This window comes from Protopterus annectens, chromosome 7.part0 (assembly GCF_019279795.1).
Source record: "Protopterus annectens isolate FY-2018-M chromosome 7.part0, PAN1.0, whole genome shotgun sequence".
Lineage (NCBI taxonomy): Eukaryota > Metazoa > Chordata > Ceratodontiformes > Protopteridae > Protopterus > Protopterus annectens.
This window is the reverse complement of record NC_056739.1, coordinates 1,823,511,038-1,823,583,126: the sequence shown is the minus strand read 5'-3', so window position 1 is coordinate 1,823,583,126 and position 72,089 is coordinate 1,823,511,038.

Below are 72,089 nucleotides of genomic sequence, written 5' to 3'. Positions count from 1 at the left end.
ATATCCTAGACCTAGTCATTACCAATATGAGTGACCGGTGTTCCACACCTGAAGTCAACTCCTCTTTGGTCCAATCTGACCATAAGCTAATCACCCTTGATATCCACATCCCACTCCCACCCCCCCATTAAGGAAACCATGGTAAACAATTTCTCCAAAGCCAACTTCATGCTTCTTAAGACAGAAGTGGTGAACTTCATGACACCCATGCAAATGCACAATACAGTTACAACTGCTGAATCCTACACAAATGCACTCTATAATGCACTTACATGAGTGTATGGATCGTGCTATCCCAAACAGAACCAAGACGCTATCCTCCAAAAAAAGGAAGGCAATCTGGTGGTCCCCCTGCCATAAACAAACTGTACAGCAGAAGGAAGAAATTGTTGCAAAAGAGAGTAAAATCCCATGAGTGGAGGAGCTCCCTGGTCAGCCTCAGTAAGAAGCTGAGATCCTTTATAAGATCCTCCAAAGCTAGCTACAGAAACAAAATCAACACTGATTCTAAGGACAACCACAAAACATTCTATAGCTATGTCAAGTATCTCAATGGCAGTGAAGTCAGAAACTCAAATATCTGTCTTTATTTTCTGACTTCAACACTGAAGGATTTGACAGATCAGTACAGTTGAAAGGTATGGTGAAAAAGCAAATTCCTAGAGTCCCACTGCACCACAATCTCATCCACCTAAATAGTGTTAAGGTTTGAAAAATTCATTCTCTAGCATTGCAGCTGATAATTCAAGCACTCAGACTCTCAGGAACCTACCTGCTGGTGTGAACCTTGGCTCTAGATGACGGCCACTGCTGAAGTGACTCCCTAACCCCATGTTCAAAAATGGGAAAAGAGGTTGTGGATGGATGGATATATATATATATATATATATATATATGTGTGTGTGTGTGTGTGTGTGTGTGTGTGTGTGTGTGTGTGTATATGTATATGGTTTTCTACAAACATACACACAGACCCTAATATTAACTCAACAGATGGTATTGTTATGATTTGATATTTATTGCAGTTTAGTGTCCCAATGTTTGAAGTTTTTCAGCAATAAACTGAAGATGTCTATAATGCGCCTGAAAATTTGAGCATTTGTTAGTAATTGTATTTTTCAGAATACAAAGTCTTGTGCAGTAGTGAAACTGTTGCTGTTTAGTGTGAACAATATTTTCTTTTGTATCTCTGGAAGCCCGATTGAGAAGGGTATGCTTTTTATATCTGTTATTCCATTTTAGCCTTAAAAAGGTTAAAGCAATCAAACAAATGAAAGAAAAATGCAATTTATGATAGACCACACAGTTCTTTCATTCCTAGTGCTTTCAGCAGTGGTTAAGGAAATGGAAAGTTTAAAAAAATAGATAACATAAAGAAAGTATGAAAAAGGGAGGGAGCATGAAATGGGATCGCTCTTTCTTCAAACATACAAATGTTCTTATGCAAACAGTTGGGACTAAACATCTGTCTCATAGTCACATGATCATAACAGATGCTATGTATTAACACTCCAGCCAGCTTTGTTTGTTATTGTTGTTTGTGTAGCAAATTCTGCAGGGCTTCAGTGAAGGTACAGTTGTTCTAAACCTAAGTTAGCTGAAATAATCCTGGGAATAATAATATCCCACTCATCTAAGGAGTGACATTCACATTCAGCCAAAACATTAGAATTCATACCAGTAAAGTAGAAATCTGTTATCCATTTCATGTTTGGTTTCTGTGCCTCAAAGATAATCAGCTGAAATAAAATGTCTTTAAACTGTTCATTTATTTATTACAGAGTTAATTAATGGCTTTGTCTTCAGTACTGAAGCTGTATAGATTATCATGATTATAGAATTATTCAGAGAGATAAGGGAAGAAACGAATGTAAAATAAAAAAGAAAGAAAAAGCTTACAATTAAAGATTGCTATCCACATCATGTTTTATGACATTTTTGATTTTCATTTGCATTTCACTGGTATTTATCAAAAAGGTGTATTCTAATGTAAAAATAATCTGATATGCTAATGAAGCATGCCAGTGCTCAACCAATCATTGATATTACTTTTTCCTTATTCCAGGTCATCTATGTTTTTTCCTTTTGATTTTAATTGCATATCTAATGTTGTACTGGATGGCTACTTGATGGCCCTGTTTAAGACGATAAGCCAAGCTGTAGTATTCCCTTTGCATTACTGTGGGTTTTTTTGTTTTTTTTGTTTGTTATTTAGGAGCGGATTTAGAGAATGTGGAGTCTGCATTTCATTCTCTTCCTTATGAAGCAATAATGTTATTATTGTCTCAAACAATATTATATGTCACTAACTGTATTTTTTGTTTATCCTCCTCTCTTTCAACACTGTTCAGCATCTACTATTAAAGGCTGTTAATGTTAATGCTGCAAAAAGTAAAAGAAAAATAATAGAAACAATTGCTACATTCAATGGCTATGCATTTCTGTGCAACTAAGTAATTAAATAATTATGGACATAATAATGTATTTCAAGTTTTTTTTTTTCTCAGTAGCCTAAGAATTCAAGCTTATTTCACACAGATTTACACTGGTCTAGAAACATAAGTACTTAACAGAGCAAAGAAACAGCAGTTACAGCCACTTTGCTGCATGTGCCTCATCTAAGTATCATAAATACATCTCTACCTTTCAGCAAAAGAGTCGGGAACAAATCCAAAACATGATGGAAATAACTAAACATAGGGACAGATGTTAAACATCTTTAAACATTAAACATTAAACATCGTTAAACGTTAAACATTAAACATTAAACATTGTTAAACATTGTACTTATGTACATAGAAATTTGCTAGAATAACATTTCTTTGCATTTTCTGAATGATGCAGAGTCCAAAATCAAATTCCGCTCCAGTCATTATTTTGTAATTGCATTTCTCATCATTTGCCAGGATGCCACACCATTTATGATGATTATACCAAAATACAAAGCAAAATCAGGAGAATTCTCTGAAATGAGGAAGTATGGGCAGCTATCAAGCCATCATAGGAAATTCAAGGTAACTGAACCTTGCAATTATTTATACCTTGCAATTACCCACCCTTATACCATAAGCCTTCTCTTGAGGAGAACTAGACCTAGGATGAATTTGAAAACCCCTTTAATCATCCAGGTCACACTTGAAAGAAGATAGTGAATCACACTGCTTATTTTACAAAGGAAAGTCTGTTTCAGAAGTTTGGTAGTCACTCTATGATTTACCTATCTCTCCATTGTGTTTTATTTATCTGGTGGTGAAAATTTAGATGCTTGGTTCGTGTACTAAAGGGACTATTTGATTTGTGGAGATTCAGAAGATGAAGCACGACTGAATCTCAAATAGAATGGAAGGCAAGGAATTAATTTCCTCTCAGGAGTCTATAAGAAAAGGAGATAGAATTTCCATTTTTTTTTCTGATAGCTTTTTCAGCTTTCATACAAACAGCAGCCACAAGCACTCCAACTTGCTTTACACAATTACATAACAGCCCTACAAAGCCAGATGTTTAATTGAGCAAACAGCAAGATGATAAGCTACTTCCATTTCAAGACAGTCCCTACTTTCTCCTAGCAGTTGGGTCTATATCATATGAGTGAATCGCACAAATTGCGAACACTCATAATATCAAACGTACTGGACCTCAAACTTCCTATTGTGAGGTAATGTGCCCACTCCCCCACTAAATATATATTCTAACTCCAAGATCACACTACAGTGAGGAAAGGGTAAATATCCCATTCTTCACTGTACCGCAATCTCATAATAAGCACTTCGAGGTCCGGTACATTCGATATTATGAGCGTTCACAATTTGTGCGATTCGCTCATATGATATAGACCCTAGCAGTTATAGCCACATTGCTGGTGTGCACTTCATTTAACTATAATAAAAAATACTTCTGAACCTCTAAGTGCAAGTTTTAAGAACAAAGCCAAAAATAATGGTGGAAAAGGCCAAAAATCAAGAATATATTTTAAATATTGCTCTTACATACTTAAAAAGTTGCTGGAATAACAGTATTTGCATTAGAATGCATTTGCTGAAAGAAACAGATTCTGAAACTGAAATGTCTGTCATTATTTAATGAGTGCAATTCTTAGTGATCTGCTACAAAACCACAAAATGTAAGGAAAAACAGACAAATATATGAGACAAAGTCAAGAGCATTCTAAGAAACTAGTGCAGTTGAGATCTATGTAATTTCATCTTTCATAGAAATGGTGTCACATGCATTCCAGCATATTTCACATACATACACACTAGTCCCGCAAAGCCAGACCAGAATGATTAAACCATGCAAACCATGCGAGGATAGCTATTTTTGTTCACAAACATCCCCCACTCTCCACCTAGAAATTATAGTCACTTGCTGTATACATCTCATCTAACTATAACAGAAAATAATCAGTGACAGCTGGTGACTTCATATCAAAGGAGACAGCTGAATGGGTGAGGCCAATGGGAAGGGTTGCGGTCAACTAGAAAGGGGAGGAGCTACACTCAAAACCACAAACACTGGAACTTTAATTAAAATACGCTGCCCTGGGTGCCAAACTGTCATTATCGGAGTCCAATCAAGACAAAATAATGTACAGAAGAAAAAAAAATATTTCAATGCATTGGCTGCATGACAGCTTACTTAATATCTAAATAGAAACAAAAAGGTTGCAAGGCATAAAAAAAAAAAAATTAAATACATTACTGGAATGCCAGTCAAAGTCAAGTATACGAAAAACAAGCAGCACTCAACTCAAACCACTTCTCCTTGCACTGCAGTTCTAATTATAATTTATATTCAGCTTTATTAAAGTACCAAGTAACATGCTGAAAGTAGCAATCTCTGTGATACCCCCACTTGTAAAAATGTTTCTTATCCAAAACAGATCTGCTGCCTGACAACAACTATTTACTTGTTTCATGGGGAAAACATGATCAAAGTAAAAACTGAACAGCAGACAAGAAAGAAGCTCAAGATAAATTGCTTAAAGGATTACTGCACAGGTTATGGACCACACATGATAGATTGGCATTCTGTTTAGTTTACGGGTAAAGCCTGAAAACACGATTGCAAGTCTTCTGCAAAGGTAATGAGCTTCTTAAAATACTGTAATCCTGTCCTTTATTACAAATACTGTCATATGCATTTCAATACTCAAGGCTTATACTTTATCTAGTGATGTAAGTATTCTCTGCATGGCAACAGCAAAAAGGCTTTCAATGTTGGTAATTCTTTAACAGTATGCTTATTAAAGCTTACTTGCATCTTACAATCTCAGACAAGCTTAACGGACACTCATTAAAGCATTGCTACTTAAACACAGAGCAACGGGCACTTTCTCAATAATAAGAAGCATAAATCAACAGTATAACACTATAACAGAGAGCCAGAACATTCTGCAAAATCAAGCAAGGACAGATGAAAAGCCACTGTAGTACCTGTCTACCTTGGATGGCGGGATACTCTGCACACTTACACTGCATAACTGCTCCTTGCCTTGCTTGGACGCATCCAGAGTTACTACATGGGGGGGAGTAGGGTGCAACAAGTATGTCACAATTTGAAATGTCTCTGGCTGACTGTGATGGGCCTCTGACACAATTGTCATACCTCTCAACATCAGAGCAAGAAATCTGGACAAAGCCATACATAGAAGTGGGACAAAGGCCCAAAAATAAGGACAATATTTAAATATTGCTCTTATAAACTTTCTAATAAAATAGTAAGTCTTGCATTAGTATGAATTTTCTGAAGGGTATGAAATTTATAACTCAAATGTCTGTCATTATTTTCTAACTGCAAAACCACAATTTTATGAAAAATGAACCAAAAATGTGATGCAAAAATATAAAGTAGCCACACAATACAGCTGGGAACCTGTCAAAGAAAGGACACTTTTTAAAATATTAATACTGTTAACTTGAGTAGCTGACAAAATAAACAAATCTACATGCATTTCTGAAATAAAAGTAATCTCTAACTCTGATTATTACAGTTATTTATTAATTGTAAACTCTCCATGTTTTCTTCCAAAATTGCCATTTTGTGGAGGGATTATTAGAGGGAGAGCAACATTTTGAGCCAAAATTGGGGACAGTTGAGAGGATTGAATATGCTTAATTCTATAAAGCAATTTATTTTCACATACCTCTCAACCTGTTAAAGCAGGAAATCTGGACAAGGCCAAATACATTGGGGTAACATACAAACAGTACTAAATATTGCTCTTGTCTAAACTTAGTTGACAGAATAACAGGTCTTGCCTTAACATGCATTTTTCTGAAGGTTATGAAATCTGAAACTCAGTGTCTGTCAATATTTATTGACTTAATTCCTAAATGATTTGCCAGAAAACCACAAACGTTATGAGGAACAAACCAAAAATAAGAAGCAAAACTCTATTCATTCTGTGAAAATCTGGACAGTTGAGAGGTATAGTTCAGCCAGGGCTGTCTTTGAGTTTGCCGCCCTTCCCCCTCACAAAATCATGCTCGAATGGAGCCTCCCCCCTGCAGCCATTCCAGTGTCCCAATACTTGGCTATTTTGCCCCATTTACCATAAACACTAATGGCAATCTGCTTTACGTCTATGAAGATTTTGATTTCATTTGAAAGTTTTATTTTGCATTTTACAGAACAAACTCTAAGACATCTGCTAAACAATGCAATGCAGTCTCACAATGAAAAATTTAGCAGTAAAATTTCTCTGCCCTTGAAACTCACATTCATTAAAACAGCATTGAAATCCACATTCAAAGAAAATACATTTGGCTAGTATAAAGATTAACTTTGGTCTGTTTTCAAATGATAGGTCCCTTGTACACAAGACATACATTTTTTGTGTGATGCACCTGCCTGATTGTATTAAATTATATTCCTTGTATAATACAGTACAGTTGTTAGAGGGTGTTTTAAATGTATTGTTTTGAAAATTTTTTCTAGTAAACAATGAGACAAAATGCATGCACCAATGACAAAACTGCCCAACTGAGCACATTTCCATCATAAAAGTCTACTCAAACTTGTACAATCCACAAGTATCAGTAAATATGCAATATCTCTGCAGAAGTAAAATTCATCTATAAAATTCCACATTAAAGAGATCTGTAGCTAATGAAGAGTTGCTGCTAGCAAACAACTTTAAATTTCATTGCTTCATCTACAAATATAGTGCCTGTATCTTCACCAAAGAGGACATTTTCAGTACGGCAGCACCCACCCCCTGTGGGAGTAGAACCCATAGCCTTCTGCATCAAAAGCAAGTACACTTCCTGTTGTGCTATTAACAATGCAAGCAGACTTAGCATAAGCAGCACTAAACTTCTGTTCCCCTGCAGCTCTCCGCTCCTTGTAAAATCTAGTCGACACTCAACTGTATCTCTCAACTTCGCAGCACAAGAAATCTGGAAAAAGCCAAAATTTATTGGGGAGGGACAAAAGCCCAAAAATCACAGACACATTTTAAGCATTGCTTGTATTATCTTGGAAAGTTGCTAATATAAAATGCTATGTTACCACCATACATTTCACTGCAAAGCCTTGAAGCCAGGACCCTGTGCAAAACAGTCAGAGCAACATACCACTATGCCAGATCAGCTGTTTTATGAAAGAGAGGAAGACTGAAACTTAAATGGCTACCCTTTAGTGAATTCAGTTCTCAACATAGCTGTCAACCTCTTAGCACAAAACACCTGGACAAAGCCAATAATTGGGGGAATACAGTCCCAAAAATAGGGACAATTTTCAAATATTCATCTTATAAACTTAGAAAATTGCTAGAATAAAAGGTTTTATTTTACTATGTACTTTCTGAAGAATATGAAGTCTAAAATTCAAATGCCTGTCAGTTTTATTTAACATTTGTTGACAAGGAAAGTCTGACTTGGAACAAAAGACAATTTTCAGCATAGGCCCAGGTAGAAATACTGCAGACACATGTCTTTGTAACATGGGAGGACACCAGAGCAAACCTACACACAAACACAGGGAGGACATGCAGACTCCACGCAGAAGGCACCCCAGGCAAGGATCAAACCAGAGAATCTCTAGCTGTGAGGCAGCAATGCTACCACTGCACCATCAATTATGTAAGGAATTACAAATTCAGAAACCACAGATTTTATAATGAACAGAACAGAAGAAAATATGAGGAAAAAATCTGCAAAAGTTTCACAGATGGTGGAGGTTAGGGAATTCAGGCTCTTGTTGCCTGAACCCAGGGTACAGGGTTCAAGCCTGAGGTTCACTAACCAGCAGGTATTCTATCCTGAGTTCTATAGCCACCATTATGAATCAACTGGGGCATTTCACACACACACACACACACACACACACACACACACACACACACACACACACACACACACACACACACACCACTCTTGTCAGCAGCAAAACCCTAATGGCTTTCTTGGCACACCTACCTGCAATACAATCATAATAACATCCAAACACACACACACACCACTCTTGTCAGCAGCAAAACCCTAATAGCTTTCTTAGCAAACCTACCTGCAATACAATCATAATAACATCCAAACTGCAAAGTTAACTCCAAATGGCTTTCTTGGCAAGCTAAAGCTTTGCTATGCAAAAGAAATCCAATGGCTTTGTCAGTAGCAATAAACTCCAAATGGCTTTGCTGGCAGCAACAGAAATCCAAAGCTGGCTCTGCCTGTCTGTGCGTGCTGGAATGCACACTTCTGGTTTCCTGTTTGTGAATGTTCCATTCCAAGACTGCTGACCTTGTAGTCCAATCCCCTTCCAGTCTATGTGGTTAGCACCGCATAGACTTTTGGAGCATCAGCAATCTGCTGCCTTCTTCCTGAATCCGGACTGGTAAGGCAGCAGTCTGGATTCACTTTCTATGTGAAGTTGTTGGATTGTACCATTGTGGTACACAGCTGGGGGGGGGGTGCAGTTCTGCAGCCCGATATCATGAGCCGCCAATGAAAATAATACCTCCATTTCAGCCTTCTATGGGTACAGTGATATACTATATCTGATTTTTAGGCTGGGATGGCCACAGAGCACAAGCTACTTTTCTCAAGAATTCTGGACAAAGTCAAAAAAATAGCGGTGGGACAAAGGACCAAAATCAGGGACTGTTCAAAATTATTGCTTTATAATTAAACAAAACGTTTGGCATCACCATACAATTTCAAACCAATAAGATGTATGAAACTCTAATGCCTGACATTAATAACTAAATGTAAGTGTTGATGTTTTACTGGAACATCAGATACTTTCTAGAGAATGCCCACAGGAAACAGAAAACAAAAAAAATGTGCTCTCAGTTTAGAAGAAAATGAGCTAAGAGAAGAATTACTTGATTTAATAGCGATAGATAGACATATTAAGTTCAAAGAAAGAAATATACCGCAGAAGGTCAATAAAACCCCAAAAGTCAGAAGTTTGATAAAATAAATGAACACAATAATTAGGACTGTACATAGAGATTCATGCAATATAACAGAAGTAAACAGGATATATTACTGTGCAGCTAAATTAATAAATGATAAAGTTCTAGCACAATAACACAGGGTAGTGAGGGAGAGAAAAGAGGTGTCACTGTTAGAAAACTATAGAAGAGGGAACAGAGCAACAAAAATACTAAGACAGATAGATGTGATAAAAGCATTGCGCAGTATTAGAACAGAGTAGGATCTATCATGAACTGTCACAAATGAACTAAAAATTTCAGCACAAGAGGAAAGACTTAGAAGATATGAAGATACATATAAAGGAAAAGTACAAAACAAGCAATTTGTTGATTACCCAAAAAGTTTTTATAGAGAATTAGGAAACAAGGTAAAATAAATTGAAAGACTGCCAAAAAAAGAAGAAACAAGTACATTTTGGAGAAATATCTATGAAGATCCTGTGGAACATAACAAAGATGATACATGGATAGAAGAAGTTAAAGAAAGAATAAGAAGTTTAAAGGTCCAGGATATGAAATGGGATGAAGTAACAGCCAAAGAGATTGAAATAAAGTTAAGAAAAGCCTCTAATTGGAAAAACTCCAAGCCGAGATGCAGTACCCAACTTTTGTCTAAAAGTATTAACATCTTTGCATGAAGTTTTAGTCATGAGTAAGAACTATTTCTATTTGCTCCCCATACAGACACCAACATGGCTAACAACAGGAAAAACAATGCTCATACTTAATAGTGAACCAGTAAGCTACCCCAGAAATTATAGACCAATAACTTGCCTTCCAACAATGTATAAAGTATTCATGGGAACTGATGTCGACAGAGTTTATAGTCATTGAGAAGAAAACTCAATTATGGCAGTAGAATAAAAGGGCAATAAAAGAAAGTCATATGGAACAAAGGATCATTTGTTGTTAAATAAAGTCATAGTGGAGAACTGTAAAAAGGGGAATAATCTAAGTATGGCATGGACTGACTACAAAAAAGCATTTGATAGTATCCCACATTTGTGTATAAAAGAGTACTCAAAAATGTATAAGATATCATACACTAATCAACTACAGTACAGTGACCATGAAATAACATCAGACCACTTTGCAATTAAGCCGTGATAAAGTACAAATTGTTATTCTAGGGATAAAAATTCAAAGGGGGATATTCCAGAGTGACTTTGTCACCACTGTTATTCTGCCTTGCCCTTAACCCATTAAGCTGTCTACTTGACAGCTTAAGCCATGGCTATAATTTGGCTCCTAGAAAACAACAAAGTGTAAAAACTTTTCATCTTCTCTTTGTCGATGATTTAAAACTGTATAGCTCATCAAATGAGGAATTGAAAGCACAACTGCAAGTTGTCAAAACTTTTTCAGATGATACAAGAATGTCATTTGGTTTTGATAAATGTGCAAAAGCAACCTTTAAAGCAGGAAAACTGCAACACCAGAAAAACATCAGTTTGTGACAAGAATGTGATATAAATGAACTTGAACAAGAAAGGTGTAAAAATATTTGGGAATTGGTGAAGAATCAACAATAAAACATGAACAAATGCAAATAAAACTTAGTAAAGAATATTTCAGAAGACTTAAGTTAATCCTGAAAACAGCACTGACATCTAGGTACAAAATCCAAGCTATAAACCAATTTGCTCTTCCTGTCCTAACTTACAGTTTTGCAGTGATTGATTGTCCAAAACATGTTGGCTAGATTAGATAAAAAAACAGGAAGGCTGCTTTATGCTCATCAAATGATTTATAAAAGTCAGTGCATACCAAGAATATATATTCCCCATTCTGAAGGAGGGATGGGCCTCACTGAAATTGATTACATGTATAGATCTGCAATTGTGGGACTCTATACATATCTGCTGACCTCACAAGACCCAAACGTAGTGAAAGTTTTGAAACATGAGGAGAATAAATCTAAGATGACATCTCTGCTTAATCTAGCAGAAGCATATCGGCATCAAGCAGGAATGCAAATCAGACCAGAAGCAGATAAAAACCAGGCAGCAAGTGAATGTGCCAAAAAACAAAAGAAAGAATATAAGATGAAGGACCAAATGAGAAGGCAAGAAATGTGGAAATGCATGAATATAGTTGCAAGTATAGAAAACTTCTGGAAGAACCTCATGTTGATCAGGAATGAATGCAGGAATGGTTAAGGAGAGGTGAATTCAAACCAAGATAATATTGGCAGCACAAGATAGTGGACTACAAACATGTTGTTTTACAAAGTCCATTGAACGTGTTGGAAAAACAGACAAATGTAGGTTTTGCAAAACAGAATTGGAAACAGTTTCACACTTCATTGCTGATTGTGACATACTAATGGCAGAAGGATTGTGTACTCAAAGGCATATTAATGTGGCGAGACTGCTGCCCTGGGGATTGTGCAAACATTATGGTTTTGAAGTGGCTGAAAAACACTGGAAACATGAGCCACAAAGCATCATAGAAAATTATGGTCTACTTCACATGAGATAATCCATTACCAACGGTTCAAAAAATAGATGTTAGAAAACCAGATGTACTGGTCCAAGAAAAGAAGACAAAAGTAGCATTGATCATTGAAATCACCACACTCAGTGACTACAGTGTCCTGTGCAAAGAGAGAAGCAAAGTCATAAAATATCAGGATTTGCAAGCAGAAATGAGAGCACTGTAGAATAAAAATAACCAGATAGTTCCAATAGTAGTAGGAGCAATGGGTCTTATAAAAGAGTCTGCAATCATATTTTGATATGCCACCAATACATGTAAGGCATATGAATTACGGAAGGAATCATTACTGGGCACATTGCAGGTGCTATAAAGAGCACTTCTGGCTGACATCCAAGATTGAAACAATACTAATTGCATGAACTTTAATCATACTTTGACTTAGGAATGCGGCCCATTCCCATCATGGTATTAGAAACACAAAAGATTGGGAAAAATTAAAAAAGGGAGGAATGTTGTAATATTCCCAGACATCACTCTGCTCCCAGTGTCTCTGAATCATAGGGCTTCCAGCTCTGGAGCACACACTAGATGTGAGTGTAAAACAGATTTAGTAACCTAAGTATGAGCAAATACTCAGGGTAGCGTTAACATATTTTACAATAAAAACACACAAAAAAGGAGAAAAGAAAAGAAAAGAAAGAATGAAAGAAAGAATGAGAAATAGCATACAAAGGTAGTGACTGTAGTTAGTAGTGCTGAATATAACAAAATTTTAAATTAAGCAAAAACTTCTCTTTCTCACTGCAGCAGCCACCCCCCCCCCCCCCCTTAAGTCATGGGTCCTGGGCAACCACCCAAATTGTCCCTGTTATAATCCAACACAGAGAATGTTAAAATGTCTAAACAGTGAACTGCAAAACTACAACCTGAAATACACATGATTCATTGCAGAGCTAAACTAAGTGCAATTATGCAGAATTAATATATTATTTTATGTCTTATCAAATTTAAGGTAGCCTGTACTGATACATTCAGTTGTTGTTTCTGTTTATTTTCATGAAAGTCATATATGGAGCAGATATATAGTCAGTATATGTACATGGCAATCATGGTCTAAAATGGAATTATTTAAAAAGTTACTTAAAGGAAAAAGATGGCAAGGAAAATATGGTAACTAAAACACAAAAGAAGATATGTTTCTGCAGTATATTGATGTACTAATGCAATAGCAAGAGTCAGTGAGGATATATAAATCAGTAAGCGATCAACTTTAGTAATTTAATCAAATCGTGCTCCAGAGAAGTTTTAGAGCTATTTTGTCTATCTATTTATTTATTTATTTATTTATTTGTTCTTTTCAAAAATCAAGGAGGACTGGTCCAACAAGGGACCACATATAGTGTCAGCTCTTATGGCCTGCCTTCTCGTAAGGTATAGAAGTCAATAACATAAGTAAATGACACTGTGTTTTGAGGTGAGTATGAAGAGTTTAGAGCATATAAGTCAGAATTTAGTAAGGATATGAACAAACAATTTTATACAATTCTCTTTGGGTAAAAGTAGGCTTTGTAAACTCATGCCATGACTGAAGAGAGAGACGACTACCTCTTTAATAACTATGCACAGTGACACAGAGGGTGTGATTTTGCAATCAATCTTACTAATGTGTCTTGTAGTGGAGTACAGTTGTCTAGGACTCCTTGCAGTGAGTTCAAGACAGCATACAGAAGAAATAGCAGGACTGCAGCTGAATCATTCCATATGGTTAAACCATTTGACTTCAATGTACAACAGTTTTGTTTTGCAAATGGTCATCAATGTTTGTGATATGCAACTTCACATACTTGGTATTGGTGTAGAAGCCTGTGGGTTCTGCTCCCACACCAAGTTGATGGATTGCTGATACTGTGGTGTCCTTTAAGGGGAGATGCAGGTGCTGCACTCATGAGTGTCTCCTCCTTTGGATGAGATCTTAGTAAGCATGAAACTGTTCTCGATTTCCAAGTCATTCCCTTTCACATTATTACCAGCTTACCATTTTTTTAATGTAATGCAATTTATGCCTCAAGAACAGCAGGCACTGAATTTGTATATGTGACGCTGAAATGTAAAGTTGGTTGCTAGCAGCAACCTCATGATTAATTACATATGTCTTTAATGTAGAAATATTCAGTTTAAGTTTTACTTCTGCAGATTCTGCATATTTACTGATATTTGGGGATTGCAATGAAAAAGATCTGAATGGCCTTTTACGGTTGAAGTGTTCTGAAAAGGGTAGTTTTGTTGTTCTTGGGTCATACATTTTGTTTCATTGCTTACTGGAAAAATGTTTAAAACTAGAAATTTAAAACACACTCACAAGTGGTTCTGTACTGAAAAAGTGCATTTTGCTTCTCATTGTTTGTTTTACTGATTCACTTCCTTGGAATTCATTATCAAGCTAGCTGTTGGATAAGGTAGTGTATTTTTGCACTCTAGCAAGCACTTGTTTTTACATGAAGAGGTGAGTGGATTGACCATCCAGTGCAATGGGAGTTAGGCTGGTCTGGCTGAGAGGCCTATTAATCACTTTATGTTGTTTTAAGTGCCATTATAAAGTCAGTACAGTTGAGTGGCACTTGGTTCATTTCAACAAAATGAAGTACTTTTATTGAATAATCACACTTTTATAAGCTGTTTAAAGTACACTGCTGTATCCGTATCTTTAAATTTGTTTGTGGTAGCATTTCATATCCTTTACGTTTGTTTGTGGTAGCATTTCAGTTTAGACACTCCTTTTCTTTGCTTTTACATTAGGCTGGATTATTCATCTATTGGCAGTAGGTGTTTACCTAGTCGATCTAAGCTGAGAAGCACAAAAAGGGCTCAAGTATCTTTTGTATTTTTGTCTGACTGTACTTTAGCAATATCAAACAAACTCTACTGTCTGCTGCTGCTTTAAGTAGTTAATTGCACTGTATTACATTGTATCTGTTAGTTGCAGGCAGTTTGAGTGGTCTTTTTACACTTGGACTCCAAACCAGCTATTCTACATTAAGAAGGTACTCTTGTGGCAGAAGTGTGCTAATCTAAATGGTTTGAGTTGCGGATTGCTGGTGGAAGGCTTATTGTGTGCTTTCCTGACTGGTAGTTAGCTTAAAACTTGTTTCTTTTTTCTGTTTAAGCTTTGCATTGATTAGCAGTGCCCTGTACAGATGCAAAAGCCTAGAAGTTACATTTTTTTCATCAACAGTTGTCAGTGAAACCCTTCCACATTTTTTGCTGCTCTAGGAGCAACTCAGTTGTGCACTGAGCAGCTTTGCCTTATTGATCAAAATTATCCTACACAAAGTATAGGTAGCAATTGTCTCATTTATATGGATAACCACTTAGTCTTGAAACAAATACTTTATGTGAAACATATAGTTACAATATGAAAGTGGAGGCAAGACTCTCACATAAGGAGAAATCGAATGCCAATCAGGTTGTCAGCACACACACACACACACACACACACACACACACACACACACACACACACACACACACACACACACACACACACTAGTGTCTCAACAAATAAGCCCATAAGGCATAACATCACAAAACCTAAAGTATTGATCTTCGGTGGCTCTATTATGAGACACATGGATGTTTGCCTTATCAGGCTGGATAAGGAGCAGCTTACAGTTAGCTGCCTGTCAGGTGCCAGGATCCATCAAGTCATTCAAGCACTCAAGTCACTCAACCACAAGTACCAGTATTACTGTCATATTTCATGTTGGAGTGAATGACTTTAGACATACCTCACTGGACTATATGAAGAGAGACATGACAGAGCTCTCAGATCATGTGTCACAGGCAGGTATAAGCCTAGCCTAAAACAGCATTCTACCTTCTTCCAGGATGATGCCACAATACAAATAAACAAAAATCATTGAGTTTAATAATTGGTCTAGCTCCTTGTGTCAGTCCAAGGGGATGCAATGTGCATCAGCCTGGGAAGACATGGTTGACAGGTCATGCTGCTTTACTGGAGATGGTCTGCACATGTATACTCTAGGCTTTTGGATACTAGCAAAGGAATTAGCCACCCATATGGTGCCTTTTTTATGCAGTGTCATAATAACCAACCTGCCAACATAACAAAATCCTCTCTAGATAAACTCAAGTTACTGCTTCTTAATGCTAAGTGTCTAAACAAGCAACTGCACTCTGGAAGCACTTCTCACTTTGGAAGAGGCTGATGTCTGTGCAGTCACCGAGACATGGATCAAAGGTGTGGAAAGCACCCCGGCCGTGCAGGACTACAATGCCTTCCATACTTCCAGACCACAATCTGATCATGAAAGAACCAAAGGAAGAAGTGTATCCTTCTTCATTAAGGATAAGTACACCTCAAAATTGGTCAGACAGTATGACTGTCTTGAGCTACTCCATGTCCAATTAACTATAGGCAAAGCTCCAAAACACATCATAGCTAGCTATAGGCCCCCCACCTTGAAACAAGAAAAGCATACCACATACCTGGACTTACTGGAGTCACTTGCCATGCAGCCCAACACCTTACTCATGGTTGATTTTAATTACCCTTCTATTGAATGAGAAACATGCATGACCATAAACATGCTCATGCTGCCTCATGGTTCTTGGAACTTGTCAATGCAAATGCTCTGGAACAGCTAGTTAGCACACCCACAAGATGTTCAAATGTCCTGGACATAGTACTCAATAATGTGAGAGAGCATTGCCCCCCCCCCCCATGATGTCCTCTCTGGTAAGATCGGACCATAAATCACTCTTTTTCAATAAAATTATAAGAACAGATACCCTATCAAGCTCAAAAAAGCTTAAGAAGTTTTCATAGACAAATTACCCCCTATTAACTGATGGTATAAGAGTTTCAAAGCTCCCTTGAATGCAGATAACATGGAATACTTTGCTGAGGTATACACTAATGCCCTTTATAATCACTAAAGCAATTGTATAGACTCGGCTGTACCTGACTGGATTAAAACTAGATATTGATAAAAAAACAAGCCACCATCATGGAGCCCTAGTATAAACAGGCTGTATAACAAGAGATAGAAAGTAGTATCTAAAAACAAGAGGGAACTGTCTCAGCAGAGGAAGTAATCCCTCTATAGCTTAAACAAATTAGAGATCTTGCCAAGTCCTTTAAAGCTATTTGCAAAGCACAAATAGCCTCCCTACCTAGGGATAATCACAAGGAATTCTTTAAATACTTCTGAAATCAAAAGAGAATACCCAGCTATGTGCTGAACTGCTTGTGCATGCCACAACCCATACTTGACTGCAGGTAATAGCCAATATGCTAGCTGACAGATTCGGAGCAAACTTCAAACCCCTATCTACTCCAGTCATTCCCCAAAGTATATCTGCCACCAATCATCAGCCTATTATCTCAAGAGAACAGGTCATCTTGGCTATAGAAAGAATCATTATGGACCTTATTAACAAGGACATAGGTAATCTCCAATCTCTGAACCCAATCTAGTTCGGACTCGTTAAAGGTAGATCATGCCTGTTAAATGTGGTTGACTTCTTTGAGAAAGTCATCAAGGCCATGGATGAGGGAAGGACAGTGCATACCATCTATCTTGATCTAGCCAAGGCATTTGACACAATCCCCCACTCAGGTATTATAAAGAAACTCTCCTAGTTGGGAATTAACCTTTACATTATCATATGGGTAACCAAATGGCTCATGGACAGGTCACATACAGTCAAAGTGGGTAACTTCACCTCTAGCAAAAGACCAGTCACCAGTGGCTAACCACAAGGTTCTGTGCTGGCCCACATATTGTTCAGAATTTGTTTCTCAGAAGTCCAGGCAAACTTGAACAGCCTGTGGCTGACCACATTTTCTGACTATTGCAAATTGGGAGCAATCATTGAATCCCCCAACAATATTAATATACTGCAGACAGGGTTACCACAGACAAATGATTGGTGCCAAAGTCATGGATTAAAGCTAAATTTAAAAAAATGCATTATTATTCCCTTTGGGAAAGCTGACATCCCTGCTAATTACATTATAGGCAGCACCCTGTAAGTGTAGACCCAATAGTGCATGATCTGGGTACTCAGGTTGATAGCAATCTGAACTTTGACCATCACGTATCCAAAGCAGTAAAGAAATCCTTCTGTATTGGCACATCTCATAAGTAATTATAACATTTAGATCTAAGTATGTTATAATTCCATTATACTCAACCCTCATGAGACACTGCTCCCTTTTGTATGTATCTCACCAGATACCTGCAACAACTGGAGAGTCCACAGAGGTTTCCACCCAGAATTTACAGGATACAGAAGACAAGTCTTACATGGAAAGACTGAAAGCCCTGTCACTGTATTCTGTTTCCCACAGGTTACTAAGAGGTGACCTGTGCTTGGATTACAGGGCAGTCTCTGACTCGGCCCTGATTGAAATGCTACACATTCGTAACTCACACTGCATGAGGATCACTCACTTCAGGGATCTTAACCTAGCCTCTGACATGAACAGATCATGCTGGAGAGAATGATACATCTCCCAGAGATGGCCACTTTTCTAAAGCAAGCTTCCAATTCACGTGAATTGTCCTTAGTTAAAATAGCATAAAGAGCCGTCTTGACAATATTCTGTTAACAATAGATAATATCAATTCTCCCATAATATATATATACATATATATATATATATATATATATATATATATATATATATATGTATATGGATCTATGTTGCTACATCATAAGTATGTTAAATTGAAACGTACTACATAAAACTATTTCACGAAGTGCATTTTAGTAAAAATGCACTTTCATAAAAAAAAAAACGACAAAATACCTACAAAAATAAAAAAACTACTCAGGTTTATACAGGGGGCAAGCCCTCCTGTGTGCCCTGCAACCCCCACTTTAATATTCTCACTCTGAGATTGTACTACAGTGGAGAAAAAGGAATATTCCCTTATCCCCGCTGTACTGCAATCTAAGCAACAGTTTGCTTAGTTGTACAATCAAACATGTTGATGTACAACTAAATCTACACGCAAACTGCGTGTTGTCTTTTTTTAATTTTCTTTTGCGAATGTGCATTTTCATTAAAATGCACTTTCACGAAAGTGAGTTCTCTGTAGTACGTTTCAAGTTAATGTACTTTCAATGTAAAGACTAGGACCCATAGATAGATGGATAGAAAGATAGATAGGTAGATAGATAGATAGATAGATAGATAGATAGATAGATAGATAAACATTGAATTGATGTCCAATCTAAAGCTCTATCAGAAATTAACAAAGAGGTATTTTTTATTGAAAATAATAGCAAATGTGAATGATGAGTTATTTTTTTACAGAAACTAACAACAAATTTGAATGGTATAATATAGTAAAGAGATTAAATATTTACCTATAAATCTTACATGCAATTGTAAAAAAAGCAACAATAACTTCTAAAAATATTTATTTACTCAATAATAAAACAATAATAAATACAATAAATTCATTATTGGTTTGTATAGAAGAAGAAATGATTTTAATTCGAATGGCTATTTTACGCAAAGCACTATACAAGCTGCCGTTAAGCGAGGAATAAATAATAGAGCATGCAGGATAATGATAAGAAGTTAGAAAAGACTGGCGAGATAGACTGGATAAGCACTTTATGAAGAAACATTTGGGGGATATATATATGTCTCACAGATATGCAACAAAAAGTCTAAAAGATTTCGTGGCTTGGAAAGGTTTACATAGGTATTTTTATACCCAAAGTAGACTCCAAAGAATTTTTCCCCAGGTAGACAGAAAATGTTAGAGGTGAGAAGGGGAGAAAGAGGTAACTGGGAAAATATTTTCTGGGAGTGTAATGAGTTGGCAGACTTTAAGGATTCCTTGCAGATTGCTCTGCCAGAGATACTGGGTGAACAAATGTGAGTATCTAAGGAAATTATTTTTTGAGCTATGTACAGAATTGTGATTTGCTAGACATATGGTGGCTGCCAAAAAAGCAGTTACTAGAAAATGGAAATCAAAGTCTAAACCAACTTTACTAGAACTAGCAAATATAGTAACATAGATAAAACAACTGGGATATTTAGAAAAAGGTAAGAACAAATTACACAGGAAAAAATAGGAATTGCAGAAACAATACATGCAGAGGAGGAATGAGGTTTAAAAGGAGGCAGGATTTCAATGAGCCATGTAATGTTTGAATGGCAATGACTGGGTAGATTATAAGTGATATATAATATTTGCAACTACAATTGTGATTGTGTCAACATGTTTTGTAATATATAATGGTTTCTACTGAAATTATGTCAGTATGGTTTGTTTTCATTTATGTACATATAAGATTGCCTATGTCATACAAACAACGAACCTCAAAGGAAACTAAATAACTGAACAAACAGCCAACAAGGCAAATCGATGGAAGAAATCAGACACCAAATTAGCACTTCCTTTTAATGAAACACAACTTCATCAGAAATATTCAAACCACACCACCACACATTTAAATAAAAACAAAAAATCATCATGTGACATTTGACATCCAATAAGCATCACAAGTCAATTAAATTTAAATATTGCATATGGGTTTTATTAATGTTGGTTAAACATAGTTTTTTTTATTTTTATTTATTCAATATTTAAATTTAATTGACTTGTGATGCTTATTGGATGTCAAATGTCACATGATATTTTTTTTTCATATTTACATGTGTGGTGGTGTGGTTTGAGTATGTTTGATGAAGTACTGTTTCATTAAAACAAACAAAAGCACTAATTTGGTGTCCAATTTCTTCCATCCATTTGCCTTGCTGGCTGTTCAGTTATTTAATTGCCTATGTCATACATGATAATAAAATAAAAATGTTTCTTGTTTTAAAAAAATGCAGCCAAACAGCACTATACATTAGACAGCTTCTTTATTTATTTCTAAAAACACATAAAACAATCTGACATCTGTTTAAAGTTCTTATGGCATGCCAGCAAACCTAGAATAGTAATGAATGAGAGGATGTTGAAATAGGATTTCCTCTTCTAGAAACTTTTCCTCAAACTTTAGTAATGAAAACAGTATCTTTATGGTTAAATTCTAACTATTTATCCAATTTAAAAATGCATCACAATATTTGCTTAAGTAAAAAAAAATCTCTATAGAAACTATACAAATATTGAATACTAATAATAATAATAATAATAATAATAATAATAATAATAATAATAATAATTTGAAGTGGCTGTTAAATATCTATTTTAAAATGTCAATAATCCAATGACTTTGCCTACATGAACATAACATTCAAACTATTTACAAATGTTATTTATAAGTTTCTGAAGATAAAAGCATGGTGTTTCACATTATTCCATATAACATTTACTCTAGAATTTATAAACTGAACGTTAAAGAATGCTACGTTTAAAAATAGGGATCTGATCTTTTGGAATGAAATGTTAACAAAGTCTAACATGTTTAACACAAACTATTGAATAAATATGAGTGCATATCAATAGACAGGTTTTCATCTCTAAAGTTAATTTAATGTCTGATATAATTAATAGAATATACATCAGTCTTGATTTTTCAAAACAAATTGTAAAGCAGAGATCTCAGATTTGATATACAATTTCTAATTCATTAAGACAATAATTTACTTACGGCGAAGGCCATGGAAAATATGATGGGGAGTGGTGGTTTGTATTAGCACATGTAGAGATTTCAGTGTTGAATCAGAGTCATAGATAGCTTAGCTAGCACCTGGTGGCAATCACCAAGCTAACTCACCTCAACTCCGAGTTCAGCAGCAAAACCAAACAAAAACAAACAAACAAACAAACAAACAAAAAAAAAGAAGTCCATTCCCCTCCAACTTGATGATCTTTACCTAAAATCAATGCTGAGTACAGATCTCTCCCCCAGACATCCAATATTACTTCTCTTATATAGAAGTAATACAAGTCAATCGCTCAGTTAAGACACAAAATATAATCAATACAAAACTATTTAAATGATTACCTATACACACACATTTTCTTTTAGTGCATAACTCATCAACATATATTTTATAACAAAGCACTCAGATTTATTCTTTGATTCAAACCATCAAAAATTAATGTATGATATCCTAAAATCAATACTGAGTGCAAATCTCTCCCCCAGACAAAAACAACTCTAGCCAACACACTAAAAATAAATGAGTTTCCCTTTTCTGTGGTACTTCAGACAATGAACAGCCACAGAATTACTTTCTGTCTTATTCCTTTAATCATGAAAATGTTCTATAATTCTAACTTTTGCTTTTCATTTTGTTTGACCCACACCACATACCACCTAATATGCCAGTAACTGCATCTTTTGATGTATACAACCCCGTATGAATCAAAATCAAAATAATGATGTGAATAAAATCTACCACTCCATTAATTTTACTTTCATTCAAACTTTTCATCCTATTGCATGCTTTATATTTTCCACAATTAAATGTATAGTAGTATAAATGGTTCCAGCGATAATCTGTTATTTAAACATTATTTCAAATTCTTATTTAATTTATGAGAAAATGTTGCATGTTTAGAAATAGTGTGCTTTAGCTCAAGATCCATCTTTAAAGGGTAACAAATTTCTCTTACTATTCTGTCTAACACAGGTGTAAAATCAGTCTAGGTAATCAGAAAAAAAAAACTTTTTCTTAATATTTTTCTTATCCTATTAATAACTCCCATTTAACAGAAACATATATACCATCAACAAGATGGGAGCCGAGATCGAGCCCTGGCATATGCCACAATATAAAAGGAATCAACTGGAAGAATTAACACTGAGTAACACTATTTGAAAGTAACCTTTGAGACAGGATGCAAATCATTCGAGGATGTTTCCAGAAACACACCACTGCTGTAGTTTACTAACTCATTAACACCAATCATGTCACACGTCTAGCAGCTCATACGTATCTTGCATTCCAGAGCATTTTCTGAAATAATTTATTAGAACATTTCTGTTAACCAGATATACGCTTTACACCAACTAAAACCAAAACTGAAAACCAAGAAAAACAAATGGACTCACAAACAGGAAACAAAGTTTGCGTACCAAATGTTATTAACCACTATAGCTAAAGTGCTTTTATCACAAAAGACTTCTTCAGAATTTGTACATAAGTGTTCATATGACATCAATAAATTCCTCTATAAGATCATTCTTATCAAAATATTTACTGAAACATATGCCTAACTGTATAATTAGCAATGTAAATAAAATGGAATATTTCTCAAAATATGCATCTTGCAGTGTAAATGTACAAAGAGAGTTTTCTTTCAACAACATCTAAGGTTTCACCAAATATTTGTAAGTCACTTTGTTTTTGAAGTATCAAAATAGAGTTTATTTTCATAATTACTAAAAAAACAGCTAACAGTATCTCAAGTATAGTGTGATACAAATGGGTAATGCCTCCATACCCCTCAATAACACATAGGGCTCTCAGTTATAAAAATGCAAACGTAAATATGAAAATATGAAATATGAATAGGAAGTGACAAACAGCGAATAATTTCTCTACTTGTGGACATCCTGATTAACAATCTTAGTGTCATTTTGTTAATATCTCAATACAATTTCTAATACTGCCTATTATTAATTGGTAAGTCACTAGGTTAAAGAAGCTAGACCCCAAACAAGGTCTTGGCACTATAAGGAACTAAGGTTATGAACTAGAAATATAGAAAAGCTAAAAATACTGCATCAGTGAATCCTGACAGTATCTCTAGATGCATCTTTAATAGCATGAAACACAGTTCAGCAACACCCCTAGCAATACTGTTCAATTTCAGCCTCCATACAGGTTTTGTACTGAACAAATGGTGAACAGCTACAGTCAATCCACTGCATAAGGGAAGACCATCCACAGAACCATAAGTTTGACCAGCTTCATATGCAAAGCCATGGAAAGACTTATCATGGAATTAATAAATCAGGACATAGGGAACCTCTAAACAATGGACCCATCTCAGTTTCGATTTGTCAGAAGCAGGTCATGCTGACTCATCCTAGTGGATTTTTTTGAAAAGGTCATCAAAGCAAAATGGCACACACCATATACCACAACCTGGCGAAAGTGTTTGACACAATTCCTCACTCAAGCATAGTAAAAATGCTAAATAAACTGGGACTAACAATGTATGCTAAAAAATCCAGGAGCTCAGATAAATGGTCACACCAAAAAGAACAAGTCCAAATAATAAAGTATATCAATGGTGAGACCAAAGCAAAGTCAAATAAACTGGGAATAAACCCTATGTCACATGCTGAACTGCCAACTGGCTTGCAGATAGGATGCAGATCATCAAAATAGGGGTAGATACCTCTACAAAGAGACCATTCACCAGTGGAGTCCCCCAGGGTTTTGTGCTGAGACCTTTCCTGTTTGGCATCTATTTTTCTGAATTAAAAGCCAATACCAAAGTGCTCTCGCAGACTAAGTTTGCAGATGACTGCAAGCTAGGAGCAGTCATTGAATCCCCAAATGATGTAACCATCCTACAGCAAAATTTGCCCTAAATAAATAACTAGTGCCAAAATCATGGACTGTAACTAAATGCCAAAAATGCATTATTGCATTCTTTGGGAGGTCATCTAACCCAGGGTACTGCCAAATTGACAATATGCCCCTAAGAGTTGACCCAGTTGTTCAGGATTTGGGAACTTTTGTGGATATTGATCTAACATTTTACAAGCATGTGTCCATTGTTGTAAAAAATCCTTCTATATTGCACAGTTTGTAAACAAAGGGATTGTGTCTAGATCTAGGGATGTCATTCTCCCCCTTTAATCAGCCCTCATTAGGCCAGTCATTGAATATAATTCTCCTTTTGGCATCTATCTGTCCAAACACATGCAACAATTGGAACACCCACAGAGACACCTTAAAAAAAGGATACAAGGTTTAAACAACATGCCCTACATGGACTGACTCAAAGCCCTGTCACTATGCTTTGTATCCTACAGACTGCTAAGAGGTGACCTGTGTCTGGCATCCAAGGCATCCTCTGACTCATTACTAATACATTTACCAGACATTAGCAAGTCAAATGGCATCAGAAATAGTCAGGCTATGGCTATAAACATATTCTGTAACATCAACAGAATGATTTTGAAGGACAGGTGTATTTCACAGAGGACACTGCTTCTCTGGAACCAATTCCTAATCCACATAAAAGAAAGTTCATCCCTGTCCATCTTCAAGTCCAACTTAAATCTGTGGATGGAGAGCAAATCATTTACCGCAGGACTGCCCCTGTACTACTAATAGTCAGAAGCAGCTCCTAAATGCTTTATCTCATGAATGAATCCCCTCAATTTACCTATTGTATGATCACAGTTATTCTCATTAGAGGTAATATATAATTATCGGCCATGGGATGGGTAAGACCTATCTATAACCCAATGGGACAGGTTAATTTGAGCACAAAAAGGGAAATTGTCTAGGCATAAAATGATCCACAAGGGTAGCTAGCCTAGTATTTACTTATGAACCTATAAGAAAAAGACACTGTAAGCTTAAAAGAGTTAATAAAGACCCCATGTTTCATGGCATAAAATACTACCAAGTGATAGAAAAGGGCCAGGATTGAATACATATGTTTTCTCACTATAAAAAACTCATAATCCACTAAAACAATGATGGTCTTGTTGCTAAAGGTGGACTAATGAGGGTCTATGAAGTCATAAGAAGGTAGAAAAGAATACATCTGTGTGTTTAGTATTTTGTAAATAACCTCCCAATGAACTAATGTAGAGATTGTGCAGTGATTCTCCAAACAGATAAGATCCAATATTACTTTTTTGAGAATGGGTTGATCAATTCCTCCTTTGAGGATGCAGAAATAGCCCCCATTATCAAAGAGGATCATGTCACCATCTAGAAAATAATCAGACTCAGAGATTCAAGGCAAGACAAAATTAGCCTCGTGGGTCCAGTCTTCAGCAGGTTTAGGACACTGATGAAACCACCATAGTGCACATGGTGAAAAATACCAGCAAAAAAACAAAATAATCCACTCAGGAATTATTGAAATACCCAATGGGTGAGTATATGGTGAGGGACTGACTTATCCTGGCAACCTTATCAAAAAAAATATCAGTCAACTTCCTCAAAATAATTTAACTCTCCCTCTAGACAGTAATGTAATATAGTTTATATTATCTAATAAAAGAGGCATTACAGCAAATGCCTCTTCACTGACCCTTAAAGAGTGAAGCGGCAGTTACGCAAATGGGCAAATCAGCAATTTTTTTCCTAGGGGAAAAAATCGCTTGGCCATCAGCATGAATTTTCCCCTTTCCCCACTGTATTTCGATCTTGGAGTTGGTATATTTAGTTAGGGGGATGTGGAGGGCAAAACCCCCCACTTTGAAGTGTTCTTAGTGATGCTTCGTTTCTGGCCGGATCAGTTATTTTTTTCCCAAGGGAAAAAAAATCGCTGATTTGGCCATTCGCATAATTAGCGGTTCATTCTTTAGGATTTGATGAAAAGGCATTCGCTGTAATGCCTATTCGATTAGATAATATAGACCCATGTAATAAGCCTTGCCGAAAACTGCTTACCTGAATGACAGTCTACCTTTACTCTTTTCTTCCTTTTACTTACTTGTCATAATGTTTCCATTTCCTCTCTAACTTCACACTCCATCATATCATGTGACTTTGGGCATGATAAGCTGTTCAGCAAAGATTCAGAGTACTTTATTACTCCTACATATCCTGACACTCATCATTTTTTCTGCTAAAGTAGGTGACTTGATTTCAATTTTGCTTATCTTAGCTCTTGATCCTATATATAAAGTCCTGGTATTAATCTCCAGGTATCCTGCACATAAGGCCAGAGCTTGAATTCAGAAAAATTACTTACACAATGCAATGTGGTACAGACTAGATTAACTATGTATATGGAGTAGTATTACTTGACAAAATTAAAGTAATAAGAGACTTCAGTTGGAAAAATCACACGGGTTCAGTAAAGACTGGAACTTTGCAACATAGATCACACAAGCCAATGAATCCATATTGCTTACAAATAACAATTCATGCTTACACTCATCGATGCTTCACTGTGAGCACAGCTGAGGGCCCTGAGAATTGTTGATATAAGCTGGAAGGAAATGAGTGATTAACGCAGACAGAAAGGGGGAAGAGTAAGCAGGGGAACACACTGAAGGACAAGAAGAAGAGAACTCAGAATGGAAGCAGAGGCACAAGAGTGGGCTTCTCTTGTGAGACAAATGTTTATTTATTTTTTATTTTTTATTTTTTCCAAGAAGGGCACAGGTGGAAAGTAACAAGGAGAAGGCATGAGAAGGAAAGTTGTTATGAGGCTGTTAGCATGGGAAGACAAGATAGACAAAGAGACATGAGCAGGTTCTGATGAATATGGAGGGTGTTGAGCAGAAACACAGATAGAGTGAAGACAATTGGTGATGGGGATGAGTGGACCACAAAATAGGTAGAGAAGTGAAATGCAAGGAAAGGGAACACCATAATGGGAGACAAAGTGGGGTGACAAATGACTGCCACACTGCCCTTTGGCACATATAGCCAGAAGTCAGTCACCTCCGTGACTGCCCTTGTGGCTTGGTCTAGCCAGCAGTTGCCTGCTGATCATGGCCAGGCAGTGATACAACTTTAATAGTTACACTAGGGCATGTCCAAGGCAGCCAATGTAAATTTCCAGCTGACATTCCACAAAGGCCATGACCAGTCCCTCTAGTTCTTGATGGGTGACATAGTATGGCCCACTGGTGGTTCTCTTATAGGGGAACCTATGCAGCAGCTGGAGACTGACCATTATGGATGAATTTGATGGATAGTGCATGAATAATGCTGGGCAAGATAGCCAGTGAGATGTGTAATAATGGCAGGTTTATGTCTATGGTTATGGTAATGTAAATAGGAAAACACTTGGGTCTGACATAGACTATGACACCTGGCATGGCAATAATCCCTAGAAGTAGAATGGGTGGCTGAAGAAGTCAGCTTGAATTGCCAAGGTATGCATTTTATTAGTCCTATAACAGCAGTATGGAATGTTTAAACTAAGAAGCAGCACTGAAAAAACAGTAAGGAATGGAAAATGTATGTTTATATAACAACAATGGCATATACAGTATGTGCTTCTCCATGAGAGAGTCTTTTCAGATACGTTAGGTAGATGATTTGGTTCTGTGACAGCAATCATTATTCTGGCAAGGCAGATCTGGGAATCCACATTTTACTAGAGACCTTCATAAAAATACTTTAGTAGTTGCTCCCTGTGGTCCGTATGCATGAAATACAGAAAGATTTTCCTTTCTTTCTTTGACCAAGTGGGAGCCCTCCCAGATTTAGCACACTCAGAAGCCATGGCCATTTCACAGGTTGTAGTCTAGAGGAAAATGATACCAGATGCATTTATATGCCTGATGCATGTATTACATCACATGCATCACTGGGCAGCAGGACAGCTAGACACTCTCCAACACCACCATACAGTTATGCACAGATGAATGGTGTACCAATGTGGTGGTGTTTCATTAGTGAAATACATGCTGACCTAAATATATGTATCTGTACAACTCATGTTCTTGCCTGTTGTCTCACTTTGGCATCCCTAAGGGCAATGAGGCTGATTAGTATATCCATGGCCTATCAGTGTTCATTGAGCTGTCCAAGTATGTGTAATTTGCTTCACAGTCATTTATGAATGTTCACAGATAGGGCTAAGCCTTGTTGTGTAGACATGAGCTAGCATTCTTTGCATAAAAGATGTGATTTAGATACATTTATTTTTAATAGTGTGCTATGAGCCCTTAAAATGCCCAACAAAAGCAGCAGCAGCCATCATAGTGCTCATCACATGAAGAAATTTGGTGAAGAGCAAAAGAGTAGCTCTGGTTATCAAAGAATTTGCTCCAGTGAGAAACACAAAGCTATGGGTACTGTGGAAAGTACATATGGGACAGTAACTTGGGGAAAGAATACATGATCACTTTTAGTACTGTTCTGTTGCTGTTGGGAGTTGGTTGTTCATTGTCTAATTGCTGAAAGGGTGGATGGTTTGTGTCTGAGCCCTGCAGTATATCATCACAGTGATTTCAGAATGGAGTGAAATGTGATTGGGTCAGAGTATGCAGAACCGGTGCAGGTAGGGTTGCCAGCTTTCTTTGTGGCTAAAACCGGACTAAGGCCACGCCCCTTGCATCACCCATAACTCTGCCCACTCACACACCCTCCCCCATCCATGATCTGCCCATTTTGTGACATCACTATGACATCAGCTGCTGGAAACATCCTCTGTTTCTGTTCCGGATGCCTGCTTTCAGCCAATTTCTCCCCTGTTGCCATAAACACTTTGGTCTCTTATTCCTAAAAGAAATAATGCAAGACATCGGTTTCAATGTGAAGTGTTTTTTTTTTTTTCTGGAGATATAATATATACAAGTTCTCCATTTTTATGTCCTTAATCAGGGAAAAGTTACAAATAAGCAATAACGTATCTGTCAACTTTAGAGCATTAAAAATCATAGCACTAAAACTGAGAATCAGAGCAGAAGGATCAGTGCAGGTGACTGTATAGCCACCTGCAGACAGCTGTGTGAGGAACACAGTGCCTACTGCAATGTTGTATTCCTGCAATTAGGACTGAGGTGCATTATCCTACCTAGGTAGTGACTGTGGGGATTTGTGAGGTGCACTATTACCTCTGCTATGCAGTACTGACAGGCTGGACTCTGGTACAGTGCATGCTATCAGTGCATTTTTATCATACATATTAAGATGGCCTGAGCTCCCCCTCATGCTTCAAATATCACAACTACAAATTGCACACAGCATCCTAAATAGCCCCAACTCCTGCCCTACCCTTACATCCATAATTACACCCTACACACTCAATCATGACATCAGAAGCACACAACATAACATTCTGCAGGTGACTAAGACAAAAAAATATTGGAAAAATACTTTAAAGTTATTCAATTGCATATTTATGGAACAAACTTCCATTGTCCCTTTGCTCCACTACCAAACGCGGTGAATTCAAAAAGCAACTAAAAATTCATTTCCAACATGCATGCATCTGTACTTGTCAGGAAATTACCTAATGAATTTTAATTCTTTCAATTAACATATCTGCCTGGTATCTACATAAACTGCCTACATATATTACTCTCTCTGCAATTAGTACCTATGCTATTAAATGCATCTTTGTTGTACTATGTCATGATGTTACTGTGATTTTTTTTTTTAATTTTAGGCATTGCTACATTCCTTGTAAATAACTTAATGCTAACCAAATTGCTACTGCAGTCTCAAAATACACTTTTGCCTTGCATATATTCATATTGTATATTTCTCTCTGTTTTGTAATATTAAGTATCTTACAACTTGAATTGTTAGGTTTTTTTTGTTATTTTTTTTTTTAATTACGTTCCTGGAGCTTTTCTCCTCTGGTCTCTGCTGAAAAAGGGTTCTCTTGGCCCAGTCAGTCTAACCCAGTAGACAAATGTAAAAATAAATAATAAATATATGGAACATCATGAACAATGTCAGCTGGGCAGGAACACAGGTTAACTGATACAGGTCTGGTGACTGGTGTACATATTAAAATTTTTAGTAGCTATACTTTCCTCTACAAAGGTATGCAAAGGTTGCTGACAAAGCACATGCCACTGTGTGGTCCATTCCTATGCAGCCCTCTGAAATACCGTGTTATGGTAGGAATGTTTCTAATGGTGGCCCAGACAGATATGATACGTCTGCCCACTAATAATAGCTTTATGCACACATTTACATGTTGCAGCAAAAGAAAGGCTGTACTTAGAAAAAAATCTCCAAGACAGAGACAGATATGTTACTTTGGGCCATGAATGGTGGCTAGCACCTACAGATAAAAAGGACATGGGCTTCTATTGCTATGTGTGGTGTGAGCTGGTGGAAAACATTAATTCTGTCTGTAGCAAGAACAGGGCAGTTCATCAGGTCTGATGAAGGGTCAACAACATGAACTGTAATGCCTAACAGAAGGCCTGTGCCATTGTGTGGGAGAAGATGGATGCAGGTGAGGGTCCATTGCTCTAGACCATTCTAAATGCCAAGGAGGAGTTCCTGTTGTTCTTGTCTCAGAAGTCTGAATGGATACTGACACCTGGCAGAAACATGAATGTCAGAGATGATGTGGATGCACCTTCCTGAGTATATTTTGGTGATGCACCAGGCTAGTGTTATGTCAGTAGCACTGTTTAGTGGCATGCATGTAAGCCAAGAGATGCTAAAATAATTCTGTCTCTCATTTACAAGAATATTGCAGATGAAGACATGACAGCATCCCATAAAAGGTTTGTGTGTTTACATTCTTTGCAAAGTCAGTAATATGTAAGATAGGTGCATCACACAGAGATGGGATTGACAAATATTTGTAAAGTCACACAATTCTTTGTATCCTAAATGGATGGAGCAGTTATAGAGTCCAAAAGATATTCAAGGAGTGAAAAAACACACTGTGGATGATTGATGAAATAACCCATTTCGCTGAGATTCTTGCGACATTACTGTCAAGGTGCTGCCTGGTCCACATGGAGCATGGGATATTATCTGCCAGGTGGTGTACAACACAAAAGGTATTTTGTGCAATGTGACTGTGAGAATAAGACATCAGAGGCACTTTATCATCTTTTGGAAAGTGACTCAGCAGATGGCACAAAGAAGCTCCCTTCAGTCATGACCAGATGGTGCAAAGAAGCTCCATTCAGTCATGACTCACAAAGCAAAGACAGAAAGATAAAGAAGATAGTCATTACACACCCTTCTTAAGGATGCCAAAAACAGCATGATCACCAGTCCACAGGACATCAAAGGGAGAAGGAAGGAGTACCTCCAGCAGATTCTGAATGAAGAAAGCCTCACAGAAGCTGTACTGCCTTAGATTCAGTGCATGATTAAGGAGAAGATGAACCTACTCTAGAGGACGTAAGAACAATGTTAAGGAAAATTAAATCAGGAAAAGTAACATTCTCTGATAAGGTTACTGCAGATATAATCAAGATGTTGGGTGAGTTAGATAAAATGGCACCAGAGAGCACTCATAGCACCATGATTAGAAAGGTATATCCTAAGTGACTGGAAAGTAAGCATTCTAGTGTCAGTGTACAAGAACAAAGGGGGCAATTCAGATCAGAGGTATCAAACACCTGTCACACCCCATGTAAGTTCTGTAGGAGGTGATTGATAAATGAATATGCAGAGCAGTTGACTATATTATTTAAGATGAGCAGTTTGGATTCAGATAAGGATACAGCACAACCAACCTAATGTTTACAGTGACCCATATAGTTTAAAAGAATCTAGGCCATTTGGTCACAAGGCAAAGCAAGGAGGTAAGAGTCTGACAAGAATTTCTTAGACTTGGAGAAAGCATATGACAAGATCTTAAGAAAGTTGATTTGGGCAGTTTTGTGATATTTCTGAAGTCCTAGAAACAATGATAGAATTAGTGCAGGCTATGTACAAGGACCAAATCATACAAACAGTGGTTGGACTCAAAGAAGAGTTCCCAGTGGGAGTGGTTATGCATCTTTGTTCAACTCTAACTCCATTGCTGATCTCACTGGTGATGGACTACATTAGCAAACAGGTCAGAGGGGACAGATCGACAAAGCTTCTATATGCCGACAATGTGACATTACAGGCAGACTCTGAACAAGAACTTCAACAAATGATAAGGGAATGGAATGCTAAACTGAAGTCACACAGGATGAAACTGAGTACAGGAAACACACAGTAATTGCAACTAATGGGGCAAATCAGAAGAATTTGAAAAATTGAGATTTCAAGGAAAATAATGGAAAAGATTAACATCTTCACATATCTGAAAGAGGAAGTTGAAGAGAAGGGAAGTCTGAATGAGGAGGTCAAACTAGAATCGGGGGGGTGCAGTCAGCTAGCACAGAGGGGTAGTGCATGACAGAAGTATGCCAACAAAGCTGAAAAATAAGGAGTATAAAGTAGTGGTGCAAACAGCACAACTGTACGATCGTGAAAGCAGAGCTGTTGAGGGCATCAGAGCAGAAGCCAAAGGAGCTCCTATTGCAGAAAAGGTCAAGGAGAACAGAGAAGGTTAAAGAGAACAAATTACAGTGATTCAGGAACATGAGTAAGAAGGTAGAAAATCTAATGAAGACAATTTTGAATAGACAGGAAGAAGGCCAAGAGGAAATGACGGTGTCCAACAAAGATGGATGGATTGTGTGAGAGGACAAGACCTGTGATAGTCAGGCATGATGACTGATGAAGGTAGAAGAGTGGCATTAAATCAAGAAAGATGGTAATAGTTGACACGGTACTGTGGACCATTTAGAAAATGGAAAAATAGTTTTGATGATGATGATGATGATGTCTATGAGCTATCCAGGTAGTTCTCATGATGTCTGATACTGGTAGTACAATAGATGTGGATGATGATATTAGTGTTATGGTAACACATACTGCTGTCAGTTGTGACTCTGGTGGGCATAGTACTACCCATATCCAGTGGCACAGCTTTATTGCCTCTGGAACCTGTGCCCACCTCATCTAAACCCATGGAAAGACAGTCCATACTCAGCACACCTACTCAACTGGCATGTAGACATGTAACTCAATGACAAATGACACATCCACAGAACATTGGGCAGGGAATGGGAGAAGCAAGCTGGCGATTGTCACAGCTATGCCTCCCAGTCACCACCTGAGATGGGTGCCACAGTGGACATTAGCATATAAATGTGCAGGGGACAGTCATCCAACCAGAGGTAGATGACATGATAGATGTACTACATGGCCTGACTAATGAGATAAATGAGCACTTTTGGTACATTGCCCACCTTGTTTGCACACTGACAAGGAACATGGTTAATTCTGCATTCTGGTTTCATTTTTCTTCACCTAGCCTTTGTCTCCACTGTGAATAGACCCCACACTCAAACAAGTCACATTCATGGACTACTACTTCATCCCCTCTACCTACAGTGAGTGCCTGTTGAAGTATGGTGTGGGTGCCTGCAGAGTTTTGTGATATACCATTGTACCTGTTAGTAATTGTTGGTGCTAGAGAAAGGCATCAGAAGGAATGCAAATGGGCTGGGGTACATGCATGGTCTCCATTCCTTCCACCTGTGTCCCCATAATACCAGACACATGCGCACACACACACACACACACACACACACACACACACACACACACACACACACACACACACACACACAGTACACATATTCTGAACATATACACGATATTCTCAGGAAGCACCACCCCTTCTTTACACAGGAAGTGCCTAGCTCCTCCAATGACCTGGTCACCTCACACTCTCCTATATCCTTAATGAACTTCCACCACAACGTGGTGCCCATTACTGATTCCTGTCATGGTGCTCCTCCCTACATGTGCATTTGATAATTATTGTGCCCTTCCCTCACAGTTCTGTTATATGGGTAGATAATTTCCAATGTACAGTGTGGATAGGCAAAACACTGTAAAGCATATCCTATTACTAGCATGCGTCAGTTTTAGTCTGTGTTGTATTTAATACAACCCATAGCTGTAGATTGGATGCCAATTCTTTAACAGTGCCACCAGTGTTGCTCCTACCTATGTATCACATGATTTTTGCCTAAAGCCAGTTCCTCCAATAGTTCCTCAACCACTGCTGGCTACAGTCTGGGAGATTTTCCAATTACAAACCTCTGCTGCAGCTGTTGCCTTGCAATCATGTGCAGAACTACAAAGACAGCAACTACATTGCTGCAGATTTCCAGAGAATGCTGCAGCATACCACCAGTGGATACAAGACAGGAGAAGTAAGCCTTTGTCAGACCAAACACGTGCTTGAAAATGTTTCATAGTACATCATCCCAGCCATGATTTGTAGGCTTTGTATGGATGTCATGAGCCTTGGTTCCAGGGCATTTGGTATCTTCAATAAGATGCTGCTGTACAAAGCTACTCTACACAAAGTGCTGGTATAGAATGGACATGCATCTGATGCAGGAATCATAAGTGATACCTGACATACAGACAATTTGTTGTCTCCAATACCCTGTGTGTGTTGCACACCACATCACAGTTGATGATATGGAGCCTACTCCATCTGTCATGCAGCTGTTCATGTGGACTGGGCCGAACCTTAATAGCAATGTAGGTGCAGTCTCTAGTCCCTTGAACTGCAGGGAAATTCGCTATTTCATTGATCCCTCACACAGTGTAATTTATTTCTTTTCTAAGGTTTTTGGAATCACATGTGCTCCCTACTTGCTACAGCATCACATCCAGGAGCACATGTATTATTCTTGGGTCAGATACTCGGGATAGAACTCTGTCTCCTGATGGTCATTGTAAGGTGTTTGTAGCAAGAGTAGTCGATGTTACACATACCTTAAAGTCTGCAGATATCAGTTTTTCACATGACCCATGAGATTCAATGTGATGATGACACATTTATCAGCTTCTGTATTTTATTTTTCTGTGCACATCATAATGGTCATGGAAGTGATGGTATGCTGGACACTGGCAGATCATTCTGCAATGTGGAGGACAATGGTAAGGCAGGTCACATAGCTGTGAGAAAAGCCTTTAACATATACTGAGAACTGCTACAGCACTGTAGCATGATCTCTCTCACTGTTTTTCCAAGAATATGAGTCTACAAGCTCTCTTCTGGCCACAGCTGATTACAGAGATTTTATGTTTCTGAATTACTACATATTGCTTACCCTTATTTGCATTTGCAATGGGGCTCATCTGAATAATGCTTCTGATTTCCGTAATATTATATAGTCATTGCTACCTTTGATGAGCACATCTCTGTGGTGGTTAGAATATCCTTATAAATTGCACAACATATCCTATGCGATATTTCCTCAATGTGCAACAACATTTTTTTCATTCCTTATTAGACTCATCAAATAATATAATGCACCCTTCAACACCTAAGCCAACTTAACCAAAAAATGTAACAGCTCAGTATTCTTTGCCACTCTTATAGATTTAAAATTCTGTATCTAGACTCAATCTCATACAGACTCTTGAGGGGGTAGTCTCTGCTTAGATTTCTGTACTATGAACAATGCAACACTCTTTGAACTCATATACCTGACCTTAACCTGTACTATCAGCAATACTAGATAACATGACCGATACCTAATCTAATAAATTCCCAGTTTCTCAAACTGTCTGCCCTTACCTATAAAGCAGAATATTTCACCTTTATAACCAGTTTGAATTACTGGATAGTTGATCCCAAATTTGAATATGTAAAGAAAATACGCATAATGGAGGGCAGTGTTAATCTATGATCAGTACTGGGTAATTTGGCTGAACTTCTTGATGATCTATTTTTGCTGTAAGTTTAGTGAGAACCTATGAGCTGATTAGCATAGGATGCCCACCATGCAATTTCACCTGCTTTCTCACTGATTCCACCTCTGCCTTAGAGTTGGCCCCGCCCTTATTGTCTTTGCTCCTTACACAGTTTTGCTACACAAGGAGCTATTTGTTTCTGAATCCCAACTCAACCATTTTAATGCACCTTCAACATTGCATTTCAGAATTGCAGGCAAGATACAATGAATCCTTCTGTCCATTTGCACTTAAATCACCTTGTGCTCCATGTAAGCCCTTTGTTGCTTGGCTCTATACTTTGTATCATTTTGGTTTGCCCAGGGTACATCTCCTTTGACTTACTGATGTTCATTCATTCTGTTTTGCTGACTGGGTCTGTGGTTTCAGAAACTTTTATTCAGATTCAGATTATTTAATCCTGGTCAGATCCCTTTTGTGACACAATAATTTATCAACTAGGAATATCAATTTATCATGTATGTGTTTTAACATCTTTTCAGAGACAATTTATGGCATGTTTAGACTCTCAAATAGTTTTAACATGTTTGTGAAGAGAGGATGCTCAGAAGAATTTTTTGCATGCTATATATAATAATTAAAAAAATAATATAAATCATTACTTAGAAAGTAGTTTTATTAACCAATTGCATGCATTGTGTGCTACTTAAGGAAGATATAAGTCATAAAAAGAATATGTACTAGAGGTTGAGAAGGTGAAGCAAAGCTTTTTTGGGTGGGGATAACTGAAATTGATTAGTAATCAAATGTCTGTGAACAACAAAGTTCGCAGATGATTGCAAGTCGGGAGCTGTTATTAACTCCCCGAGTGATGTTGACATCCTACAGAAAGGCCTCACTGAGACCAATGATTGAAGTCAAAACCATGGCCTTAAGCTCAATGCCAAAAAATGTGTTGTCATCCCCTTTGGGAAAAACTCAGTTCCCATGAATTATGACATTGATGGTAGTCCACTGAACACAGAAGGCGTTATAAGAGATCTGGGAACACAGGTTGACAGCAACCTCTCTTCTGACCACCACATTGCCACTGTGGTCAGAAAGTCCTTCTATGTGGCACATCTCATTACTAAGGGTTTTGCATCCAGGAAAAAAGAGGTCATTGTCTCCGTCTAGTCTTTTCTTATTTGGCCAGTCAGTGAGTACAATGCCCCATTTGGCATGTACCTCACTAAACATCTGCAACAACTGGAGAGGCTGCAATAGTACCTCACAAAGAGGATCCTAGGCCTTAAATGTTTGTCCTATATGGACAGACTAAAAAAACCCAACTATTCACTGTCCCATATCACCTACTTAGAGGCGATCTCTGCTTGACTTACAAAGCCATGTATGACCCAGCTCTGTTAGAAATGCTACATCTAAAGAAATCCCAATCCCTCTGCACAACATGTTCCAGAGACCTCAACTTCATTACCACAATCAACAGAATATGCTGGAGGGACAGGTTCATAACCCAGAGACTGCCCATGCTATGGAATAGACTTCCCATACATGTCAAGAAGAACACCTCACTGGCCCTCTTCAAGACAAATCTTGATGAGTGCATGGGAAATAGTAAATTCACCCCAGGGGTCACTCCAGTGGCTTTACTCGACAGAGGCACTGGAAACTAAGGTCAGGTGGCACAATGCCAGGGTAATCCTATGGGCTAGGCTTGTAAAGGCCCCAGGGCCATTAGTCTAGTACACACCTATGACCTATGAACCGATGAACAGCAAAATCAAAGTCAAACAAAAAGTGTTTTACTTGTGCTATTGCTGAACACCTTAAACTCAGTGTGATAAACTTTTTTGTTTAAATCGTGGGTATACGACACATAGGCATAATGGTGAGAATTATTTTAAAAGTGCAAGGGATGGAATAAACATTAAAAAAGTTAATGCATCACATGACCATGAAATAAATGTTTGTTGTTTGTTCTTATTTCGGCTTTTCCTGGTTACGGGTCGCCACAGCGGAACTCCGGTCTGCTAATAATTGGCAGTAGATTTTTATGGTGCCAAGGTGAAAGCCCGACACCCAACCTTCAACGAAGCCATGCCCATTCATGCATGTCTTTCGAATGCCACTCGACCACGGGGAGGACATGCAGACTTCACACAGAAGGCACTCCAGCATGACCACAGAATCAGAATAAATAATTATTTTTAAAAGACAGTCAAATAAAAAATAGTACTTATACAAATACATTTGTCACCTCATTAAAAAATCTTAATAAATATATATCATTAACTTTTAAGTTCAATTAATGCAGTCAATTCATTTTGTTAAATTATTTCTTTCAAAAAAACTTTGATAGTAATACTGTCATTTATTCCAGGGACTATACCAGCATTTAACTTTATCTGCCAGCTGGTTTCTCTGATTTTCAATTTATTGTCTCCTCCCTATAATCACAGGGTTTGTGGCCAACCATACTGAAATAAAACTGTTTTTCCTATATTTATTATTCTTACATATTGTCATATGTTTATACAAGGTATTATTGAAATCCTTAATTTTATGGCATACAGATATCCTTTTATTCTCTAACATACTTTATGGATAGACATTCCTGGATTGAAATTCCCACCGTTATCACAAACAATAGAAGATGACAACATAAATCACACCTATAGAGTTACAGATGTAATACACTTTGATTGGTATGGCCCTATCTAGATGCAGTAAGAACACAAACAGGCCTTCTAAGATATGTGAACACACACACACTGACCACATTTATATATGTCATAATGTACATCTGCTTTGGGTGACTACCTTAGCATGATCTTGCTGTAGAAGCCATTTAAGATTAGTACCCTTTTTGTACACAGATTTAAGACCTGTCCTAACAATGAACATGCTAACATACAGACAGTATTTGAGGCATTAAATAATATCAAATTATTTTACAACAAATGTATCTTACCATAAGCAAAAGAATGAAATTTCAAACAAAATTTGTTTATGATAACTTAGTCATAAAAATTATGTTTCCAGTCTTCTTTAAGGTTTTACATCTCTTACAGCCAACGTTCTATTTATTGCATATGTTTCTAATTTTATGTGGTAGAAGAAATGCCCTTGGAAGAAACTGTTAAGAGAATATCTTGCAATAAATGGCAGAAGATTTGTCTATGATGACAATATCAACGTCTTATCTTTTTCTGAAGAATTAAAATAATTGTTAGAGTATTCAAAATTCAAATATGACTTTGTATATTGGCCTTGTTTATATTATTATTCTATATAATCTGGGGGATGCAATTTTGATACTTTCTTGTCTAGCAAAATAGAATTGCTATATTTCAACAATTAAGAGCAGTCCCTTTCTTCTGATTCTGTAACAATGGATGTATCTTGGATGACATAAACTGTGTGATAGTTGAAGCAATTAACCAATCATTAATATATAACTCATATCTGAACATTGTATGACTGTATTTTGGGTTTGAACCTTTCAGACAATTAAACCAAATAATAGATCTTTTTTACACTCAACATGTTAATAAGACAGTAAACAGCAAAAAAAAAACTGTAGTAAAGGAAATAGCAAAAGTAGGGGAAAAGCACATTTTATTTAATCTGGGTGCTTGTAAATATTTCAGTAAGATTTCAAGGTTAAATTTATGTAGCTCAAAGTTGTTAACACAGATTTATAAAAATATATATAATTGTTCAATAACCACATCTTATCTAATAATTTTATAGAGTAGATAGAAGATCATAGATTAAAAACTTTGCACATTCTTTCATCTGTTTCTTTATACTTTGCACTTTGTTTCAAGCAACTAGTTATTGTTACTTCCCATGCCCAGTAATTCACAAGACACATGCAACCATTGTGAAGAGTTTATTCTACAGCATATTATACAAACAAATCAATAACACTAATATTACAATGCCATACATCATTGACTGCCCATAAAATCAGCACCACAACAGATTTCCAAAGGCAGGTATTCTACCCTAATACCTCCAGACATACTCATCAGTACTAGCACCTGTAGGCTAACCCATCCAATAACCAGGGAGCAACATGGTATACTGCTCACTCCCCAACAATAAATATGTATCATTTGGCCCAGGAAATTAGGGGGAAAGTGCAGGGGAGAGTCTGTGCCACAACTGCACATAAGGGAGGCATGGAAGACAATGTTACTTTGTCAAGCTAATGAACTGCTAGCACAGCTTTATGCTTGTATACCCACAGGAAAGCTATTCCCATCACACACGGGCATGGCACTGACAATAAATTTTGCCTGCAAAATTCATTGGTTAGCTCTCATGCCCAGTAGTTCACATACCTCATGTAGCCATTCCAACTAGAGTTTATTCCAAAGCATATTATACAATCAAACCATTAACACTAATATTACAATGTCATATATTATTGCTTGCCTATAATGTCAACACCACTAAAGATGGCCCAGGCAGGGGTAACATACCCTATCACCCCCATCACACTTATCTAGTGACTGTAGGAGACCCATTCAGTTACCATGGAGCAGTGTGGTATACCACTCACTCTGCATTCAGTGCCTGTAGGCAGACCCATTCAGTGACCCTGCAACAGTGTGGTATAGCACTCTCTCCCCAGTCAGCACTGGTAGGCAGACCCATTCAGTGACCCTGGAGCAGTGTGGTATACCTCCCACTTCACAGCTAGTGTCTGTAGGCTGACCCATTCAGTGACCTTGGTGCAGTGTGGTATACCCCTCACTTCACAACTAGGGCCTGTAGGCAGACCCATTCATTGACCGTGGAACAGTGTGGTATACCACTCACTGTGTAGCTATTGCCTGTAGGCAGGCCCTTTCAGTGACCCTGGAACAGTGTCATATTCCATTCTCTCACCAGTTAGTGCCTGTAGGCAGACCCATTCAGTAACCCTGGAACAGGGTGATATACCACTCACTACACCGCTCGTGACTGTAGGCAGACCCATTCAGTGACCCTGGAGCAGTGTGGTATAGCAATCTCTCCCCAGCCAGCACTGGTAGGCAGACCCATCCAGTGATGCTGGAACATTGTGGTATACCTCTCACTTCACAGCTAGCACCTGTAGGCAAACCCATTCAGCGACCTTGGAACAGTGTGGTATATCACTCACTTCACAGCTAGGGCCTGTATACAGACCCAGTCGGTGACCCTGGAGCAGTGGGGTATACTACTCATGCCTCAGCTAAGGCAGACCCATTCAGTGACCCTGGAACAGTGTGGTATGCCACTCTCTCACCAGTTAGTGCCTGTAGGCAGACCCATTCAGTGACCCTGGAACAGTGTGATATACCACTCACTACATAGCTTGTGACTGTAGGCAGACCCATTCAGTGACCCTGGAGCAGTCTATATAGCAATCTCTCCCCAGCCAGCACTGGTAGGCAGATCCATTCAGTGACCCTGGAGCAGTGTGGTATAACTTTTAGTTCACAGCTAGCACCTGTAGGCAAACCCATTCATTGACCTTGGAGCAGTGTGGTATACCACTCACTTCACAGATAAAGCCTGTATGCAGACCCATTCAGTGACCCTGGAGCAGTGTGGTATACCACTCACTCTGCAGCTATCACCTGTAGGCATACCCATTCAGTGACGCTGTTGCTGTGTGGTATACCACTCACTGTGCAGCTATCGCCTGTAGGCAGACCCATTCAGTGACCCTGGAGCAGTGTGGTATAGCAATCTCTCCCCAGCCAGCACTGGTAGGCAGACCCATCCAGTGATGCTGGAACATTGTGGTTTACCTCTCACTTCACAGCTAGCAGCTGTAGGCAAACCCATTCAGCGACCTTGGAGCAGTGTGGTATACCACTCACTTCACAGATAAAGCCTGTATGCAGACCCATTCAGTGACCCTGGAACAGTGTGGTATACCACTCACTCTGCAGCTTTCACCTGTAGTTATACCCATTCAGTGACACTGTAGCTGTGTGTATACCACTCACTCTGCAGCTATTGCCTGTAGGCAGACCCATTCAGTGACTTTGGAGCAGTGGGGTATACCACTCATGCCTCAGCTTAGGCAGACACATTCCGTAACCCTGGAACAGTGTGGTATATCACTCACTCCTCAGCTAGCACCTGTAGGCAGACCTCTTCAGTGACCTTGGAGCAGTGTGGTGTATCACTCTCTCACCAGTTAGTGCCTGTAGGTAGACCCATTCAGTGACCCTGGAACAGGGTGCTATAACACTCACTACACAGCTCGTGACTGTAGGCAGTCCCATTCAGTGACCCTGGAGCAGTGTGGTATAGCAATCTCTCCCCAGCCAGCACTGGTAGGCAGACCCATTCAGTGACCCTAGAGCAATGTGGTATACCTCTCACTTCACAGCTAGCACCTGTTGGCAAACCCATTCAGTGACCTTGGAGCAGTGTGGTATACCACTCACTTCACAGCTAGGGCTTGTATGCAGACCCATTCAGTGACCCTGGAGCAGTGTGGTATACCACTCACTATGCAGCTATTGCCTGTAGGCAGACCCATTCAGTGACCTTGGAGCAGTGGGGTATACTACTCATGCCTCAGCTTAGGCAGACCCATTCAGTGACCCTGGAACAGTGTGGTATATCACTCACTCCTCAGCTATCGCCTGTAGGCAGACTCATTCAGTGACCCTGGAGCAGTGTGATATACCATGTGCTCCCCACTAATAAATACATACTAAGTTGCCCAGGAAATTAGGGGGTTGTCTGCCTCAGAACTGCTAAGCCGGCTGGACAACAGCCTACTCTCCCATTTCCTGGCAGTGGTAACACAATTAGCTAATCATTTAGCTACTGGGCAAGATTTATAGTAAAGAGTGGTTAAAATGGGTTATTATGCTCTGACAACATATTGAAATAAAACCCCAGCCCTTGCTAACTAAACTAGTAAGAAATCAGTCATCTGTTAAACTTTAGCGATTATACCGCTTCATACCCAAATTCATTGTTCTGACAACGCAGCATGTGAATATCTTATCATACCTATTTCTTTCTTTTGCTCTCTCTGTCTTTTTTACATGTACATGAGCAAAATAAGATTGCAAAACTCACTTAAGACAAAACAGTCATGAATAAATAAGGATAAATTTACATTAAATCAAACTCTATCCAATTTACAATATCTAGATCAAACCACAGTGGATCTTTGACAACAAATTCTCAATGTTCAATAACTTTCAAACCTAAAAAATTTAACAGTACTAGAAATCCTATAACTGACAAATTTCTTGGCAGAATTGGTAGCTGACAGCAGGAGGACCAGGCCCCAAAGAACCCTGGGGATAATAACTGACCAAGCAACAATCATTATGAGAAACAATTTCCTCAATTTGGGCAACTCACAAATAATCACATGCAATTTAGGAATTCAACCAAGGCCATTACTCCTACCATGCACAATCAACAAAGCAGATATCTCACACTAGACTAGCACCTACACTACCTATGAAAATGAGCAAAGAATGCTCAAATCCAGGACGCTGTCCAAGTGATCTCAAATTCCAAAGAGTTGAGACCCAATTTGAAGCCATTGGCATGAAGCAAAGCAGAAGCACATGAAATGAAAGAGTGGCACACAATGGCTGCCTTCTTTTCTGCCAAGAAAGAACATAATAACCTCTAACAAACATGGGATAAATAGGCTGATGATTACCAGCAACCCAACGTGTTTATATGCTGCACCAACTGGTCTTTTTTGGGCAGGTCAGTGGCCCATCCAGTGTAGAAAGAATGCTGATCCAATTAGCTTCACCTATATGGAAGGATCTTTATGTTAACCAAACAGTGATTTTCTGGACAAAAAAAAAAAAAACAAGCAGTGGTTCATGTGCTGTCAAAAGAACTTTGCTTCATTAGTCCCTTCAGTAATCACCTTTCCAAATCTTTTGGCATAACCAGACAACCAGATGGCTAAAAAAAAAAAAAAAACATGGACCGCAGAGTAGAAAGGCAGTGTCCATAAAGATGTGTGGAATACAACAATGGGTGAGGGTATCTATTAAGGATAACTGCCTGATCCTTGCCTGTTTGGTCAGTTTCCGATATGTACAACCAGACAGAAATTGTCTTGTGTGATGACCATTCTGAAGACAAAAAAGGTCTGTTAACCCTGACCCCCCCCCCCGTACAAGACACAAAACAGGGATATCCACAAAACATAAATGCAATAATCTACAGTTAGTGAGTGCAACACTGCTTAAAACCGATTTCCTGATACACCTGTGGGTGTCCTGGCTCATACCTTGGTATTTTTCTCAGACCGTAATGAGTCTATGAATCACCCCTTCTTTTGTAAGTCTGGAATACCTAAGTAATTTTGTTCTAAAGCAAAGGGGTACCAGGTGAATGCAGATCATGCTCACTGCCTCTTTCTATTGGCAACTTGACACAACTGAGCAGGCAATCACTGGTGGAGACCAGACCCTGTCTTGCAAGGGAAGCTCAGCACAAAAATTCTGAAATAATAATAATAATAATAATAAAACTCCCTATGACTTTTTTCTATTGCTTGGACATGACTTGTTGACCAAACTAGCATCACTCTTCTCCAATTAACCAGATGTGGGAAGGGATAACAATGGAATATTCTTGACCCTGCAGAGCCAGCATGTGGAACAAAGGTATCTGCAAATGAGAAACAGCACCTGCTGTTTTGTTGTTTGTCCATCGACTGTGCTTCCCTCTAAATGAAAGATTAATGCACAAACTGTGTAAGGCTAAGGCCCATAAAACTGACTGAACTCTCCACGATTTTAAGGTTCTGGTGGACAGCATGTGAACCACAGCTTGGTTTTCTGAGCAGAAAATCACCTTTTGGCTAATAAAAAGATCCTTCCATAATAGGGAGACTAACCAGATAAATGTGAGTTCAGGAAAGGCTATGTATTTCCTGTGATTTTTAGGTCAGGAAGCCAGTGAAGATGACACAAACCACCTGCATATGCAAAAGGCCTCCAATCCTAAACCACCAATCGCATCTATGTAAAGCTGCAAAGACTAGAATGTTAGTTGCTTGATGTGCCACAGAGACACCCCATTGCAGTTTAACAAAAATATCTTCCAATATGGAGGTCCCCTTTGACCTCATTTAACACCCTGACCCAGTGGTGTTTTTGTTTGCACCTTACAACAAATTGACAATAGACATGGTAAATACTTTATTGGGACAACTGCCCTGCAAGCAAAAGTAAGAACACCTAGGAACTCCATGACCTAAACTTCAACCTGCTGAAGCAGCTTCAGGATTACCCCTTTTCAGCATTGTAGTTTACTCATTGGTAAGTTGAAAATTAACTCCTGGGTGTCATACACCAATCCCCTAAAAAAGATTTTGCTGGAGCAACAACCTTCTTTTGGGCAAGGTGCACTCACATCTCTCGGCATAAGCTGATGAAGTGTTGGAAGTTAGTCATTGATCCTGCAGCACCTTCAACACTATTAAGAAATCATTGAGGTAGTGCATTATAGCTTGGAGAGGTGCTGTCTTTGTTGCTAACACCACTGAAGAGCATTGTTAAAGGACTAAAAAAACTGAACAAGGACAGTGCAGCCCATGGGCATGACTGTTTCAAAGTAGAACTAGCAGTCAAGGTGCATGCCCAAGTGGGCCAGTCTTCCCTCCTTACTGGAAGAAGTTGAAAGGTTGACTTGACATCCAATTTTACTAACCATGGGTCTGAAAAGTTCCTGATCATGTTAATGGCATCATCTAATGAAGAATGTTTAATGTTGGATGTATGTTCTTCAATACCATCATTAACAGTGGATGCTTTTAGGAAAGACATTTGATGAATTAACTCCCCAGGCCACTTTTTGGATGCCCTGTATTTGACAGATGAAAGCGATGGGAAGGGACCTAGAACATTACCTGTAGCAATCACTTTCTTGACCCCCTTCTCTTTGTCAAGGGTGGACTTCAAATTCTTACATGAAACAAAAGGGAAACAGGCTAACAGTTTTAATGAGAAAAACAAACCTAAAGCCATCAATGCGATGATTTGTAGCTGATCTTTCTAAGTACACAACAAGTAGGGCAAGACTATCCTATTGGGTGAATGGGAGTAGCTACCTATGCTGACCTGCCTTGGGAGCAGTGTCTCTCCCAGTCACCCTGAACTGAGGTGAAACTCTGAGAATACTGCTCTAATGAATCAGGAAGGAGGGACACATTCAACTTGTGACCTGAAAAATGTAGGTGCTAGCTCTTCTTAACCCAGCATTTTATCACTGGTGCCCTTTTCCACATGTAGAACAGCAGTGGCTAAAATGGCAAGCCAGCCAAGAACAATGCCTCTTGTTAATTGCCTAACATGCTTTTGGTTTGGCTCTGGGATTACCTTGACTCACTACAGCAAGAGAACAGGGTTTGTCAATCATCAGCCCCCAGCCAAGTATTGATGTGGTGTTCATCTCGTTTCAGGTTTTTATTATCTGATTTTAATTTGCTAATCTTCTGATCATAATGATCTAAGCCAGACCAATCCTGAAATGATACGTTTCCCTAATTCTCATAAAATATGCTAGCAAAGGAAGGGCCATGGCAAGGTCTTTCTCTAATAAGACTGCCATGTAGAAGATAAATCTAGTCACCCTGTTGTTCCAACTGTGTACATTATCTCAACCTGGTTGCTTCTTATCCAGTGCTGATATAGCTGAAATTAGATCTTTTGACCACATGGAATCCACATCCAAGACTTGCTGAATTCCCACAGGATCTATTATATCAAAAAATGTCCACAATTCACCCTTAAAAATCTTTTGTTTAACTGTTGCTGCTGGGATGTGTATGATAATAGCCCCTCCCAGTGGAAACCTTTCAGAAAACAGATAATGGTTTTCTGGCCGAGGCTGTAGTTCTAATGGCAGGCTGGCTAGAGGAAGGTAGGATAGCACCCCACAAGTATTACTATCTATAGTAATCATTCAGGTATTGTCCTCCTGTGCAGGCTTAGACTGGGGTGGCATCAAACCTTTTTCCAAGATTAAATCAAAACTCCTAGTTCTATTATTCACAGATAGGGAATCTAAAAAAATCAAAAAATGTATTCTAATCATTGCCTCACTGCAACTGTAGCTGCTATCTAGTCTCTAAAGATGTCTGTGTACTCTTCACTGGTCCTGAATCTTGCAGGTTTTTATGACCCTTTTGTTGAGAGCACCAGTATTTGAATTTTCACTGTCTGGCTCTTCTACCACAGCCTTTTGGCTGGACATAAGGAATAATCCTCAGTTGGTTACTGGGCTTACTGCATGGCTTCTTCAAAAAAATAAATTGCCTGGTAAGGTGTTTGCATACCAATGAACTCTAAGCTCCACTACCAACAACATTACCTGAAAAATAAATTAATAATGCCAGCAACTATATCTAATACGGAGCTAAACCTATCAATAAATGATATACCACTTCTGTACACTGTGTCAGGTAATATTAGCTTGTATTCATTTGTAAATTTCTTTTTTTTTGGAAATGTATGCCCAAACTCCCATACATAAAAGACCCTTGATACCCTGCTTGAAGGCTCAGCATATATATCCTACCCTGTCAAAGAAACTTACCAGGTGTTCCTGAGTGGTCACTAATGAAGAATAACTTGGCTCTGATATGCCAGCTCATAACACAAACATTCAATTATTTACTATCATGTCTTATTATTATTATTATTATTATTATTATTATTATTATTATCATCATCATCATCATTATTAGGAGTAGGAGTTTATAAAAATAAATCAGTGATAAAAATATATCTCTTATTTAAGTATATACTTTTTTTGAGATGTGTAGTCTGTCAGGCAAGCTGTATGGTACCAAGGGAACTGCTTGCTGCAATGACTATTACCTTAGTGAAACGATACTCCAAAAAACAAACTATGTACTCTTGAAGAAAAGCACAGGCACTGACCCTTTATGCTAACTAATCATTTCCTGGTCTGAGGATCAATTGTAATTTTCAGCAGTACAATTATATTCATGATCATTAGCACTGCTGTAGTTTCTTTTTGTATTTTGTGTCATCAAGGGTCAAGCTTAAACAAGCATTGTGGTTTAACTGGATAATTTCTCATGGAGTGGTTCGGGTAGTAATGTAATGATGTCTTGTGCTTTAATTCCCTAATATAAATTGCCTAGCAACCTCATGTACGATGCAGACCTAGTAAAGAGAACAGCCTGAGAGTAACACTGACACATTGAAGTTAAGGTATAATTATGTGATAAAATTAAGAAAAAGCAAAAAAAAAAAAAACTTTGATGATGATCGAATGTGTGATCCTACAAACAATGCCTTGAGACAGTTACAAAGCTGACAACTGAGACAACAGCTTCACACTGCCTTTACAGCAACAAAACAGGCAGTTGATGTCATGTCAAAATGATTGGTGGGAGTTACCTTAGAGTTTCTTGTCAGGAAAAAGTGGCAGTTCTCAGTAAAATGAAGGAATTTGTTGAAGGTGTAGGTTTAGAAATATATCCCTCAATGTTAACAGACCCACACTTCATGATACTTCTTTGCTGTCTCACTTGAGCCGTACCTCTTTCTTTTTTTCTTTCTTTCTTACTTTCTTTTTTTTTTTTTTAAATAATTTAGCTATAATCCTAGTACTTTCAATAAAGCAAACATTCGTAGGCACTGATGGACTAACGAAGTAAAGCTCAGAGGCAGAGGGAATTTTGTGGTCATTTTTCCTCCTTTTTTGGAGTACTACATCCAGTATGCAGAGGATCCCACTGGCAGCTTAACTTGAAGTGAATCCTGGCACTAGACTCATACTGCAGTTGCTAAAATCTACAGTAAAACATAACCATTCTACCCCCAAGCAGATCTAAGAACTTCCATAGGATAGATGTACTAATTAGCAATGCTCTTTACAGAATAAACCTACCTACCACCATTTGCTAAAGAAGCACTCCGGAGATGTTCCTTGCAAACAAGAAGTTAGTGTTAAGGCAGTGCTACTTCATTAAACTGATGAACTGCCTAGTCAGGTTCCTGCCTATATACCCATAAGCAAGCTCCTCCCCTCACACACAGGCATGGCACTGACACAAAATGCATATCATTGTTTTTAATATATTTTCTAATTAATATGATTCTATGTGTGGAAGGCCAATTCCTCCCTAATCTCAAGGTGCAATATGATGACAACGTAAAGTTAGCTCTATTCGCATACAAAAAATTCATAAAAAATATTTATGTCATTTATTTGTTTCTTGTTCAGTGACAATAAGGTAGTTGTTGGAATTACATACAAAGTCTTTCAGAGTAAAATCACACTCCCCCGGATTCTATAAGGCCTGCACGGCATGCAGGATTAGTGCAGGAGACCGAGCAGGCAATATGTCTGCCGTGCAATCCAGGAATAACCTGTAGGAGCATGCACGAGTGCTGCTGCACTAGTCCTGCACGGACTCAGCCACTGTATGCAAATTACCCCATTTGCAGGAGAAACCAATAACAGAATATATTTCTGCAAATTACAAAATGGAGCCATGACAATTCCAAATAAAGGGTGGATATCATGTATAAAGCATGACAATGGCCAACTATAAGGCCATTGGCATGGAAAACACTTGCAAAAAAAAAAAAATCAACTTTTATTTTTTTTAGCTGATCTCGGCTGTTTAAGCATAGGGCAGCGGTGTTAAGCATAGGGCAGCGGTGTGCAAATGGGATCGGGGGGGGGGGGGTAAGAAAAAAACACTAAAATAGGCCTTCTAACCAAAATCACTATTTTGCCATTATACTCAATGGCAGGCAGAGGACAACATGGCCAGTGAATAGTGGTTGCTAAGGGGGGAGGCTAAGTGTGGGACATGTAACTATGCATTAGCAGGCAATCCTATGCAAATGAGGGGAATGATACTAAATCCCAGATTTCCCCTGCATGCTAGTCAGCACCCAGCAGTGTAAGAGCAAGAATAGCTTGGTGCAAGCCTAGGAGTTAGCTAACATCAGAAGGGGTGTGTCACTAAGCAGATTGGAGCCCTGTGGCTCGGGTTTGCCCTTAGTTTAGCAGAGCTAAGCAAGGGGGTGTGTCTGAGGCTGCATATTACTCTTTACAGCGGGTGTGCATGCTGCACACCAGGTTTTAAAGGAAAAGAAAAAGTAAACCAGCAAATAGCAGCTCTGTGCACATTTGAGCATTGTGTTCGCGAGTCACATCCCCGGGCTTAAACAGGAAGGCAATGGAAAGGGAAAACAGCAGTAGGAAGGTAATCTAGGAGAACTAGCATAGCTGGCAGATGAAGTGTATCAGAATCAGCCAATTCCACAGGCAGCAGACTAGCCCAGCCCAGGACACTACTATAAACTATGCAAACACCTTTCCCTCTGGTTTTTCCCATACTCTACACAACCAGTGTATATAAGCAAGGAAGTTTTAACAAAAAAACCCAACAAAATGACAGGGGATGCAATAGCTATCATGCAACAACATGTGGAAGAGGCTGAGCATGGTGAGGATGTGAATGCTGTCGATCAACCCACAGTGAGGAGACGAAGAAGAGTGTACAGTCTCAGGGTAACCTACCAGGGGCTACATGAGCTGGAGATAGTGGAGCATATAGGGTGGACAGGAACCTCTTACAGCAAATTGTTGAGCTGTGCCGGCCATGCCTGACACACAGAACTAACAGAGGGGAACCTATCCCAGTGGATACCAAGGTATGTGTAGGCCTAAGAATACTAGCTACAAGTACCTTCCAAAGGCCAACTGGGGATATGATGGGGATCTCACAGGCATCAGCATCCAGGGTACTCCACCAGTTCCTGGATGCCATGTCAGCACATGCCGGTGAGCATGTATATTTCCCCAACACCCATGAGGCATTGGCCAGCAATATGCAACTGTTCCACCAAATAGCAGAATACCCTGAGGTAGTGGGTGCTATAGACTGCACGCACATATGCATCAAAGCACCACGCAGTGAGCGGGGTACGGTCTATATCAACCACAAGGGCTTCCCCTCCATCAACTGCCAGGTCATGTGCGATGTGCAGAGCATAATAATGAATGTGTGTGCTGGCTGCCCTGGAAGCCATCACAATTCCCACATCTGGCATCTGATGCAGCTGTACCAGAGATTTGCCAATGGGAACATCCATTACGGTCACCTAGTGGGGGATGCTGGTTACGCACTGGAGTCGTGGCTGATGACACCCATCAGAAATGCACAAACACCCGAGCAAGAACTCCATAATGAGGCACAGGCACAAACTACAATTATAACAGAGCATTTGTTCAGGATGCTCAAGTCATGGTTCCAGTGCCTGGACACATCTGGTGGAGCCTTGTAGTACTCACCAGCTACATGTACCCAAATTGTCATCGTATGTGCCATGCTACACAATATGATTCTGTGGAAGCAGCTGCAGCAGGAACAGCACAGGGCAGGGCCACACAGCCCCCCCCCACCATTACCAAGGCCTGCACAGGCACATAGTGACTCGGAGGAGAAACAACCTGATCCTGCCACAGTAGGCAGAAGGAGGCATGCCCAGCATGCCCTGGCCTTGGCAAAGAGGCAATACATAGCACATACACTGACACAGGAGGATACCAGGGAATGACACCTCTCTCTGCCTCGCACATACAGTAAAAGGGATGCCAAACATGACACTACCTGTGCCAAACCATGTGTAGGGAGTGTACTATGTATATCCGATATAGGCAGCCCTGGCAACACCACCCTCAATACTGGGACACCCATAAGGTAAGTCATTCAGCCTACCAATTGCTGAATGGAGTAGAATGTGTTGCTACTATCTATGGTATGGATGTGAGAATGCAAGGGAATAGGGTGGCTGAATGGTATGCCACAGGGCGACAAAACCCACTGCAGAACATGTGCTGGGCCATATGTGTGTCCGTATGACTCACACATGTCAGTCAGAGAGGTTCACATACCCAACAACAGTCTCAGCCAGCAGAACAGGTGTAGACAAACACAAACAAAGGCTGTGCTATGGCCTCTGAATGATGCCTATGGGTAACCTTCTCCCCAGGCCTACACAGACAGACTACAGCAGGTCAGGCAGTGGGATGTTAGTTCTGAAGGGTAGGAAGTCAGAAACTAATATGTAGGTCAATCAAAGCTAAGACCTGTAGTACACTGATGTGTAGTACACCTGACAAACCAGTACAGTCATAGCAAATGTGTACAAGTGTCAAGTGTGCCCCCCATCCTATGTAGAAATGTAGAAACAGTCAGGTGTGCCCCCCAATCCTGTGTAGAAATGTAGTAACAGTCAGGTGTGCCCCCCCCAATCCTGTATAGAAATGTAGAAATAGTCAAGTGTGCCCCCCTCCAATCCTGTGTATAAATGTAGTAACAGTCAGGTGTGCCCCGCCCCAATCCTGTGTAGAAATGTAGAAACAGACAGGTGAGCCCCCTCCCCCATTCCTGCGTAGAAATGCAGTAACAGTCAGGTGTGCCCCCCTCTCCCAATCTTGTGTAGAAATAGTCAGGTGTGCTCCCCCCAGCTCTACTTAGAAATGTAGTAGCAGTCAGGTGTGCCCCCAAACCTATTTAGAAATGTAGTAATGGTCTGGTGTGACCCCCCCCCAATCTGATGTACACACGTTTTAACAGTCAGGTGTGCCCCCCACAACCCTATGTAGAAATGTAGTAACATGTATGTGTAGGTATAATACCAGTGGAGTACAGATGCGCAGAGGTGGCCAAGGTAGCAGGATAGGTTGTAGCATTTGCACAATATTCATGTATGTGTGTGTTAGGTTGGTGTGTGTTTCATATTGTGCGAGAGTGGTCAGTATATATGCATGTTGAGTTAAGACCTGGTGGCCATTGCCCACTACTGCTGATGACAGGAACAAATCCTTACAACTGCAGTGTTAAAGACAATTCCCACCAGTATAACACATGCTAGCAGTAACCCATTGTAAATGTATGGTGGTAATATGTGTCACCACCTGAAAGACTGACATGACATGGCTGTTAGGTTAGATATACAAGCAGTACACAGGGAAAAGTACCCCAGACATACAGTATATATTGTGTCACTGTGAAATGGAGACACCCTTGGAATTGTACATACAGGTATGCATCACATTATCTGGTCCTGTAGTAGGGGATACTGGTGTTGTCTGCCCGAACACTTGCAGATCACAAAGGAGGTAGGACTGATGTATTGGGAAACAGCTGATGTACCTGCACATGCTAGCATAACTGGAATGCCCCATGCATATCTGTGTATCAGATGCAAGTAGTATCCATAGCACACATGCACCCAGGTCACGTAAACACTACCCACAAATACCTCACCCTAAACACTGTGTGGTGTGTGCAATGTAAGCCACACACTTCAGTATCACTACATAGCTAGGTAGGGGTCTAGTCCTAGTGTTGCCAAGTAACAGTGTATGTGTACGTGGATGGTTCTACATCAGGTTGCAGGGTATACACACCCCAGTGGGTTACCTGTCCATGTGGCACAGGCAATAACCGTTTTAGTAACCTGTGGCATGTGTTCAACTGTACCCCAGATATGTCACAGCCATGGTGTCACCACAGTGCCATGCTCCATTGTGGAATATGACTGCAGACCATCATCGTGCTGACACATGTACACCTACAACACAAATGGATAACATTATAGGGACCGCAATCAGCCAGTGTTACTAACAGCTATAATGCATCATTGCTGGACAGCTACACTACCTGCCATATATGCATTACACTTAATTCTATACAGCATGTTACACTGCAGTACTGTGGTACACTGTAGTACAGTCACTGTGTGCATCAGAACCATATTAGCCTGCCCCTGCATTGATGCTATGGATGACAGGGATGTGAGACAGGCATCATCATATGCACAGGGTGTGATGTTGATTTGCCAGAGGCCGAGGGTTTGCCATACATTTTACACCATGTGTGTGGGTGAGGGGTGTACTTCTGGGCATGGTGCGGTGGTGTATGTAGGTATGGGTTTGCCCTATGTGCATTTGTATAGTGTGTGGGCATGCATGCACAAAGTTCTGCCATGTGGCTGCCCTACACAGGTGTTTATGGACAGCTGCAGTGCATACCTGGCAGGGTGTGCAGTTCACTGCCTCTGGCCACGGACATGTGGACTGTGCCTGCCAGGGGTTCCATGGGCATGTACAGGTACAGACCTCAATGTGCTACTCTCACCTGCTGATGACAAATGTCCTCTGGTACCAGGCCCCTCCTGGGACTGGCCAGGACCACGTGCACATGGCCTGCTGTGGTGTGGTGTGGACAGCACCCTTCCGCACTGCCAGGGCTGGTACTGCCACTATGGGAGCCCCTTGGTGTCCTAGCACATCCACGTTGACTGCCAGCTGTTGGTGTTGCTGGCCTACATCCATGTGGCCGTCACTCACATACACACACACACACACACACACACACACACACACACACACACACACACCTCCGTAATACCTACCTGTCCGTGACTTTACAGACAGCCCCACGTATATGTCCATGTGTACCCCATCCTGCATCACACTTGTTAGCATACACACATTGATACCACTCATTAACATATCAGTCCTCTAAATGCCTACACAAGCAGTCACAACACCAGACCTGCTACTACATTACCTGCCTGACCTTTGTGTAGTGGTTTTAGATGGCCTCACTGCTGTCATTTGGTGTTCACCCTGTGTATGTCTGGACATCATGAGCATGGCCACTATATGTGTGGGTTACTATGTTCTAGCCATAATATCACACACTGGTGTGTCATGTGTATGTAATGCTCAGTACATGCCAGATATGCTGCTCAATCAGCCTATCATGTGACAACTGTAATATTTGGATATACTCCCTGGTGTTGACTTGTACTTCCCCAATGCATCTGTAGTGCTGCATACATGGGTGTAGGTGACCTGTCTGTTGAATGCGATATTAAGGGTGTACCTGGTGTCTACATTCCCTCTCGATGCCTGTTCCATGCTACAGACCATATTATACTATCGGCTATCCTGTGATTACACACATGACAAGTATTCCTGGTGTGTAATGTGGCAGTCCATGTACATGTACTGCATGATCCCAGAGGGAGGTACTGCTGTATGAACACCCCACAATCACACATGTGCATACATGTGCATACATGGCCAGCCAAACAAACACACACACACACATGCACACAAGCATCCTACATGCATCAACCTCCCTCCACTTCACCAGTGTGACCTACAGACAAACTAACTACACACCAGGATGCACATACACACATACAGGTGAGGTTGCACAATGATAGTACACACAGTTCTCCTATTACCCCTCTGTCAACATGCATAACATATGGTACGCAACAGTATGCAGTGCAGCTATAGCCAATCCATGCTTAGCAACAGTATACATGTGTGTGATGCATGTGCTGTGTCACTAGGTGAAACCCCTTCCCCTGGATACCACTGCACCCATGAACATGGTATTGCTGTGCACCTTTTCTGATACCTGCCATGTACTGTGCACCACACCTCACAGGTGTATAGCCCATTGCTGAATGTGTACTACTGTGTTGGTTATGTCAGCTTTAATGCTCATAGCCCCTATGTTTTCCAGCAACACATACCTGGGATGATATGTGGACAGATGCCATTTATGAATGCCTGATGTCTAATTCACAGCTCTCAACATCAGCGGACCATGTATGACCAATCCAGTACTCTTAAACTGACAACCATCAGAGCATACTGTGGCTATGTGGGGTGTACACACACTTATTGATATGATGCACCAATCCTTGATCTGTCATGGGACCACATCACCACATATCTTAACAGTACATGAGCCTGACATGTGACATATTTCCTGTACTTTCACATGCAGTGTCTACGGAACATGTTAGGTGTGCAGATGCTGACCGCAATACATACACACCGTGCACACCCTTATCATGATGGTTTGTCATACCTCTTGTGTGTACTACAGCAGTCACTACTCCTGGCAGGGGTAAACCAGCATGGGCCATCTGCATTTACCAGTGTATGTTCAATCTGCCCTACACATGTCCCCCTATTCTGCATGATTGCAAGGTCTACCCATGTGCGGATCCCTTGGTGTTCACACACTGCTGTCACTATAGCTGTGGGGGTAGGGTTATGGCTGCCATAGGTCCTGAACCAGACTATGTGCAGATACAGCCATCCTTAGCATCCTTAGGATCCCTGCTGCAGTGCACTGATGTGTCATGCTGACAACCCTCCCTCCTTCAGCCTTTTTGCAGATGCATGACAAGTAACCCCTACACGTGTGTCACTTTGCAGTGTCCCATACACTGAACACCACATGTTACAGCCTAATCTTAGCTGATAATGTGGACCACTGTGATGCCTTATGCCATAGTGTATCTCTGCAGCAGTTGCCATTGTCCTACAGGTATATACACTGGTGTTGCACTATATATGGGTGTTGTTCCAAATATATCCCTACTGTAGGCCATGTTTCCCACTATTATGTTACTCACTGTGGACACATTCCACAATGACAGGATGTTAGTTATCATGCAGGTGTCTGGTCACCGCTGTGATGATGTGCATTTCACAGCAACAATATGTGCAAATGTACAGCATGCATTCTGGGTAGGTGTGTTAGATGTGTGCATGGAATATACCATTGCCATTACATGCCCGGTGTATTGGCAAGCATCTACATAAATGATACTCACCAGCTACAGGCTGCTGCCTTGGTTGTATCCTGGAGGGACCTACATAACAGGGTGAAAGATGCACAGTCAGTGGCCACAACTGTGGCAGTGCTACAGGGTGGGTACAGTATTACAATACATCAGCAGTACATTCCAACAATACTACCACATATGGACATCTGTTTATCACTATTTTGCAGCAACAAAATATATCTATGACATGTCAGATATGCATGAGCTATCTGTACCAATGCAGATGTATATGCAACAGTGGTCTACAGATGTGCCCTGTGGCCTTATCTGCACACTCCTCAGCTGGTGTGTGGGTGGCACCCACCTCCACAAAGGTGTCTGGTGTCTGGCCGGATGGGCTGGTGCCACAAGGCTGGCCAGGAGCTCTTCCACATGTGTCAGGGGGGATGGCTGGCATGGCCCCCCTGTGGTGAGGTGATCCCCCTGAACTGCAGCAGCATGCTGACAGGCATTGAGAAGAAGGTCAGAACAATGATGCCGGACCTGCTCATAACTGCAGTTGTGCAGTCTGACATCATTGACCCTGTGGACTAGGTCATTCCACAGGGCAGTCCATTTGTGCTGATCATGGGCAGCCTGGCCAAACAAGGTTGTATAGTGATGAATGAGTCCATCCAGCAGGATGTCATTTTCCGTTGCTGTGTAGGCTGTCAGCCTTCCATGAGACATTGTGCCTGAAAGACATAAAGATCGACACAGGTGTGAGCAAATCATGTAGCAAGGTTACCACAGTTCTTAATACACATCACTGTCACCCCTCCACCATATCAGCAACAACAAACCGTGCATACAACTCAATAGGTATGGCTACAGCATACCTACCATTGGGGCAGATATTGTACTATACCACTCTTTGTGCAATGTGTTTGTAGCCATGTTCCCTGTGTGGAACTATCATTGCTGGCCTGTTACATACTATTCACTGGCATGCCATTGTCAGGGCCACAATGGTTCCATATATGCCTGTGGTATGCTTGCTATGTATGTGCTGCACATCTGACATTTTGTGTTATTGCTGTTATCTATGCATGCTGTTGGACATGTTCTGGGATTGTGTAGACTATTACTACCAACATATTTTCTATAACAGTGACACAATAGCATGCATATGTACTATTGGCCAGCACAACCACCTGTCCAAACTCATCTGCCCATGTTACCCGGCCACATCACATGTGTGTCCCATCCTGGGGCCTCCTCGTGTATTGGTCCAGCAATACTGTCAGGTGGAACCAACCTAGGGGATGTTGTTCCCACCCAGGGGCACACACAGACATGTTCCTGTCCCCTGGGATCAGGTTCAGGATCTGTTCCATAACGGGCTCCACAGACACATGTGGGATGTGCTACATCACTCTGAGGCACCCAGTACACATTCACAGGGCCAACATGCTCCTCCCGCTCAGCCTCTAAGCCAGGCACCTTCAGGATGTGGAATGCTGTTGTGAGTAGCAGTGGGTGGGAGGCTTGTTCCCATTTTGTCCATATTGGGCCCCATGGAGCATCCACATCACAGATCACACACACCATCCAGGGTGTTTACCCCTCACATGTGTCACATACTACCCCTGAAGGCTGTCCTCTATATCTACCAGCCCTGACCACCTCCACAACTATACCTGCCATACTTCCCCATATTCCCATTCCATACTTCATAGACAAGGGCAATGTGGTCCCAACAAGGGGTTCACATGTGACATACCCTTCCATGTGGGACACACTGACAGCTGTAGATATCTGTGTGCATTGCTATGCATGCTGTTTCCTCGCACATAGCATGCATCACTGTGGTAGTAGTCTAGGGGACATGTATTTACATACATATGTGTTTGTGTGTGTGTTTGTATATATGTAGACATGTGCATATAGGTATATATCTATATATGTGTAGATATATGTGATGTATATATATGTGCTCATATATATGTCTACACATGGGTATCTGCATATTTGTGGGCATATATATATATATATATATATATATATATATATATATGTGTATATACATATATATATATATATATATATATATATATATATATATATATATATATATATATATATATATATATATATATATATATATATAAATATATGTACACATATGTATACCGATATGTGGGGTACCTTCAGTCATTAGGTCCACAATCTCAAAACACCTTTCTGCACAGCTGCACTGTTCTGCCTTGCTGCAACACAGACAGGTGCCACATATGGACACAGCCTGGCATTATGGGGGTATATGTAGGGCCAGATTGCAGGTAACCCTATTACATTCCCATGGCATTCCTGAATGCTGTAATACAGATTAACCTGAATATCCTGCAAGGGGTGGGCTGTGAATCCCACATGTCCATCATAATGGCATTACTTCCACCATCAGCTATTGGCCACATAATATACATACTTCCTATTACACAACACACACTGTGATGGCTTATATCTTATCAGTCAGTGCTGCTCTGCACAGTTGACGGGTATGGCCCACTATGCACAGGGACGGACTCTATTGTCCTTAGCAGTTGTTCAGCTGAACATCATTACAACAACAACACCTGAAGGCACATATAAATCATTCCACATCGTCTATCCCATTATTATGGGCACAGTACTGTGGTCAATTACATACATGTATACTTCACATTCCTGTTATGGGAATGCAGACTCTTCTGGTTGTTTTTTTTTTTTTTTTGTTCTTTGCCTTATACGCATACTGTCTCTCTGTCTCTCTGTCTCTGTCTCTGTCTCTCTCTCTCTCTCTCTCTCTCTCTCTCTCTCTCTCACTCTCACCCTCTCTCCAGTAAATGGAATAAGCTGTGTTGCATAGATTGCAGCATGGAATTTGCAGGGGATGCATATGATCAGGTGATGGCCTCTGCACCAATCAGTGTCCTCCACTTGCTACCTGCATGCAGCATGCTGTGTAGTACTTCCAATGACCACTATCATGGCAACCAACTACTATAAATCCCTACATCATGTGTGCATGGTCCCTTTACCTTTCCTGTATGATGGACATCCTTCCTGTGTGTGGGCATCAGTGTTACAGACAACAGATAGCAATACCTCTTACAGGAGAAACTGCACACTCAGGCCAGCTACATATTTGTAGGAGGTTCCAGAACTACAGACAGGGTGTGAGTAGTGTTGTATGCATTGTATAGCACTGGTGTTAGAGGGTTTGGGTGTACATACTAGTGTAACTTGGAATGCAGTTCGTCTGCATAGCTCTCAACTGTAGGCCTATCCTCTTGAAGGCCAGAGGTGTGCCTATTAGGTTTTGTCTGTCCACCACACAGGTCTTCTGTCAGATATATCACTGGCAGTGTTTGTTGAGTGCTATCAGTACATGGCTACATCCATTTCTGTTTCTTACTTCATATTCCTGACTAAGGTATGTCGCAGGCTCTCCTGTAACACCAGTGACTTGCTTAGTGTATGACAACAGTTTTACACAAATGGGCCTGTATTCCAGCCTCTGTCCTCCACCTACATACCAGGCTTTGCACATATGACATGTTGTCAGGGGAAGTTATGTGGGCTGTGAGTATGTCTTGCTGCCATTCCTGCCATCAGTCCACTGCTGTTGTTTCATCCACACATACTGTGGGGTTGGGTCCATATATGTGTGGACTTCACCTACACAATACATGTTTGCCCTTATGTACTCCAGGGACCAGTGTATGTAACAGTGGTATATGGCCCTGTATTAGTGAGTCTAGGGGGGGGGGAGCATCTAACTAACCTAGGCTGTTACAACATGTGAGGGTATCAGGGGTAAGCTGCCTTAAGGTATCTGGATGTACATTACCATACAATTTACCTTGGATAAATGCAGGCCTACTGCCTCCTGCCATACAGACTGTTCTTTTTGTCAGTGCAATTGTGATGGTGTCAGTTATGCCTTGTTATGTAACAGATACATCCCATTGTGTCACCTGAGGTCTTTACCCACTAGGGATTGTGTACATAGTGCAGATAAAGGCTGCTGGACTATACATCAGCATTACTTACTGTTGATTGTTTGGTATCCTGTGGCCCAGTCTGTCTTTACTATTGTACTACTTGAAGGACTCGGCCTGGACAGCAACATATGTAAACCTTTCCAAACTACTGTATTAGTATAACTGTTTCACAGTTGCATTACTCTGTTTATATGGATGTCAGTGTCTAAACAGCTATATGACATGGGATATGCAACTGTAATAGTACACAAATAAAGCTTTCTCATGTATGCAAACCTGTGTGTGGTGTTATATCCTTTGACATCTCTGTGGGTATATGTTGCAGGCAATGACTGTCATTTGTATGGGTGGCTCATAGTCTCCACTTGGTATGATGGTAAATGTAGGCATAGTGACTCTTCCATATTGTGTGCACCTTCTACATATGTATCTTCCTATGCATAACTCTGTGTGTATGTGCAGTTATGTATATATATATATATATATATATATATATATATATATATATATATATATATATATATGTATATCTGTATCTGCATATATGTGTCTGTGTATATGTATCCTAGGGATGTTAATTGCTTTCACGTTGTACATTCCCTATGGGAGCCAGACTGCACTGCATAATATGTTACTGATACTAGCCTGACATCATACAGGTGGGATAGAGTACTGTTAACATCTTGTGCCCATGTCGTGTCAGGTCCTGGTTATGGGATTTGCAACAGTTAGTAGTGTATTGCAGGGCAGATGTGTTTGGCTGTGGGGGGTACCTATTCATACTAGACATATATTGTTTGGGGCCTCTCAACCCCATTAATGGTGCATGTGGATATATATGTTTTTGTTATTTGTTATATTCCCATTTTTATCTACAGATGTATGTCTGTATATACCTGCATAGATATATTTATCTGCGTATATATATATATATATATATATATATATATATATATATATATATATATTGCTATATAGAGAGAGATATAGACGTAGACATATATATCTATATGTGTGTGTGTGTGTGTGTGTGTGTGTATATATATATATATATATATATATATATATATATATATGTGTGTGTATTTCTATATATATCTATATCTACATATAAAGATATGTATATATTAATTTAGATATTAATATATGTACACACACACACATACATCTACATGTTTAAATACATTTCCTGTAGTGTTGAATGACCATGCTGGATGATATATTTGTGAAAACATCAGGGCTATGTATATCTGACATGGCTTAGTGGTAAATCACTTTGGCTATGGTGTGCAGGATCCTAGGTTTGAGTCTTGCAGAGGCTGTTCATTTTGTTGCTGGGCAGAACAAGGGCCGTTGGATATAGAGTGATTAAAGCAATTTTAAGCAGTTGTAAGCAGGTTTGCATGGGTTTGCGTGGAGGTAAGTACTGCTAACTTCTGGTTATGGGTTCTTATACTCAGTTAGCTTCTAAATTGCTTAACCTGTGTAGGCATTGCTTACCCCTGGGCAAACAGGTTTAAACCTGCTTAATGCTGCTTAAACGTGCTTACTTCTGCTTTCCCCGCGCTCATTTCTTTAAAAGAAAAGAAAAAAGGGTTGATAAGAAAGTGGTGAAAAAGGGGCACAAAGAGGGAAAGAGTAGGGAAAATAGCTAGGAGGGTGTAGGGAAGGTCCATAGCTGCCCATTTCTTCTACAGCAACAGTTGTGCATATACATTGACTTTGGAGGTAGATTTGGACAGTCAACCCCCTGCGAGATGTGTGAGGACAACAATAATATGGTTTGATGCCAATTAGACCAGATTACATGTGTCCAGCAGATACATGTGCGAAATGGACAGCTATGTATGGGGTGAGATTTTTTGGGGGGGCAGATTGCCCTTTTTTTTCAGGTGAGAGTGGGATGTTGGGGGGGATTGTAGGTATATTTGGGGAGGTAGGTTGGGTAGGTTAACAGACAAGGCAAACAAGATGCATACAGGAGCGGTATATGACACATGTGGGGAGTAAATACCTTGATGGGAGGGGTGTTGGGAAATTGGAAGCCCATGAGCTCCCTAGTGGAAAGAGTGGGACTGAGATCCTCACCCATTGGCAGTCATCACTGCACCTACACAGCCTCAAAGGTGGCTATGCTGGGAGCTGAGTTGGAGAGCCAGGCCGACCTTCTAGTCATGACACATGGCCCTTGAGCTGGCGTAGAAGATCTCCAAACTGCTGGTTGAGCTCTCTATGCAACATGACCCAGACCTGGCGATGGGTGACGTCTTCCTGTCTGCGCCCACTCCCAGGGGGGGTGAGCTCCATACCATGAGGCAGATCCACCCAAAGGTGGTGCAGGACCAACGGACGAGGAGGTTCCGGGTCGGGCCCCAGACATGCTGGTGCCCAGCTGGCCATGGCACTGGGCCCCAGACTTGCTGGTGTCCAGTGCCACATTCAGCTGAGGTGGGATAGGTGGGTCCACTGCGACCCGCATTCCCATATGTCCTACAATGTTTATGGTGTATCAACATATGTGGGTTAGTAATAGTCAACACATTCCAGGGTTAGGTATAACAGTATGCATACTTATTCCCATTAACCCAGACATCAGATACGGAATAGTTGCATAGCAAACAGAACACATGCATATATGGGATCACAGTGGTAATAACAACAGCATGCAGGTACATTGATGGCACCATGCCACCAATGTTGGAGTATTTCAACATAGCATATGCATGGAAACAGATTTTGATAACTATCAACCAATAGGACATATGTTCCAACAGAGCAGTGAAGTCATTACATACTAGTTGAGGTGGGCATTTAGTTTATTGTTGGAAATATGGTGGGGGGGTTGTCAATTAACAACTAGCATAGTCCTGTAGTTCACATTACTTTCCTAGTCAGTGCTGTTATCTGTACCTTACATGTATTGCTCGACTACCCTATTGTCTTAGTTTGGACAGTGATATGGCTGTCATCATCTTTATATATGAACTGGTTTTACCTGTAGTATACACCTCTTACCTGGTATACCTGCGGAGGAAATGTTTGTTAACACTAAGTGTTTCTACACATACTCCCAGATTCCAGGTTGATGTTGTGCACATACCTGTCCATTTCTTTCTGGCCATGTCTTGACCACATGCAGGTGAACTGGGACATATCTAGACTATTACCCTCTTCAACCTTTAGTGACTTACCACACTCTTATACAGGCTTTCCTACACAGTTATAGTATATAGCACAGTGTGGGTGACAGTGATCAGTGATACCTTATTATTCAGAGCAACTGCAACACTCACAATTCCATACAATATCAGAGTAAACAGTACCAGTACAGTGTATCAAGCTTTTTATTTCTCGGCACAGTGTTCGTATCCGACATACCTGTGGCAGAAATGTTTGTTAGCACTACCTGAATGTTACCACACAAAGTACCAGATTACACATTAGTATTATGCAAATACATCTCACTCTGTTACTGTACACACTTTGGTCACAGCTTGACAACATGGGGGTGTAGATAAGACATACTTGGCTTATTGCTCTCATAACAGTTTTGGGAGTTGCTAGAGTAACAGGTTTGTCCTCATAGATGTGTGACAATCAGTTGTATTCCCTGTTTGCTGACTAAACATCTAAGATCATCCCACTGACTTCCCAGGGGGACAGAGTGACAGGCAGCAGATATGGGTCCATATACTGGACATTCTGGTCTTATCTGTACAGTTATGGGGTATGATTCTGTATGCAGCCTACTTCCACTCCCAGGATTCAGACCACGGCTGTGTTTACTACAACTAAAACACTGTCCATCAATGTTGTGTGTGCTATATAGATATTGCTGTATATCTCCTATCTGCTTTCTATCTTATAATTCTCCTGTGGTTTTGCATTCTGACCTTGTATGACAACACTCTTATACAGGATTTCTGTGACAGTTATATTTTGCAGGACAGTGTGGGTGACAGTGATGAGTAATACATTATTATTCAGAGCAACTGCATTAGTCACAATGCCATACAATACCAAAGTAAACAGTACCAGTACAGGGTATCATTCCTGTATTTCTGGGCACAGTGTTCATATCTGACAGACCTGTGGGAGAAATGTTTGTAAGCACTACCTGAATGTTGCCACACACAGTACCAGATTCCACATTACTATTATGCACATATATCTCACTCTGTTACTGTACACACTCTGGCCACAGCTTGACAACATGTGGGTATAAATGGGACATATGTGGCTTCTTATTCTCATAAGGTTTTGGGGAGTAGCTAGTGTGTCAGCTTTGTTTTCATAGATGTGTCAATTAGTTGTATTTCCTGTTTCCTGCCTATACGTCTGGGATCATCCCACTGATTTCCCAGGGGGACAGATTGACAAGCAACAGATATGGGCCACTTTACTGGACATTCTGGAAAAATCTGTACAGTTGTGGGGTATGATTCTGTATGCAGACTACTACCACTGCCAGGATTCGAACCATGGCTGTGTGTGCTAAAAATACAACAGTTCACGTCACAGTTGCATGTGCTATTTGGATTATGTTGTCTACCTTTTCACTGTGTTCTGTCTATGTGTCTCACAGTTGTACTAAATGACCTCTGGGGATTACACCAGTCATATACAGGCATTCCTACACATTCTATTCATGGTGCACAATGTGGGTAACAGTTCTTAATACAACAGTACTATTATGTGATTGCAAATCTACATTACCATAAGATACCAGGGTATACACATGCAGTCCAGCAGTTAGACCTTTATTGTCAGGCTATTATGCTTTTATTTACATATAAACAATATGAGACTCTTCCTGCCATATTCTCTGGTGTATGCTGTACTTACCTTAAACAATACAGGCTTTATACTGGGAATTACTTTACTAATACTTTAATACTTTTAGATTTATTTCCTCTGACAGTACATGCAAGAGTATTACTAACCTGCCTTGCATCACAACCTCTCCAGGTGACAGCCATAGGCTTCCTGATTTGCGGCCTGCTCACTTGCAGCTGTGAAGGACATAAGAGAAATATTTAGCCATACCTATCCATGATATATGTGGGCCGGCAATTATTACACACATAGTGGAGTGATACTTACACACAGCTGGTACAGCCCCAGCTGTTCTAGCCTCCTAGATCCACTGCTCCAAGAGGGCCCCCTTATGCCACTTCAGGTCAGCATAGTGATGCCTGACCTGCTCACCAGTTCGAGGCATGCCAGTGGCACTGATGAGGTCACAGGTGAGATGGTCCCAGGCTTCCGCCTTATATTGGGAACCCTGGTATTGGCCCTGCACCAGTCTCTGCTCATGGTCTTTGACAAGGAGTTCTGCCATGACTATGGACTCCTGGATGTCCCAGTGCTGTGCCCAGAAGCGTACACCCTCTCCCCTTTCTGCCATGGTGCCTGCAAGTGGAAGATACAACCAGTTATGAGATGTATTCCCACCTGTTGGGTTTAAGCACTGCAGAGTTCCCGCACTTTGCCTTGATTGGCCAGTTTTGAAAAGGCTAAGCTATGGGCAAACCTGCTTACCTAAGGTTGGCATTGTTTAAATGGGTATACCACTGGGCACATTGAATTAACTGGCCTGCACATTGCTTACACCTCCTAAGCTGGCCTGTGCATTGCTTAGCGTTGCTTACAATAGACTTTACATTATATTTTATTTTTGGCATTGACTTAGTATTCATTACATCTTATATATATATATATATATATATATATATATATATATATATATATATATATATATATATATATATATGTCTGGTATCCATGATTCAGGTGTATGTACACTGTTTGGGGTCCTTGTCTTTTATTGGAGACTTCAACACTCTCTTAAAATTATACCTCTCATCTGGGCTTACTGCTGTACCCCAGTTCACATATTCATAGGTTCATAGGTTGTTACTAAGCTTTTGGCCCTGGAGCATATACAAGCCTAGCCATAACAATTCCCTGGCTATTTCTTCCCACACTATTTACTTCCCTGGACCACTATCTAGCAGGGCGACTGACGTGATCCCTGGGATGAATTTCCTTTCTCCCATCCAATCATCAAGGTTCCTTTTGATAATCACATGTGCCACATACAGTATATATACACATTATATTTATGTTATGTAGTGGGTTATAGAACATATGATTGTATACTGATTCCTTTCACAGGTTGTTTGATTTTACTATAGTGAGGATTTGTTTGGTGATACCTCATTATTCTGTATTGCTATGATGGCTTGATGGTTAACTACTGTGACTATAGTGTATAGGGTCCTGGGTTCAAGATCTGCAAGGCTGTTTATTTTGTTTCTGGGCAGAAGAAGGGCCGTTGGATACAGAGTGATTAAGGCACATTTGAACAGTTGTAAGTGGGTTTGCGTGGGTTTGCGTGAGGGTAAGCAATGCTAACCTCCGGTTACATATACTTACAGAGAGTTAGTTAGTCAGTATTGCTTAACCTGTGTAGGCATTTCTTATCCCTGCACAAATGGGCTTAAACTTGCTTACTAGTGCTTAAATATGCTTACTACTGCTTATTGGTGCTTACACTTGCTTGCTAGTGCTTACTCCCGCTTTCAACTGCACTGATTTAGACAGTAATATCTAATGGTTCTTGGGAAGGAGGGGGATATGGAAGCTGTATAGGGTTATCATTCATTACACATTTTACCTTCCATTTGTATCCATGATTCCTGTGTACATATACTGTATGGGGCACATGTGATTATCTGTGGACTTTGCAACATTATGACACTGACACCTCACATCTGCATTTAATGCAGTACTCCAGTGTACAAATATATGTTATTTAGTAGGTTATGCAACTAAAATATTGGTCATAACGTGATTTGACATGGAAAATGGAATGTGCTGCAGTGGGACTCGAACTGGGAATGTCTGCTCGTAAGGCGAATTCTCTGCCCACTACACTATTGCTATATTGCTTCATTTGCATATATATCTTCCTTGTTATCCTCTTCAGCCATTTAAGCTGCATTAACCATAGCTAAGCAATGGGCAAACTCGTGCCCCTACGTTTAGCTTTAATCATATTCATAAAAGAAAATGACATGTTTACTTTCTTTGTATTTACTATTGTATACATGGGGGAGTGTTGCTGGGGGGTATGCAGACACCTATGAGCAGTCTTGCTCATTCTTTTGGCCTTTCTGCTGTTCTTCATTGTGCGGGTATGTATATTCTGAGAGCTCTGCTCTCAGACACGCCCCCTGTACTCTTACATGCTCCATGTTAAATTAGGAGCTCAGGCAGCGCGCCTTCATTAATATGCATGGTGTGCTACCATCCTGCTCCTAAACGGCCACTTCTGTGCAGGACTAAGCTAGTCCTGCATGGACAATTAGTAAATCTGGGGGATTAACTAGTATCAGACTTTCTTCAAGTAAATAAACAGTTTATTCCAATCAGTAACTGTTGACTTTATATCATGTGATGTGATATCATAATTAACTTTTGCCATTTCACTAAATTCTCTATTAGATACCAAAAAATCATAAAAGATGTCTACTCCTTGTGTATTTGTGTTTTGTGTTGTCCCATTAATAATCATATACTTGCAACTATTTCATTTTTAGAATGATTCATATACTGTCGGTTTTATTATAGTTAAATGTTAAACTTGAAAATTCCACAATACTCTTTAAAGTGTTAAGCAAAGAAGATGTAAATGCATTTATTTTTCTTATAGTTGATAAAATTAGATCTTCAAACAAATGAGGTTTAGAGTAACAACTATGTTTGTTAGCTCTATCAAGATATCTATTCATGTCATCTGATAATTCTTTTATTTCTAATGCAAACAGTAAAGAGGATAGGAGTATACTTATTCAGTTGATCGAGACATAGTTACCTATATTAGCATATGGTGTATAGTTCTGACTTAGTTGTTTGTAAATGTTATGCTATAGCACCTTAAAAGTCAAGATAATGAAGAACCAAAATGGTGAACACAAATGCCTTAAACATTAGAAGGGTAAAACTTTGACTGCTAGCATTTTGGCATAAGGTCAAGCCAAAATGCCCCTCTACACAAACGTGGATATACTATACAGCCACACAAACATGACGAAGGGAGAAATATTTCACAAAAAGGAATCACTGCTGGTGTTAGTGCACAGTTAGTATTTGCACTGGCAGTCATTTTCTATGAATCACTGCTGGTGTTGGTGTGCATTTAGTAATTGCACTGGCAGTCATTTCCTATGAATCATTGCACTGGCAGTCATTTCCTATGAATCACTGCTGGTGTTGGTGTGCATTTAGTAATTGCACTGGCAGTCATTTCCTATGAATCACTGCTGGTGTTGGTGCGCATTTAGTAATTGCACTGGCAGTCATTTCCTATGGAAAACAGTGACTGGCTTTCTGTACTTTAGCACCTTGTACATTCATCCTTTTATAGATACACCATTTATAAACATTCCAGGAAAGCAAAATAACTTCAAAGACTTTAAAAATATATCCAAACTGATTGAGTCATAGGATTTCTTAAGCTCATGATTGTTAATTTTAACTGGTGAGCATTAGATTTGTTGGCTAAGGTATTTATTATTTTAATATTGGCTTGAGTCTGTTTACAATAAATCATGTTTGATTTTCATCAGTAAGTGAGGGTTGCATTACTTTTAGTCTGCTTGACATAGTGGACACAAGTGTCTTATAATCTAAATGAAGATGCAGAAGAGGTCAATAAGGTAAACTAACATTAGGATCTTTATCTTGTTTCAAAACTGATGTGGTTAAGAAATATTCCCATGAAAAGTGAGATGACATCAGCATTTTGTAACTGTAGGAATACTTTTCATTAAATAATTTTCTGTGATATTACTGAACAGTAGATGTTCTATTAATTCTCTTTTGTAGAACCCTAAACAAATTGGGTTATATCTTGCCAAGTACACGACCACTGGCCAGCATTCAAAGCATCGGGATACCTTTCACATACACTAATTGCCAGTGGCTGATACAGACCCAGATAACAATGCAGCTTGTGTAATAAAAGCTTTAGAGCTTTCTTGCCTAAGAATGGGAGGCTATAGCTCTGTAAATGAAATATGATAAGAAAAAAGACAAAAATAATAAAAAATGTAATTATATATATAAAGGCATATACATACACACCATGGCAATACATCAAAAACAAAAAAACAAGAGGGATGGAGGGAGAGATGGGATAGCTTACTGTAACAATGCACTCTTAGAACATCTAGTGGTATGGTAACTTTGTTTACACAATTTTATTATGTTCAGCATTAGATCACTGTTACAGTAGCCTTAGCTAATTGGGTATTACCCAATATTATTATATATGCTATAAAAACATATAGGAAGGAGGCAGAGGAAACAGTTCAAGAATCTAGGAACCCCTGGAGAATGGTCCCTACAAAGCATATTCAGGACCTGGAAAAGGAATCTAGTTTGTAATGTTTTGTAAATGTATGAACAGTTAATCAAGTTACTGTTTCTAGAGTCTACCTCTTTCCAGAAAGCCACTGAAGAAGCTAAAGACTGTGTGGAGTGTGCCCTGAACCTTTCTGGAAGTAGATTCTTATGGTGGGAATAGCAAAAAGAAATCCCATCAGACAACTGCCTCTTTTCGTTGATACTAGTTGTCCTTTCTTCTTATCTTCATATGAGATAAATAACTGATTAGCTTTCCTGAGAGATTTACTTCTGTTCAAGCAGTATCTGAGCTGCCTGTGGATATCCAGAGTAAGAAGTATTCCTTCTTCATAATGTTAAAGTTCTGGAAATAATACAGGGAAATTAATAGACTGGCTGAATGCAAACTCTGAAACCACTTTAAGCAAAAAAAGGGGTTGTTGTCAAAGGAACAGATGATTTAAGGCTATGAGCTGTCAATGAGCCACTTCCTGCAGTATAGGGCTTGATTCAGCCTTCATCAAACTACTATGTAATACTGAGCAAATCACTTAACCAGTCAGTGCTTTGTGGCAGTTATGAAATTGTGCTTGGCTCCTCAGTGGTTTCCTGGATTATATGCCTAGTAACTACCCATGAATCTATAAAAAAAAATGCACTTGTGAAAAATGAGGTAGTGTTGACTCACCATTTGTGAGGATCTGTCCAATTTTGATTACCTAGTCCGCTACATTTTGCAATAAAGGAATGTTTAAAATCTAAGGAGTTAAACTGAGCTGAGTTTCTACCTCCTAGGCTACCATAGTAAGTCTGCAAATAGGGTAAGATCTGATAACCCCCCCCCGCCCCATTTGTTTCTGTACCACATCACTGTGGAGCTGTCTGTGATTACTTGTAGAGATCCTGAAGAACAGAGATGATTTAGGACCTTTAAAGCATTAGATATTGCCATCATCTGCTTGACATTGATGTGGTTTTGTCTGTCCTGCTTATTCCACAGAGCTTGTGCTTTCACCCCTTTGCATTTAATACCCAAAGTGAAATCTGAAGTATCTGTTGTAACAGTCTGAAGAGGAGACAGAAAAGAAAAGTGGGGACCTGGGTTGACACAGAACTGGTCCACCTGTCACAGTATCTCCTTTTTCACAAATTGTAACTCTAGATATCTAATAAGATAAAGGGTGTTAATGCTGAGACCAGGCTGAACTGAAGTAACACCGATTTCTTTCTCATTTGAGGTTCTGGAAAGGGAGTATGATAATTACAGAAGTCATGAAACTCAGAAACCTGAGAAATCCCTTTGCATCTTCCAGAGATTGATTTGAAAAGCTCATGAAATTTTCTTTGTACAGTTCTACATTTTTCAGTGGGAAAAAAGATCTTCCTAGGAAAGTATCCAGAAGACATCCCAGAAAAACTATTTTGTGTGAGAGGATGATAGATTATTTCTGTATGGTCAGTTGAAAACCCAGACTAAGCCAGAGATTTTTGTAAATTCAGCTGAAAACCTAGACTGAGCAAGAGTTTCCTGAAACATGTCAGAATTTCTGTACAATTTGAAAAGAGTCTGCATATATCAGACAATTGTCAAAACATAAAAAGATATAGATACCTTAAAATCTGCTGTAAGCTATTACTGGAGCCAGACACTTTGTAAATACTCTTGCTGCAGTAGATATATGAAAGAGTAAAACAGACAGCTCATAACATAATCCAGATAGAAATAATCTTAAGAAATATCTGAAATCTTTGCCAATAGGAATGTGATG